The 72089-nt window shown below is 31.8% G+C and overlaps 4 protein-coding genes across 8 annotated transcripts; 2 read left to right on the plus strand and 2 right to left on the minus strand.

Annotated features, from left to right (window-relative positions):
* The first annotated feature begins 10520 nt into the window (after positions 1-10520).
* On the plus strand, positions 10521-16069 carry LOC115699384 (protein DETOXIFICATION 41). The gene is made up of 8 exons (XM_030626765.2): positions 10521-11033; positions 14002-14546; positions 14659-14745; positions 14841-14897; positions 14982-15220; positions 15376-15494; positions 15640-15726; positions 15835-16069. Exons 1-8 carry the CDS (start codon positions 10719-10721, stop codon positions 15904-15906), a joined length of 1521 nt encoding a protein of 506 aa, XP_030482625.2. The 5' UTR covers positions 10521-10718; the 3' UTR covers positions 15907-16069.
* LOC115699383 (pentatricopeptide repeat-containing protein At3g59040) lies at positions 16029-21353 on the minus strand. The gene is made up of 7 exons (XM_030626763.2): positions 21049-21353; positions 20239-20551; positions 19663-19953; positions 18870-19118; positions 18273-18397; positions 17563-17661; positions 16029-16987 (listed from the first exon to the last, which is right to left on the minus strand). The coding sequence occupies exons 1-7, from the start codon at positions 21102-21104 to the stop codon at positions 16363-16365; spliced, it is 1758 nt and encodes a 585-aa protein (XP_030482623.2). The 5' UTR covers positions 21105-21353; the 3' UTR covers positions 16029-16362.
* Positions 21354-25498: 4145 nt separating this feature from the next.
* LOC115699555 (protein NPG1) lies at positions 25499-30927 on the plus strand. 2 transcript variants are annotated; one of them, XM_030627028.2, is made up of 6 exons: positions 25499-25814; positions 26567-26797; positions 27041-27293; positions 27418-28628; positions 29095-29242; positions 30149-30927. In XM_030627028.2, the coding sequence occupies exons 2-6, from the start codon at positions 26657-26659 to the stop codon at positions 30466-30468; spliced, it is 2073 nt and encodes a 690-aa protein (XP_030482888.2). In that variant the 5' UTR covers positions 25499-25814; positions 26567-26656; the 3' UTR covers positions 30469-30927. The 2 variants fall into 2 exon arrangements, with proteins under 2 accessions (XP_030482888.2, XP_030482889.2); XM_030627029.2 differs by lacking the exon at positions 25499-25814 and adding an exon at positions 25821-26295.
* Positions 30928-31244: 317 nt separating this feature from the next.
* Positions 31245-35874, minus strand: LOC115699556 (polyamine oxidase 2). Of its 4 annotated transcripts, none has more exons than XM_061101926.1 (10): positions 35291-35874; positions 35038-35153; positions 34111-34199; positions 33904-34017; positions 33549-33640; positions 33321-33402; positions 33133-33235; positions 32348-32445; positions 31831-32260; positions 31245-31722 (listed from the first exon to the last, which is right to left on the minus strand). In XM_061101926.1, exons 1-10 carry the CDS (start codon positions 35328-35330, stop codon positions 31414-31416), a joined length of 1473 nt encoding a protein of 490 aa, XP_060957909.1. In that variant the 5' UTR covers positions 35331-35874; the 3' UTR covers positions 31245-31413. The 4 variants fall into 4 exon arrangements, with proteins under 4 accessions (XP_060957909.1, XP_030482890.2, XP_060957907.1 ...); XM_030627030.2 differs by having other exon boundaries at positions 33321-33406; positions 33553-33640; positions 35291-35805; XM_061101924.1 differs by having other exon boundaries at positions 31245-32260.
* Between the last annotated feature and the right edge of the window lie 36215 nt (positions 35875-72089).

The raw sequence follows: 72089 nt of genomic DNA on the forward strand, positions 1-72089 counted from the left end.
GAGAGTGGATGCACCGCCTAAACCCGCTGATGATGCCACTGAAAAGGACAAGAAGTCCTATGAGGATTGGGAGCATTCCAATCGTTGTTGTTTGATGCTTATGAGGTATCACATGGATGAGTCCATTCGTGATAGTATTCCTCAAACTGAAAATGCAAAAGATTTTCTTGCTGCCATTAAGGAAAAGTATAAGAAGTTCTCAAAGAATGAGAAAAATGAGTGCTTAACTTTGTTCCATCGCACTAATTACACTGATACGGGTGACATTAGAGCTCACATTGACAAGCTCATGGGTTGTTACCAAAAGCTTAAAGGCATGGGATTGGATCTTGGTGAGGATTACATGGTGTGGTTTGTAATGGAAACCATTCCTTCTCAATTTGATTCGATCAGATCAAGCTACAATGCTCAAAAGGAGCAGTGGACCATTGAGGAGATGACTGCTATTCTTGCCAAAGAAGAAGAGGACATGAAAAAGGGGAGAGCAAGAAGTATCTCCATGGTAACCAATCCAAACAATTCTCACAAGAGAAAGTTCACTCCCAACAACTCTAGTGACCAAAGGTTTCATAAGAAGAAAGCCACCAATCCTAAGGGAAATGGACAAGCTAGCTCTTCTTCAACTGGTCATAAGAATGAGTTTTTCAAAGGAAAGTGCAACTTTTGTCAATGCTTCGGGCATAAGAAAGCTGATTGCCGAAAGCTCAAAGCTCACTTAGAGAAGAAAGGTAATTGTCTTGTGATGGTTTGTTTGGAATCCAATATTATTGATGTGCCCTCAAACACTTGGTGGTTAGATACTGGTGCTACAATTCATGTTACGAATTCTTTGCAGGCAGTGACAAGTCGAAGAAGGCCGAGTAGGTTGGAGGAGTATGTGTACATGGGAGACGATACTAAAGTCAGAGTTGAATTTTTTGGGACTGTTAATCTGCAGCTGAATACTGGGCATTTTTTGGAGTTGCATGATGTTGCTTATTTACCCTCTATTAGGAGGAATTTGATCTCTGTATCTATTTTGGATAGACTAGGTTATAGTCTTCATTTTGGAACTGGAAAACTGACTTTGTATCGTGACTCTATGTTGATTGGAAATGGAACTTTGTGTGGAAACTTATATAAGCTTGATTTGCTTGATGTTGTTCCTGTTACTTCTCCCTCTTGTCCTTCTTCTTCTTCTCTTAATGATGTTGTTGGTTCTAAACGTGCAAGATCAGATTTGAAATCTTCCATGCTTTGGCACAAACGTTTAGGCCATATTTCTAGAGATAGAATGGAGAGATTGGTGAAAGATGGTGTGCTTCAGGATCTTGATTTTTCTGATTTTACTGCCTGTGTTGATTGTATAAAAGGAAAGTTGACTGCCAAGGTTAGAAAGAGTAAGTCAGACAGGTCTGCAAATGTGTTAGAGCTTATTCATACTGATATTTGTGGGCCTTTTGTTCCACCTGCTATGGGTGGATATAAATACTTTATCACCTTCATTGATGATTTTTCCCGATATGGTCATGTTGAACTCATTCGTGAAAAATCTGAATCTTTAGATGCTTTCAAGATTTTCAAGACGAATGTTGAGCTTCAAAAGGGAAAGAAGATTAAAGCTGTCAATTCGGATAGAGGTAGAGAGTATTATGGGCGTTATGATGAGACTGGAAGGAACCCCGGGCCTTTTGCCAAATACTTGCTGGAATGTGGTATTGATGCAAGATATACAATGCCAGGGACACCCCAACAAAATGGAATTGCTGAAAGAAGGAATCGCACACTTCTTGACATGGTACGTTGTATGTTGATTCATTCTAGCTTGCCAGAATTTTTATGGGGTGAGGCATTAAGGACTGCTGCTTATATCTTGAATCAAGTGCCTAGCAAGTCCGTCCCAAAGACACCATACGAATTGTGATCAGGCAAGAAACCGAGCTTGCGTCATTTTCATGTTTGGGGATGTAAAGCTGAAGTAAGGCCCTATAACCCACAATCTAAGAAGCTTGATCCGAAGACTATCAGTGGCTATTTTGTAGGCTACACTATTGGTTCGAGAGGTTCTAGATTCTATTGTCCTTCTCACACCACCAGGGTGATTGAATCAGATAGAGCTGTCTTTTTTGAAGAAGAATTTAGTTCAAGTCAAGGGTCAAGAGAAATTGTGTTCAGGGAAGAACGTATTTATGTCCCTGTACCTGTTGCTTCCGCTTCCGCTCCTACTATTGATCCCGTGATTGAACAAATTCCAATAGAAGCTCATGATGAACCTCAGAATCATATGCAAGATGAAAATCCTGATATTGAGGGTGGTGAAGTTGTATTGAGAAGATCTGAGAGAGCTCGCAAACCTGCTATTCATGATGACTACCTTGTTTATTTGCAAGAACATGATTATGTTGTGGGAGACGCTTCTGAACCAAGCATTTATCAAGAAGCCATGAGAAGTCTTCAATCTAAGTTATGGTTGAATGCAATGACAGATGAGTCAAGTTCCATGTCGCGAAACAAAGTATGGAACTTAGTTGTTCTACCGAAAGGTTGCAGACCCATTGGGTGCAAATGGGTTTACAAGATCAAATATGATTCAAGTGGACAACCAGTGAAGTATAAGGCTAGACTTGTTGCTAAAGGATATAGCCAGAGATAAGGTATTGATTACAAAGAAACATTCTCACCTGTCTCTACCAAAGATTCTTTGTGAATCATCATGGCTATGGTTGCTCATTTTGATTTGGAACTTGAACAAATGGATGTGAAAACTGCCTTTCTAAATGGAGATTTATATGAAGATATCTACATGACTCAACCTGTTGGTTTTGAGGAGCCTGGCAAGGAGCATATGGTTTGCAAGCTCAATAAGTCTATTTATGGACTTAAACAAGCATCAAGACAGTGGTATCTCAAGTTTGATGCAGTTGTCACTGCAAATGGTTTCATTGAAAACAAAGTTGATCAATGTATATATATGAAGGTCAGTGGGAGCAGCTTCATCTTCCTGGTACTGTATGTTGATGATATTTTGCTTGCTTCTAATGATAAAAATCTGTTGTCTGAGACAAAGCAATTGTTATCTGATCATTTTGATATGAAAGATCTTGGTGAGGCTTCATATGTACTTGGGATACATATCCTTCGGGATAGATCTAAAGGTATTCTTCGGTTGTCTCAAAGAACTTATATTGATCGGATTTTGAAAAGATTCAATATGCATACTTGTTCACCTGGAAAGGCACCAATAGTGAAAGGTGACAAATTCTCAAAGGGCCAATGTCCACAAAATGATAAAGAGAGAGATGAAATGAAAGTGGTTCCTTATGCGTCAGTAGTGGGTAGCCTGATGTACGCTCAAGTATGCACACGCCCTGATATTGCTTTTGTTGTTGGCGTGTTGGGTAGATACTTGAGTGATCCTGGACTTAGCCATTGGAAAGCGGCTAAGAAGGTCATGCGGTATCTTCAGGGTACCAAGGATCATATGTTGACTTATCGGCGAGCTGACACTCTTGATATAGTTGGATTTAGTGACGCCGATTATGCAGGTGGATGATAAGAAATCCACATCAGGCTACATTTTCATGATGGCTGGAGGAGTACATTTCGTGGAAAAGTGTCAAACAGACACTCACAGCATCCTCAACAATGGAGGCAGAGTATATGGCGTGTTATGAGGCTACTTGTCAGGCAATATGGCTGCGGAACTTCATTTCAGCATTGGGTATTATGGACTCTATCTCGAGGCCGCTGAAATTGTATTGTGATAATTCCGCAGCAGTAGCTTTCTCTAGAAATGTTAGAAGTACTTCTCGTTCTAAACACATTGACATTAAGTACTATTTTGTTAAAGAGAAAGTTACAGAGTCTCTTATTTCCATTGAATACACGCCCAGTACTGGCATGTTAGCAGACCCACTAACGAAAGGCTTACCCATATGTGTATTTTTAGAGCATGTTGCTCGAATGGGATTGTTAGGAGCCTAGCTTGTTGAGCTCAGTGGGAGTTTTATTATTATGTATCGGACATGCTAGTATCTTGTATGGAATGCTTATGATTTATGTTTTGAACATGCATAATGATATTGTAGTCACTTCTAGTTATTGTTGACATATGTGTGCATATATGTGTTATTCATCGAAGTGACAGGTACAAAAGGAGATGAATGCGCATAGTCTCAATTTTGTTGTACCTCATGCATGTTTGGTTTGATTGTTAATGATTGTTATTGAATTAAAATGTCTTCAAGGTCAACTCATACATAATATATGTATCCCGTCGATATGATATTATGTACGTTTTTTATTGGTTACCTTATGTGTGGTAGACAATGTTATGGTGGTTAATTATATTGTCCAAGTGGGAGAATGTTAGAATTATTTATTTGTGGAATAATATAATACCATAATCACAATCATTAACTATGTGCCCAATATTTATTCACTACCATAATGGGATGGTTAATAATTAATAAATGTATTAGAGGCACATGGGAGCACCCTAAAACTATAATTGGCTCATTAAATTATAGTCCACCATTAATTATACTCATTACCCCAATAAGCCTAATATAACCCCTTAGGATTAAGTGTTGTATATAAAAAGGGTAATATGTGTTTAGTATGAGTTAAGAGAGGGTGTGTGGTGAAAAGAAAAGGGTTTGCTCTCATAGGTTCTCTTCTACCAATTTGGTGTTTTTCACATTGAAGGTGTTGGTGTCTTAGCAACAATGGAGAATAGCAATATGGGAGGTATGTGTTTTACATTTGTGATGCTCTAAATAAAATATAAATCTTGGTTAATGATTATGAGTAATGAAGATTAGCATTTAATGTGATTTTGGTTAGCTCATAATCATGGAAAATTAACAAAGGATACAACAACAAAGGGAGATCTAATCCAAAAGGGTCACAAGACACAAAAGGATGTTTCAACTGTGGGAAGCCTAGACATTTCAAGAAAGATTGCTATTTCTGAAACAAGAACGGAAAGAACAAGTTCAATGGACAAAGAGACAACTACAACTCAGAATCATGCAAATTTGAGTGACTGTTATGAAGATGTAGAAGTTTATGTTTCTGGATCATCTTTTAAAGATGATTGGATATTATATTTTGGTTGTACCTTTCATATGACTAATAACAGGTCTATTTTGACTGATTTTAGGGACTCTACAAAAGGTAAAGTGATACTAGGAAATGACCAAAGTTGTGATATCAAGGGAGCAGGAACAGTAGCATTCAAGATGCATGATGGGGTCACTAGATCACTAACTAGGGTAAGATATGTTCTTGATTTGTCCGAAAACCTAATTTCACTAAGTGTGCTTGATGATTTGAAAATAGAAAGCAAGATCAAGGATGGACAAATGAAGATTCGCAAGGGGTCAATGACAATCATCAAAAAAATCAAGAAGGAAGGCATGTACTATCTGGTGGGAGAACCTATAGCTAGAAGTAACAACATAGTTGGACAAAACAACATATTGTAAAGTCCAGAATATGCAAAGGAAATATTATGGCACAACAGACTTAGACACATAGCAGAGAAGGGATAAAAAATTATTAGTGAGCAACAGTTACTAGGCAAAGATAGAGTAAGCAAGGTAGAATTCTATGAACACTGCATACTTAGAAAATATCACAGACTGAAATTCAAAACAGGTACACATAAATCTAAAGGTATACTAGACTATATACACTCAAACCTATGGCGTCCTAAAAAAATACCTACTCATGGAGGTAACACCTATTTTATGTCAATTATTGATGATTTTTCTAGAAAAGTATGGGTGTTTCTACTTAAGAATAAAAATGATGCTTTTCAAATATTTAAACACTAGAAAACACTTGTTGAAAACTCTTACTAACAGAAAAATTAAAACCCTAAGGGCAAATAATGGTTTGGAATTTTGCAACAATGAATTTGACGTGTTTTACAGAGAAATAGGAATGCAAAGGCACAGGACTGTTAGACTAACACCACAGCAAGAGGGTATAGTTGAAAGAATGAATCGAACCATTCTGAACAAGGCCAAGTGTATGTCAATACAATTTGGTTATCACATGGTTTTTGGGGAGAAGATGTTATGACATCTTCTTATCTTATAAATAGACATCTCTTTAGTGATATTGAATTTAAAATACCTGAGGAAAGGTGGTCTGGTAAACCACCTGACTTGTCTAATCTAAGAGTGTTTGGCTATAGTGCTTATATGCACCAGAGTATTGGCAAATTAGAACCTAAAGCCATAAAAGGAGTTTTTCTAGGGTATCATGAGGGGGTGAAAGGGTATAGAATTGGGTTAAGGGAAAAAGGTAGGTTTAAGACTATTATTAGTAGAGATGTTATATTCAAGGAAAATGAATTTCAATGTTTACTTAAAACTAATCCTACAGGCACATCAGATACTAACCTTGCAGAATAATACAGTTTGATCCTATTCTATGGAGACTAGAGGATCAAGAAGAACCTGATGTCAATCAGGTGGAACCAGCTGGAGGGGAACCCTAACCAGATTAGATTCAGGTGGAACACATAGATAATACAAGCAGGGATGGGACTCAATAAGGTTTTTCAAACTTATTTTAGAAACTACAATTATCAATAAATAGAAATCAATCATAGGTTTAATATAAATTCATACACATATTTAGAAATTTGTAAACATTTAGCAAGTAATGAAGATATGAGAAAATACAAAACAAACATATCTCAAATATTTTCTAAAGTTTTCAAGTAGGTGATATACAGTGTCCCGTTTAGGCGGGAGTCAAAGACATCATCAGTTGAATAGAGTTATCGGCTCATCTAAAATGGACACTATTTTAGCAGCATTTTATTCGATCAAAATAAGAATCTGATGTTGTTCAGTTTAGGCGAAAGTCAAAGTCATTCTTATTTTATGAGCTTTTATCAATGTTTAAATATTTGTAAACCATATTCTGAACAGTCACTATTTGGGTGGTCATTACTAAGAATATAAAATTTACAAAAAAAAAAAAAAAAAGTATTTATCTTTCGAAATTCTATAGTGTTAGATCATTTAATGGTTACATCTATTGGGGATGTATCCATTAAAAACAAATCAATCATGTAGAATCAACAATGGAGATCAAATATCTTAAAAATAAAGCTCATTATTTAAAAAAAAAATGTATTTTCATTTTAATATCTATTTTAATCTATTTATTTTAATATTTATATATTTTTTTAATTAAAACTACTAATTTACATGAACTAAATATAAATTTTAATTTAATATTTAACAAAATATAACTTAAGTAGATCTGAAAATAAAATAAAAATTTATTTTTCATCCTTGGTATTAATTTTCAATAAATATTCTAAAAATTACTTAATTTAAGTTGGTCGAAATTAATTAAAATTAATTTTCAACTCAAATCTAATTTTTAATAAATATATATAATCATAATTCAAAATTTAATGTATTTAAAAAATATATATGTATGTTTGTATGGACTTGACAAATTTTTTGGATGTGTAATATTTTTTTCAGTAAGCAATATAAAAAAAGAAATTTTTACATTAAAAATACAAAATGCTAACTTTATTACTAAAATACTACTACACGGTTACCTAAACATTTATATACTTTTGCTTTAGTTTTTTACATGTTTACCACATGCACACACAATACATGCTTTTTGACACGTCAGTGGTTGATTACATCAATCATTCTATACATCATTTTCCTCATTTTTTTTCTCTTTTTTTCCTTTTATTTTCCATTTCTTTTTAGTTTTTCTTTAAAAAATCTTAACCTCCATAGCTGAACACTTCCACCTCCACGATCCCAACTCGATTTTCCTCTTCTTTTTGTTCTTCAATTTTTTTTTCAACTCCCATTAACCGAATCCCATAATTATTTTCTCTCTTTTTATTTTTCTCTTAATCCATATATAAATATGGCTGTAACTCGTTCTTCATCAACTCCTTCCCCTGTAAAAATATATTATAATATTTAATTTTTTTTAGGAAAAAATACCTTTTTAGGTGCACATTTTAAGAAGAAAGGTGCCTATGAATTCCAATACAATCACGGACGAATTGCATTTAATGCGCCTGGGAGATTTTTTGTAGTAGCATAATTGTGGGCGCACGAGGATGCTGTTTTCTGCATCTATGAAGAATTTCCAGGCGCAAATTATGACTTTTGGAGACGCAAATATGCGCCTGCAAAACACTCATTTTTTGTAGTGCCAGCACTAATACACTAATATTTTAAATTCTATTTATAACTATGTATTGCGTCATACATGGGATTTGAATCAGGGGACAGCCATAAGATCTGTATTGATTTGAATCAGTTTGAGTGTCACGATTTGATCCAACTGGAGATCTGTAATGGCCATTTCTTCCAGCAAGATTTGCTTGCATTTTCACTGATAAATCAGTAACGGAATTGTGGTGTTCAATTCAAGTCTCGTGAGAGAGTAGAAAAGCTTGAACTTCCTCGAAGGTGAGGAAGTTGCTTCTTGAAGTTATACCAGACACGACAGCATCGAATTCAGGCCCAAGGCCATTGAGGAGTTGCAGAATTAGATCTTGTGTTGTGATAGGGGAACCAATAATCAAGCTTTGTCGACATATTCAGAGATTGAGAGGTTGCTCTTGAGAAGATGTGAGAACTAGCCTTTAAGTTGTAACAGACGAGCTTTGGTTTGACTTGAGAAGCATTTTTCAAGGGCACGCCATGCGGTAAACGAAGTGTGGAAGTGGCCACAAATGCAAGAACTGGTTTAGACATAGATGCACGAAGCCATGAAAGGAGGATCTGATCCTTCTTTTTCCACTGAGCATATTCAGGATTCGAAGCTCCTGTAACAAGATTTGTTGGGGGAACACATCGGAGAAGAGGATCTGATCCAGGTCATGTCCGATGACCGTGGGAACCACCTGAGACTTCCAAGAAAGGAAGTTGTTGCGATCATGTTTCAGAGTGAGAGATGTCGTCAACGAGTTGGAGAACGGATTCCAATTGTTGACGATTTGGTTCAGAGGGGCAGCAGGAGCAGTAGTGTGAGGATTGGAGGTGGAAGACTCCATGGACGCTAGTCAGGGGACAATGATACCATGTAGAAGATGAAGTGTTAAAGAGTAAAGAAAAAGAAAAAACAGAGAATAGTAAAAGGAGCCTTAACTCAACTAAGTAGGCCTTAGCTTTATTTATATTAATCCAGTCTCATACAAACAAGAATTAGAAGCAGAAAACAACCAACTATAACTAACACAATATAACAGACAAGTTAGTTATTTAGGTGACATCAACAAGAAGTTTGTTAACAATTGTTGATGTAAAAGTGAATGATAAACATATAAGAACTTAAAGCTTCTACTAAATCAAATCGTAAAGAAAATATATTTTTAAACTATTAGTGTAACAAAAATTAAAAAGCTTTATTCGTGTATTTACATGCTCTATTTTCAAGAAAAAACAAGAGTTAAAAATGTCGATTTTTAAATAATTTTTGTAGTGTGATTATTTTGGACAATTGATAGAAAATTAAAATATTGATTTCATTGATTTTTATATTGGAGTTCGTTTTTAGTTGAGTTTACATATTTGGTAAAACACAACTCTATTTTTTATTTTCTTTTGCAAGTTGTCTTCATTTCCACCCTCGAGAGCTTCAATCCTATATATCAATGATGATCGAGTTTGTTGTTTGTTGTTTGTGTTTACGATAATCATTCAATTGTGTAATGTGGCTACAGTTGCTATTTTGCAGATTGGAAGATTCAGATGGTTCGACAATACTATTAGTCTCAGTATTAGGTTTGGCTTTTGTTCAAATGGAGTTTTCGAGTGATGCAGTGGTAGCTTATAGAAAATGGCTTGGGTTTTATAGCAAGGTTATTAACTCGATTCTAGTTTTGGTTCAATTGTTTGGGGATTTTGGTTGAATTGTTTCTGTGTTTGCATTTGTTTCCAATTCGTGTTTCTACTAATGAAAGTTGATCTGCAGTATGTCAAGTTTCCTAATTAAATGCTTAAGGTTATTCTTGTAAAATATTTTCTAATTATTTATAATAGAAAAATTACGCTCTAAAATTTTATAAAAGCACCTTATTTTATAAATTTTATTATAGCTAAAGAATCATATATTTATTTTATATTAATTTTTCTTAATTTTTTCTTCTTATATTCTTAAAAAATATACACATAAAATATATATTTTAAATATTAAGTCAAAAAAAATTATATAAAATTTTATTAATAAAAAATAAAAATAATTATATATAACTTTTACAAAAATATGAAAAACATATTAAAATAATTATTGAATTTCATATAAAATAATGTGAAAAAAAAATCAAAAGTAATTTTTTTAAAAATATTATTAAAAAAATCTCAATAAATAAACGGCCCCCGCCCCGGTCATTGGGTTAGAAGTGGCTACTGGTCCCCTATTGGTGAGCACGTGATACAACCGTTCGGTATACACCTACTAAGACTGGTTGTTAGTTAAACCATTTTCATTCATTCAAGATGTTCCTGTGTTTACTAAAACACCAACCATATATGATTTGGTGACAAACAATGTCATATATATAATCGTACACCTATATCTATATTACGAAAAGTCATCATTAATTTATGCAACATCTAATAAAAAAAAATATAAGGAATAGAGTTGATAAATTAATTATAGTATAGTTGAGTTAATAGTGGAAATTAATCATTGAAGAAAGAAATAAGAGAGTGGTGCATAAAATTATGGGAGATGATGAGCAGCAGTACCAACCATTATTGCTGGGTCTGGAGTCACATTCGAGGATTCCAGACTTGTCATCAGTTGCTGTGGAAGAGTTTTTGGAGCAGAGGCCGGTGGCGTGTAGATGGTGGCCGCGCCTCGTGTGCTGGGAGTCAAGGCTCCTCTGGCTCCTCTCTGGGGCTTCTATCATTGTCTCTATTTTTAACTACATGCTCAGCTTTGTCACACTCATGTTTACTGGCCATTTGGGTGCATTAGAGCTTGCTGGTGCCTCCATTGCCAGTGTTGGAATTCAAGGTCTTGCTTATGGCATTATGGTAATATTACTTTCTTTTTTCTTATTAAGGGTCTTGTTACCCCATATAGGAAAAAGATTTTAAAAAATATATATATGCGTGTGTTTTATTTGGTTATTGATGTTAGTAATGTTTCGATGAGATATATTATAACGCAACATAAAATTGATCATATTAATATATTTATGTATGTTAATTTTACCTGAATATATTATTATTTAATAAAATATTTTTTATTAAATTATAATATTATTATATATATATTTAAAATTAAAACAAATTTTTAATTATGAGAGACAGTTCTACTCAATAAGATAATATTAGAGCACACCAATGTAACCGCAATAACTAAAAAAAATTCTAAAAATTAAAATCTCAAACCTTATTTTAAATATTAAAAAAAAATACATTACCTAATTAAATAAAATAAACATACACTTACTATACTTAAGATTACTTAATTAAACCTAATTAAAAAGAAAACATATAACATTATATATATAAACAAATTTTACTTATCACATCCATAAATTTAAGTGTATATTTTATAGATATAAATATAGGGCAAGACTAGTAGGACCTAGCAAAAGTTCCCTACCGGTAGGAAACTGTTTTTGACCATTGATTTTAGATCATGTGGTTATTATGATGTAAGGTATATACTCTTACGATAGGACTGCTTACATACGATTAAAACTTTATATATATTATAATAATATTTAATGATATTTATTTTTTAAAAAAATAATATTAATAATTACAAATTTTATTAATTTTTATTTTGAATTATTATTATTTTTTAAAAAAATAATATTAATAATTAAAAATTTTATTAATTTTTATTTTGAATTATTATTTATTTTTTTAAAGTTACTTTGAATTATTTTTATATTGGTATTTATTTTCAAAAAAGAATTATTTTTTCTAAACTCATTTTTTTTTTGCTTCTTATTTTTTGGCTTTTCTTAATTTACTGCTGGTTTTTTTTCATGTTTACACCTAGTCTTTTCTTTGTTTTGCCTTTAGGCTGTGCGTAGTTCTGGTGTTATTGATTGTTTTTCAGTGGTTTTTATCTTGTTATTTGGCTGCTTTTTTGAGACGCCAGTTATAAAAAAAAAATTAATTAATTTGGTTTGATATTATTTTTTCTGCCAAAATAATTGAGTTTAAAAGAAGCAAGTTAGTACGGTTCCAATTAAAGAACATCTAAAATCATTCAAGCGATCCCACATCAAAATAATTTTTGAAAATAAATATCTATATAAAAATAATTTAAATTAATTTTAGAAAATAATAATTAAAAAATTAAAATTAATAATTTTTTTTAGATGAATTAATAAATTTTTTAATTATTAATATTATTTTATTTTTTAAAATAAATATATTATTAAATATTATTATAATATGGATAAAGTTTTAATTGTATACAAGCAATCCTATAGTAAGAGTATATACCTACATCATAATAACCACAAAATCTAAAATCAACGGTTAAAAAAAAAGTTCTCTACCGGTAGGGACCTTTTGCTAGGTCCTACCATAGTATTACCCTATAAATATAATGATAAGAAAAGAAGTTCTTAGTGGTTTTTTTTTCTTTATGTAATTTTGTTTTTTTTATTAGTTTCTTACTTCACATAATATAAAAATTAAAAATACTATATTTTTATTTTATATATATATATTCGAGTTTTGATGCCCTACTTAATATAACATATTGTTATTAATTTTTAGGCTAATTAGTAATTTTTTCCCCTGAACTTTGACATATATTAAATCATGCCCTCTGAATTTTTTTGCCCGTTAGAAATTCCCCCCGAAGTATTGAGATTGTTAAATTTAAGAACTTTTATCTAATTTCATTCAATTTTACTGTTTCAGTGATTGTTTATGTACTAAACCATGCTCCCCAGACTTTGATGTCTACCAAATCATGCCCCTCAAACTTTGATATGTACTAAATCAAGCTCCTTGAACTTTCATCCATGTTAGAATTTTTTTACTAAAATTAGACAAAAGTCCTTAAATTTAACAATCTCAATAGTTCGGAGAGAATTTTTAACGGCCAAAAAAATTCAGGGGCACAATTTAGTACATGTCAAAGTTCGAGGGGGGAAAATTATTAATTAGCCTAATTTTTATTTATTTTTTACATATTGTTATTTAGTATCAAATTTAATGTTGATGTGGTGTTGGACACCATAGTGATATGATATAACAATATATGACACAAAAATAGGGACAGGTCCATCCACGAATTTTGCTCGGAAAAAAAAAAAAGGGTAAAGTAAAAGTTAAAACATAATAAGAATTAATTTACATAAAAAATATAATATAAAAGAAAAATACAAAGAATAAGAGTATAAATATAAAAATATTTACAAATTAAATTATAAATGTAAAAAATAAAAATAAAAAAACATAATTATTAAAATTTCAAGATGGGCTTAGGCCACTCCTAGTCTTATACTGGGTCCGCCATTGTACAAAACTATTAGAGAAACTTACCAAAATATTGAAATTTAGGTTAATTTTTACAAAAATACTATCACACGTAAATCTTTTCAAAAATACTGTATTTTTATAAAACACCAGTAAAACACAAAACTGAACAACTCAAAACAACAGTAGAACAACTAAAAAATACTAGTAGAATAACAGTGAAAACTTAACACAGTATACTGCAGTATGAAACTTATAAGAAAATACAGTAAAAAAGTAAAAAATACCGTCTAACAGTATTTTTGTAAAAAAATAATAAAATTACCATACCATGTAAATTTCCAAAATATTATTTATTTATTTTTATTTTTAACAAAACATTATAAAGTGCAACTAGACAGAGTATATTATAATCTTTCAAACAAAAAAAAAGACAGTATATTATTTCTCTTCTATTAAGTGATTTTAGATGCATAACTAATCCAAATTCCAACATGGAAGTAGTGTTTTATTAATTGGTAGAGTTATTTTGTTGGTTCAAACACAGTTGGGCATGGCCAGTGCAGTGCAGACTGTGTGTGGACAAGCATATGGAGCTAAGCAGTACTCAGCAATGGGGATCATATGCCAGAGAGCATTAATCTTGCATTTGGGGGCTGCGCTTCTCCTCACATTCCTGTATTGGTTCTCAGGCCCAATACTTATTGGAATGGGCCAGTCCAAGAGCATAGCCGAACAGGGCCAGGTCTTCGCACGAGGCCTTATCCCTCAAATCTATGCCTTCGCCTTAAGTTGTCCAATGCAGAGGTTCCTTCAGGCCCAGAACATCGTAAACCCACTGGCTTTTATGTCTGCTGCGGTTTTCATTCTCCACGTGGTTCTCACGTGGGTCGCGGTTTATGTCTTGAACTATGGGCTTTTGGGTGCTGCTCTTACCCTCAGCCTCTCTTGGTGGCTTCTTGCCATTGTAAATGGGCTTTACATTCTGTTCAGCCCAAGTTGTAAGGAAACTTGGACTGGATTCTCTTCCAAAGCCTTTAAGGGAATCTGGCCTTATTTCAAGTTGACTGTTTCTTCTGCTGTCATGTTATGGTAGTTAATTGTTTGTTAATATCATTTAAAGAAAAAAAACCTTTTTTTTGAGCAAAAGGATCTCTCATTTTTTTAATTGATGAGATATCCATGTTATGTTTGGTTAATGCAGCTTAGAGATATGGTACAGCCAAGGACTAGTTCTTATATCAGGACTTCTTACCAACCCAACAATCTCACTAGACTCTATTTCCATTTGGTATGTCCATTTTTAGCTATCTACACTTTTTGTTCATTTGAATGTGTAACAAGCAATGTTGCTGACAAGTTTTATTTTTCTGATAATGACTTCAGCATGAATTACTTGAACTGGGATATGCAATTTATGCTGGGCCTAAGTGCGGCTGCTAGGTCTGTGATTTTGATCATCTTTTGGTGTTAAAATATGACTTGGGTTGGGAATTAATACTGTTTTTCCTGTATTGGTAATTGCAGTGTCCGAGTCAGCAATGAATTGGGTGCAGGACATCCCAGAGTAGCAAAGTTCTCAGTATTTGTAGTGAGTGGTACAAGCATCCTTATAAGTATAGTCTTCAGTGCAATTGTGTTGACATTCAAAGTTGGATTAAGCAAGCTATTTACAACCGATTCTGAGGTTATTGAGGCAGTTTCTGAATTGACCCCATTGCTTGCCATCTCTGTTTTCTTAAATGGCATCCAACCCATACTCTCAGGTAACCTATGATAAGCTACACTCTATTGTCTCTCTCTCTCACACACACACACATACACACACATATATATATATATATATATATATTAATCAGGATTGTTTAAAGTCTTTTTGTTAACAATTTGGGATAATATATATAGCTGTTTTGAATATTAGGTGTGGCCATTGGAAGTGGATGGCAAGGTGTAGTGGCTTATGTTAACCTTACTACATACTACATTATTGGTCTCCCAATTGGGTGTGTTCTTGGATTCAAAACTAGTCTTGGAGTAGCAGTAAGTTGGAATCTCTCTCTCTCTCTCTCTCTCTCTCTCTCTCTCTCTCTCTCTCTCTCTCTCTCTCTCTCTCTCTCTCTCTCTCTCTCACTCACTCTCTCTCTCTCTCTCTCCATTTAGTAAGTTCTCTGTGTGCTTACTGCAGGGTATATGGTGGGGAATGATTATTGGAGTTCTTTTACAAACATTAACTCTAATAATTTTGACTGCAAGAACAAATTGGCATAATGAGGTAATGACAATTATCATCATTAAATATTTTATTAATAATTTACCAGAAATGCATTAAATTTGATGAAGGGTCTTTACTAAATGAGTGTTTGATGTGTTGTGTTTATAGGTTGCAAAAGCTGCTAATCGCTTAAAGGCTTCAGCAAATGAAGAAAACTCTGAATTGATTATCAGCGCATGAAAGAGTTGTCCAAACTATTTCTAGTAATTTGGCTATGTAACTCTTCGTGCTCTCTTCCTAGTTTAGTTTAGATTAAAAGACCAAACATTGGCAATTTTGCTTATAATAGAATGGAATATCTCTCCACCATTAATGAATAGTCAACTAATTTCTTTTTACCAAACTCATTTTTTTTTCACATCAGCACTGAACATACTGTTGGTTGAGTACAAATAAATCAAATTTCTAAGAAACATAAATTATATACATAATATTAATACATAAATTATGATCAGTAAATAATACAGACAATTGTAACATCATCAAAACTTTGTTTACTGTAACGATCAGAGCAAAATTGATATGCTTAAATGCCACTATGGTTCTATGGAACGGTTTCATTCCAATGTACACACTCTCAACTTATCTCAGTTGATCTGGTGTGGTGTGTGATGACTGTATCCTAACATTCACATATCAGCAGATTTTCAGCAAATGCAATGCTTCGAGGCTTTCTTGATTATCACCGATTTGCCTTTGTTCATCATAATTCTCTTCCTGAGAATTAGCATTCGATGGAGGAACAAATTCATTGTCACTAAGACCACCATCTTCATCCTCATCCTCATCGTCACTATCATCATCATCATAGCTAGTAACCCCATTAACTCTTTGTTCAATGCTTTTATGATCAACAAGTCCTACAAGTTGGTTAGCTTCAATCTGTTCGTCCTCTGTTTTTGCCAAAGACAAAAGGATGTTCTTTGCTTTTTGATCGGGAGGAAGCCCACAAGCTTCCATTTCCTTGTACCAATCGACAGCACTTCCAAAATCCCTATTTCTGCCATACGCATCCATAATTGTGGTCAATATCTTCTGATTCAATTTTACACCGTTTACCTTAAGTTCCTCGTATTTCTCCATCATTTTCTCTATATCATTTGTCCTTGCGTAACCTTTTATCAAGGTTCCATATGTGATGGCATTGGGTTTTAATCCATCTTGTTTTAGTCTGGTGAAAAACTTTTCAGCACCCTCCATATCGGAAGCATTCACATAAGCTGATAACATAGTTGTATAGGAGCAAATATCCGGAGTATACCTGCAAAAACAATTTATAGAAATGAGGGAGTTAAGAATAAGTAAAGGACAAAAAAGATCATAAGAAAACAAACAGAGAGACGTGGACATTATCTATCCTCCTTTTCCTTTTTCTCTAATTTATTTTTTCAGTAATTATTTACCGGCATGGTGGCCCCTAAGAATCGATCCCAGATTTTGTAAGAACAAACACAAACTTTACTATCCAACTAGCCATTCAAGGTTTTCACTACAATCAATTATTGGAAAATTCTTTGGTGGTGAACACCTTTCTGTATTGGCATATAGAGAAGTTATAACTCCATTTTTTTGTATGACAGTATTCATTATAGTTTTAGGACATCCGGTAAGTTTTCAAGAAATTCTAAATTATTTATTGTGTCGAAATTAGAGTCCAAACAGCATGTGCACACGCATACAAAAAAAAACAGACACACCGTGCAATAAAATGTTATGACTCTGATTTCAACACCCTACAAATTTAGAATTTCCTGAAAACTTGCAGAATGTCCTAAACAATTACAATGAACATTTGTCACATATGAAGTAATTATAATGTAGATTCTAGATTTTTACCTGTCTCTTCTCATACTCTTAAAAACAGTTCGAGCTTGCTCAACCATTCCTGATATTGAAAATGCATCCAGTAATATGTTATAAGCTTTGTGGGTCGGCCTGGTAAGAGACACAAAAGGTGTAGCGTCACCATTATGATTTGAAAGTTATAACAAGAAATTGAAATCTCAAGCTTTCGTAGTAACAAACAGAAGTAAGAAAATTGGAAGCTTGCACTTCTAAGAAATGGAGACAAGAAATCAAAACAATCAATGACCATTGGTCGGTTTTAATCGGTTTTCATTAGCAAATAGTCTCATAAAAGCAATCAATCTTGTAGGCACTTGTTATCCAAAGCAACCCCCCAACACCTCCCTTCATGGAAAAGTGATGGGGAGTAAACAAAATATATCAAAACATTAATATCTAAAATGAATATACCAATTAGACAAACAAATGCCTTTTGCTCTCTTACCTCACTGCCTTAGCAGTGATTATGTAACACTGAAGAGCAATAAAGAGAACTTGTATGTAGATGATATTCCACATAAGTTTATCACTATTTACCATTTAGAATGTAGCATGAGCCCCATGACTAAGTTGGCTTCTATTAACTTGTTAGTTTTGAATCAAATGAGTTGTAGTAAATAAATGAACCAGTTCATGTCAGAAAAGTATCTTTTGAAACACCAATGTATGTATAACCAAAACAAAACAATAGCGTTACACACCTAACACCAGCATCAAGCATCTCCTCGAACACAGCAAGTGCTTCTTCTTCTCTTCTAGCTTTACCATAAGCACTAATCAGTGAGGCATAGCTCACCACGTCAGGTTTGAGGCCAGCTCTTTGCATCTATAATTTGAATATTTTATTCATAATGTCAGAAATTTATACTGGTTTCATACAAAATAAATGAGACTGTCATCCTTTCGTACTCATGAAAATCAAATTAATGATGCTAGACTTTAAGCTATTCCAAGACTATAAAGCCGAGTAATAAAAACATAAAAGTATCATCACGTGTGGTGCCATTTATTCTATTCAATGTTGAATATTAGACAAAAAGAATCGGACTGAGCAGAAGGCAGCTCATTCGTTTTGGTAAGAACTGAAAGAAGTTTTAAACTAGACAAACAAATGAAAATACTGATTATTCAAATAGCAAAGGGAACCCCAAATAGAAAGATATTCATTTAGAATAATAGATTAATGAACCTGAAAAACTGGTCAGGCAACTATTGCTGCAAGCTAGTAGTTCGGAAAAATAAGAATTATTATTTAGCAACCTACCTTAATGCATAAACAAATAATCCTTCAACCTTACCTGATCGTATATCTTGGAAACTTCCTTGTAATTTGTTTCAAATGACATTAAACTATTGTAAGTAACTGTTGATTGCTGTACTCCTCTCTCAGCCATCACTGCAAATAATCTGCGAGCTTTTTCATAACTTCCAGCCTTCTTATACATATAAATCATCATGTGGAACATCCTCTGATCTGGCTTCAGTGGTGGATTCTTGCCGTTCAAAAGGGTCTCGAAAATTTCTTCAGCTTCATTGAACTTGCATCCCTGGAGTATCACCAGTTACAGTTATAACATTGGAAGAGAGACACTCCAAGAAAAGCATCATGGTGCAGTAAAAAATATTAGTATGGCTACAGAAACTTATTATTTAAGTCAGAACTGCAACATTCTAAGTTTGATAACTTCTATAGATTTTTCCTTATTATACTATTTGCTATAATGATGGAGCCACATAGTGATTTGGGGGCTCAAGCCCTGTCAATTGTTTTCCCTTGTAATTTTTTAATTACTTGAGAAAAAAATATTTGTGTAAAATGCAGAAAATAATAGCATATTTAATACACAGTTAGCCTCCTAAAAAAGCTCCACAATCCGTCACCGATTGGCTGTTTGAACTTTGCTTGTAAGAAAATAATATGTATAGTGCAGATTTATATAAGAAGTTCCACTGAGCTAATTGAGTTGAATTTTCAGAAAGGCACCTCATATTCTTTACAGAACCGAACTGCATAAGTTTATATCATATGTAAAAGTGATTTGGATGAAAATTAAAGCTTTAGTAGACTAACATCTAAAGTGAAAACAGTACCTCAACAAATATTTTAAGTATTATTTGATAAGTCAGAGCCGACGGTTCAGGACCTGAAGATTTCATCCTTCGAAATATTGCTTCAGCGTTATTATAGCGGCCTCCTTTACCATATGCTTCCATAAGAGCAGTGTGGGATATCACACTTGGCGGATAACCTTTCTTATTGAGCAAACTTAAAACCTTCTCAGCTCGGTTGAAATCCCCTGTCTTTCCATAAGCTGTTATAAGCATCAAGAAATCCATTTCACTAAAGTTCCACCAGCTCTGAGTCCTGAGCCATTCAAGGATCTAAAAGGCAAAAGAAATAAGCTTGTAACAACTGATAAGGGAATCCAAACACTAACAATCAATAAATTTAGGGACAAAAAGACCCATTTCACTAAGACATTATCTTTTTCTATTAAGATAATGTTCAGGAATTTCTTGAAAGTGGGTTATGTCTATAACAAAATGGTCAAGTGACTAATTATTTGCAGTATCTCTAAACAACAAGTCTTTTGATCTATAGAATTAAAATATATCCATCAGATCATATGTAACTCGAGGACCAAATAGTGCATCTGTACAACATACCTCACCAACAAGTTTCCATTTCTTCAGCTGCTTAAACCTAACCAAGGTACCTAGCACAAGATCCTTTGGTATCTCCTGGTTCTTCATTCTTTCTCTTCTAAGCACCGCAACTGCGGAACCCGTCTCTTCAATTTCATTCATCAGTCTCCTCCAGTTCTTTTGATCAATTTCATCAGCAGCATCTTTAAAAACCTCTACTTTCTTTCTTTTCCGCAAGAACTTCCTCGGCGAAAGCATTCCCATACAAACAACCTCCATCTTTCTCTGCATTTTAATGTTGGCATCTATACAATTTGTGTGTACATTCGATTTCCTGTGGTGAAGAAAACAAATAATTACAGTATCCCAAAATCATAAAGGCCAAATAAACTTGAACTAAGCTATCTTCACTGCCAAAAAAAAAATAAAAGAAACATTATCTACTACTAGAAACCATAAAACTAAACCCGAACTGCAAAATTTTAGTTCAAGATAAGATAAATGACAAAATAATGCAATTAGGTAGATAAGAAATACATGCCCCCTATAACCCAAACTACAAACCAAACATAAATTCATTCCCCTCTATGTGAACTCAAAACAAGGCATTATTCATTCATATGATTGGAGTGATTGGATGCAGAAACAGAAAAAAAAGGAACTTTCCCAGAACATCCCATTTGCAGAACTACAATTCTAAGGCCCACACTCCATGGTATCCTCAAAATGGGGAGAGAAGTAAGAATTTTGCCCAAAAAATATGTACAGTTGATTGTAGTGAAAAGGGTTTAACAAGGGTTTAACAGAAAGAAGCAGCATTAGATAACAAACCTCCAGTTATGAAGAGGGACCGAAACAAAGGGCTTCAAGAAAAGGGTTTGTGGCATTGTGGGTGTCTGTACAAAGATGGAGAGCACCAAAAGTTTTGAGGAGTGTGTATGGAGCAAACCAATTTTTTATATTTCAGGTTTGGAAGAAGAAGAAGAAGACTGAAAAAGGAAAAATCTTATCTGTTATGTGGCGGGACCCGCTCAGCCTTGAACCGGACTTGACTCGTTTGGATATTAAAACCGGTTCACTGAGATGAGATCATTACAATTACGGTGTTTAACAAAATTTACAAAGTGACCGAATAAACTGTTCAAAATAAACAGACGAAAAAAAATATAACTCAAAACATTACAATGAAAATTTAAAATGTCTAATGAATATATTGATAATTAACCCGAATTAAATAAATTTATATATTTTTTAATAAATATATATAATATATTATATAAATTATAATTAGGCTAATTAGGATTTTTGGCTCTTGAACTTTGACATGTACTAAATCATGCCCCTGAACCCTAAACTATTGAGATTGTTAGATTTAAAGACTTTTTTCCAATTTAAGTAAAAAAGTCTAACATGGAAGAAAGTCCAGAGGCCATGATTTGGTACATGTCAAAGTTCGAGAGGCATGATTTGATAGATATCAAAGTGAGGGAGCATGGTTTAGTATATAAACAATCACTAAAATAGTAAAATTGAATGAAAATAGACAAAAGTCCTTAAATCCAACAATCTCAATAGTTCAAGGAGTAAATTTAACGACCTTAAAAATTCAGGTGACAGGATTTGGTACATGTCAAAGTTCAGGGGGCAAAAATCTTAATTTGGTACATGTCAAAGTTCAGGATTTAGTCAAACTATTTTGTATTTAAAATTTGGACATTTTAGTGTTTAACTTAAAATCTAAACTTTACAGTTAATTATTTTTATTGTATTTGGATATTGAAGTTGAAGTTTAAAATTTATACCATATTATTACTTTTTTTATTATTTTATTTAATTATTTTATGTTTACTCAATTATATTTATCTTATATTAAAGTTCTTAAAATTAATTTAGACTATAATATTTTTTAGCTTGAAATATAAATAATATATTTTTGTTTTTTAAATCTAATTTTTTGAATTAGAAACTGACAATAATAATTATAAAAAAAAAAAAAGGTAAAGAACGGTTTGGACATGTTAATCCGACTAAATCGATAAAATTATTAAGCGGGTTGAACTTTTTTTTCTAATTTTTAATTGGGTGGGTTACAATTACATATTTGCAACCTAATTTTTATATTGAGTTGGTAAGAATATGCTATAACTTGACCAAATCGACCGACGTACACTCGTAATTACAATAAATCTCTTGAAATGGAAAATTTGAGATTCTATGCTTCAATGTGCACAACTCATAAAAAGAATCCCCAAATTATACCATCACAATTTTATGTTAACGTTTTCATTGTTTTCCAAATTACCATTCCATAGTTAACTTAGGGCTTAACATTTAGGTAGATTTTTTTGGCACAGGTTTTTTAGGTTTGGGTTTTGAGTTTCAGGTGTCACAAGATTAGTTATTAAACTTGTCTATTTTAGGTATGGGTTTGCCGAGTACGGGTCTGGGTTTTCTCGAGTTAAAGTGTGTCGAGTATGGATAAGTACGGGCTAAGTTTGGGATATGGGTTGGGTTGTTTGTGCTTCATTTTTTTTTTTTTGTTTTTTTTTTTTTATTTGTTGAGGGAAGACAAAAGAGGTGATTGTCCACTACTTGACGAACACGACAAAGGGAGGAGGCTGCTAGACCTAGAGCTGGATTGGTGGTGGAAGGAGGAGGAGATCACATCGAATCTGAGAGAAATAGAAGAAGAAATTTTAGAGACACTATAAAAGAATAATCATAAATAATACTAACTCATGGAGTATGTAGAATTTAACTACAAAACCACGTATTTTTTTTGTCTTATTTATATTTGGTTATAATTAATATTTTAATTTTATTTATAATACTTCATTATTGTTAACGAATTTTTATTGTAACAATTTGGTGCTTTCATTGAGAGCATTTATTTAAAATTAAAAACTCAAAACACAACTCCCCGACAAACCCAGACTTTCACATCATCGAAAATACTCAACCCGATGAATCAGTCATGAAAGAAGAGATGGTGCATCGACCAAAAAAAAAAAAGCTCCAGGGATCACAAACTCAAAATAGACCAAACCAAGAAAGGGGTCCTACTAAAAGGAACTTCCAAAGAGATGACCATGAGGAAGAAATTCCAAAGAGAAGAGATTCAGATGCATATGACCCCACGAGGTATGTCCCAATCATGGATTTAGAAAACCAAAAACTCTGATGAATACTTACAGAATCTAATAGAAGGAATGAGGAGTTAGAACGAGCAATGGATGCAGCCAGAACAACTCCAAATGATGCACCGCCAATATCTGTCCGACGACCACGAGGAAGACCCCACAGGTTGCAAACTAGAGGGGCACAAGGACCCAGTGTCGTAGAATAGGAGTCAAATAATCCCACTCATTCCCAGGAATAAGAGAAATTCTTGTTGATGAACATGGTCCACGGAATAAGGGTGCCAATACTTCGAGGCAAGCACAACCAAGGGGTCAATAGTCGTCTCATAGAAATGACGAAGATATAAATGATCAGCCACCCAATCCATCTCCTCACCATCCACGTCCACCGTGTGGACCAAGAAGGGAAGATTGGGACAGTATGTATACTTACTTGAATAAGGGGCATTTTGCTAACGTGTTTGAAAGGTGAAGGCCCGTCTGAGGAGAACCTCAGGGATCAAAAACAAATACAACCCAAAGTAGGTCAAGAAGTCGGGGGCGAACTCAATCCTCGAGATCACGTGCATGGTAAAATTTGTCGCGAGATGAGAGAACACCACACCGTGAATATCAAAACAAGCAGGAAAGTGTAAGTAACTTGCAAATTTACCAGTCAAAAAGTGTTTCCCCAAATTGATCAGTGAGTAATTATGATAATAAACAAAATTGATGTCAAAATGTATGTGATTAGCCTGATTTGCGAGATCAGTGGAATTAAGGGCGTCCTGACTTACGCAAGCAGATAAATATAAATGTATTAGATCTTAGAGAGAGATTAAATAAAAATGCTCCCCAAGCACGTGAAAAGTCCAATCAACCTGCTGATAACTCTATTCAACAAAGAGTCATTCAACTGAAGGATCAATTCAGAAAATATCAAGATGGAGAATATGAAAAGCTTCTAGGATATGATTCAAATGATGACCCAAAACATTTCCATCCTGACATATTGAATTCACAATTTTCGGGAGGATTTAAAAATCCACATGTGATACTTTATGATGGGACGATCGACTCATCATAAAAAAATTAACACTTATAATTTTCTAATGAGTATTGGTTGTGATTGACTAGCGATATTCCTTAAAATTTATTACATTTGATTATATGAGACCCAATACTTAATTAGATCAATAGCAATATTAACACGTAAAAAAATACTAAACATTATTAGTGACTTTTAGCATTTCTCCTTTCTAATTTAATAATTTTTACTACAAGTATAGCATAATTTATGATCATTGATTTTGTAATTATTATTTTATCTATATTTTTATAAATAGTGGTTGTATGATTAATCAGAGACTATAAATGCTACACGATGCTCCATATATTCCCTTTGTACATATGGTTGACCATAAGAAGTTTAAGCTTTAAACCATCATAAATTATATTTTTTTTTTTTTTGAGGGAACATCATAAATTATATTTATACTATTTTAATTATTGCAATTCACAGCTTCAAATATATTATGTTTTCATATAAATAAATAAAAGGCTTCTCCGAATTTTGACATATATAAAATCATGCTTTTTGAATTTTTTTAGCCGTTGAAAATTCCCCCTTAACTATTGAGATTGTTAAATTTAAGGATTTTCGTCTAATTTCATTTAATTTTACTGTTTCAGTGATTGTTTATGTACTAAACTATGCTCCCCAAAGTTTGATATATACCAAATCATGTCCCTCAAACTTTAATATATACTAAATCATGTATAATTTTTTTACTAAAATTAGATAAAAGTCTTTAAATTTAACAATCTTTATAGTTCAGGGGGAATTTTTAACAACCAAAAAACTTTAAAGGACATGATTTAGTACATGTCAAAATTCAAGTTAATTTCTACCATTCATATAGCATAAAGTACATTACATTATTGGCCATATTAAGAATTATATCAATCATGACAGATCATTTGGCAAAGTATCTTCATGTGAAATGCAAAGTCTTACTTTTATCATTATAGTATTACCACAAATCTTATCTACTAAACAAGTGTTTATATAAACATTTAAAGAAATTGTCAAAATTAAAAAGAATAAACATTTAAAAAATTGTACAATTTTCTAAAAGATGTCAGAAGTAATAAATATCGAAATAATATAAAAATAAAAACTCGGTTACAATACAAAGGAAGAAAATTTAACTAATTTTTTAGTTAAAAAAAGAATGAAAAATAAGGAAAAATGGGTATGGGGGAGACATTTTTGGATTGAGAATGATATGCAGATCCCATCTTTGTCTTCCAACGAGAACCCCGAAGCACCCTGGAATTCCTCAAAGGTCAAAGCTTTTCTTAGCTGATCTGCCACAGGGCTTTGCCGGTTGCCGGTCACCGGTCACATTCCTGGCGGTGGAGAGTTAATTGTTCAATTCTAAATCTTGAATCTGATTCAACAAACGCCATTGGAAGGTGAGTTTGATCAATGCAGGTAGTTATTTGGGATTGTTTGGTTGATGGGAAAAATACAGAAGAAAAAGAAAATTGAAATATGGGTTTATGATATATTCGCCTTTGGCACTGTTAATTTAATTATTGCAACTGTTTCAAAATCTCTTCTTTTGAAGGAAAAAAGATAAAAGTGAAATGACGTGAAAAAAAGCTGAATTGTTATTTCAACTTTTCTGGGTCCCACTTTAATCGTGTTGCATATTCGAAATCTGGGCACTTTTCCTTCTCTGAATTCTACATTTTCTCAGGAATCAAACAAACTACATTCATCACCACATTGTGTTTTGTTTTGCTTTAATACGTTTGGATCTAGAAATAAAAAAGAGAAAAAAAAAAAAAAAGAATCATTTTACAATTTAACATTAATGATCTAGGTAGTGGTACAACATTTGACTTATCGAAGACTTTGACGATTGAGATGGTTTTGTTGAATTCAAATGAGGTGAAAATTAAGTTACAAAAAGAAAACATGGAATTCACCATTGCATTTTCTTAATTTATTGAGTTTTTTTTTTATGCTTTTGTTGTAATCTTTGTATAAACTTCTGGAGATTTGCAATTAGTTGTCTTTTTCTTTAAAGCTGTAGCGAGATTATACAGGGCCTTATGCACATATTACACGTACATATATAATGATACAAGGTAGCATTTTTTTTTCTTCTTTTCATACAGTTGTTTATTACTGTTTCCTTTTTTCCTGTTCCATACTAAAGCTGTAGAGTTGGGAGTGTAATGATTTTGGAAGACTAGAGAAAGTGGATGGAAGTACATTTGTGAAGAAAGGTGCAAGAAGCAGGTGTTCGATGGAGGTAGACATGGATTCTCGAGAATTTTGTGCAAATGGGGTATGCATGAAAGCAACAGAAGTTGAGGTCAAGCTCGACGAAGGAAATATTCAGGAGGCAGAATGTTCATTGAGAGAAGGGTTATCACTCAATTTCGAGGTTGGGTTTTTCTTTCTCTGTGGATATGTTCTTGAAATGAACAAAAGGCAAAACTAAATGGATACTTGATGATTGTGGAACCTGACAATATAATCATCTGGATACTTCCATTGTGATGAACAGTTTTTTTTTTGTTTTGTTTTCCTTAATTTTTTTTATCTGTACAGTTCTTAGAGATAATGCTTATAAACTAAATGGTATTTATTACAATGATGTTTCATAACAGATTATGATAATGTACAGGAAGCAAGAGCTCTTCTAGGAAAGTTGGAGTACCAAAGAGGTAATGTGGAAAGTGCTCTTCGTGTGTTTGATGGGATCGATCTCCAAGCTGCTATACTGCGATTACAACCTTCTCTTGCTGAAAAACCATCATCTAAGAAGGGCCGCTCTCGTTCCGAGTCACAGCATGCAGTCTCGCAGCATGCTGCTAGTCTTGTTTTGGAAGCCATATACTTAAAAGCCAAGTCTCATCAAAAGCTTGGTAGATTGACTGGTAGGAAATTGCTTTAATTAATAAGATTATTTGGAGATCAATTGAAAATCTTAATTGCTTTTTCCTGTTTTTTCTTCTCTTTCGTGTTATATTGTTTTGGAGCTCATTGATTTATGTTTTGCAGAGGCTGCTCAAGAATGCAAGAGTGTGCTTGATGCGGTGGAAAAGATATTTCACCAAGGCATACCTGATGTAGAAGTGGATAATAAGTTGCAAGAGATAGTAAGTAACGCCGTAGAGCTCCTTCCCGAGCTTTGGAAGCAGGCTGGTTGCCTTCAAGAAGCTATTGCTGCTTATAGACGTGCCCTCCTTAGCCCCTGGAACCTTGAGAATGACTGCTGCACAAGAATTCAGAAAGCTTTTGCAGTATTTCTACTGTACAGTGGAGTAGAGGCAACTCCACCCAGTTTAGGTTTCCAGATCGATAGCTCTTATGTGCCTAAAAATAATTTGGAAGAGGCGATACTGCTTTTAATGGTTCTTGTGAAGAAATATCACCTTGGTAAGACCAAATGGGATCCATCAGTGATGGAGCACCTAACATTTGCATTATCTGTATGCAACCAATCTTCAGTTTTGGCAAATCAAGTTGAAGAGATCATGCCTGGTGTGTATCATCGTGTTGACCGTTGGAATTCTTTAGCTCTTTGTTATAGTGGAGCAGGACAAAAGAATGTTGCTTTGAATCTTTTAAGGAAGTCGCTACACAAACATGAACGACCAGATGACCTCATGGCCTTGTTATTGGCCGCCAAGATCTGCAGTGAGGATTCTCATCTCGCTGCTGAGGGAATGGGCTATGCACAGAGGGCAATCAGTATTGCACAGCAAGAGGCCGAGCACTTGAAGGGTGTCGGTCTCCACATGCTGGGTCTTTGTCTAGGGAAGCACGCTAAAGTTTGCTCTTCTGATTTTGAGAGGTCTCGAATTCAGTCTGAAGCATTGAAAACATTAGATGGAGCAATTGCTTTCGAACACAAGAGCTCGGAATTGATTTTTGACTTGGCAGTTCAGTATGCCGAACATCGTAATCTGAATGCTGCTTTGCGATATGCAAAACAATTTATTGATGAAACAGGGGGCTCTATGATAAAAGGTTGGAGATTGCTTGCTCTCATTTTATCTGCTCAACAAAGATTTTCTGAGGCTGAAGTGGTTACAGATGCTGCTTTAGATGAGACTGCAAAGTGGGATCAAGGACCGCTTCTCAGGCTTAAAGCAAAGCTAAAGATCTCGCAATCACTTCCCATGGATGCTATTGAAACTTATCGCTATCTACTTGCTTTGGTTCAAGCTCAAAGGAAGTCTTTTGGCCCTTTCAGAATTGATCCTCAGGTTGGAGTCTGAACCTTCTTTTTTTAATCCTCATTCACACTAAAATAAGTAACAAACACAATATAGTTAAAGCAGTATTCTTAGTGATGAAAGGGCTATAATATATCATGCAACATTTTAGAAGATTTTTATTTTTAATCAGACAGAGCTGAATTTTCTTCACATGTAACTAAATGGAGGATTAGTTGTTCTTTTATCCTTTTGTTTAATCATTTGTATCAATTGGTGTAATGTGTGAAGGCATTGAACTCATAAGGAATGATGATAAGCTAGCATTCGTATATTAGTAGCATAGTTTAATGAGTACTCAACTTGTTTCTTTGTATATTTTTCCTACCTCGTTTTATTCTTTTTTACATATTGTATATTTTCCAATCAACCTGTCCTCTAATATTCTTTGCTCTTCTTTTGTGTAGTGGTAGAATTTCTTGATTTATAGATTTATTTTATTCTTTTTTAATGATAGATTGACGATGATACAGTCAACGAAATTGAAGTATGGCATGGTTTAGCAAACTTATACTCTAGCCTTTCACACTGGAAGGATGCAGAGATATGTTTGGGGAAAGCCAGACAACTTAAAGAGTACACTGCAGAAACATTGCACACAGAAGGCAAGAACTCTATTTTTCTCATTTTTTTCTTCATTAAATTTCCTGAGTCATATATATATATAAAAATATATAGTGCTTTGCTCTAGTTTCCTAAGATTATGTTTGGAAAGAAGAATATGACTGTGTTGGATGGTACACTATTTTAAATGTGTTTTAGTTATGAAATTAGAGAACATATTGAGCTACCAAATAATTCACCATTTTTATAAACTTAGGATAGTTTAATTCCACCCAATCCGCCATTTTTGTGTATGATTAGTGAGATAAAAATTGTAATTTTGTTTTCATTTTTATTCCTCGTAATTTTAATGTTTGCAAATGGTTAACTCATTCTGTTTTTTTTTTCTTTTATTATTATTATTGTTTTTGAACAAATGCATTGCTTTGTTAAGTCACCCATCAATGTCATACCTTGTTTGATGGACCTGTATACATGTCACTCTCAACAAAGCTTTCCTCAATGTTAGGACAATTAGGCAGTTAGGAGTTCGTTAGAACTAACTGTTTAATTAGTTAATTGTCCTTAAGCTTAGCTGAGTTAGTTAAGCTTGTCTTGATGGTTCTGTTATTCTATTACTGATTGTATATAAGCTTGTAATTCACATTCAAGATCAGTAATGAAATACTATCTTTCAATGTCTCTTTTGTTCACCCTTTCTCTGTCTTTACTCTCTCTTTCGTTCTCTCTCTGTTTCTTGTAACTCTCTCACAATGTTCAATCAAACCACATATAATGATCTGTGTTCCCTGATATCACTCATGGCTTCTTGGAACCAATGGATTTATTACAATCATTGTGTTTGAACTCCTTGTAAAACTTAATAGAATTTCATTCATTAAAAGTTGTATGATTCAACACCAATTATTGATTAATCTGATGTGATATTTTTCTTTGTGAATGACTAGGCCTTATGTATGAAAGACGAGGACAAATTCAGGAAGCTCTTGGCACCTACTGTGGTGCTCTTCTTATTGACCCCAGTTATGTTCCTTGCCGGATCTTGATTGGTTCTCTTATGTCAAAGATGGGATCAGACGCTTTGCCTGTGGCAAGAAGCATGCTTTCAGATGCATTAAGGATAGATCCTACCAATCGAAATGCTTGGTATAACTTGGGAATGGTTCACAGAGACGATGGAAGAATTGCTGATGCTACAGACTGCTTCCAAGCAGCTGCCATGCTCGAGGAATCTGACCCCATAGAAAGCTTCAGCTCAACTTGTTGACTGGCTTTCCCTGCATATTCACGGCACAAATTTCTTTAGGATACCCCTACTTCTCTGGCCATCATATCTTTAACCTTTACAAAGTGAAGTGAGGCCTAATACTCAAGATTCCAATTGATTTTATTTTCCCTAATCACAACACAAATCATCAGAAGGCACAAACTGCTCACCATATTTTGGGAAATACAGATTACAAAACACTGGCAAAACGTAGTTTATGATGGAATACTGAAAAGAAATTAAATTATAGATTATATTATTTTTTGGGGAGGCTTTGAGAGAAAGTCATTTAAAGGGCTTATAGCAATGTACTTGTCAATTTTGCTCAGCTGTGTAAAGTTTAATTGTTATTTTTTTTCTTTTTTTTTTTATTTACTGGGCCAGTAATTTTTATGGCTTCGATTATGGTAAGGGCTGCTGAAGTTGTATTTCAATTTATTCTTCATTTATGCTTAAACAGTATACTGGATTCATTACCAATAGAATAGAAAGCAAGAAAATGATGATTAAGTCAATTTCTGGGTTAAAATTTAATTTCCACACACGGATACGACTGAATTATAAAACTTCAACTTTAAGGGACAAACATCTTCAGTCTTGCAAAAGAGTTATTTTTGCAGGACAAACCAGTCCCAAAGTTTATTTATTCAATAATTGCAACAGAAACATTTTGGAACTGTTTTTTCTTTCTTTTTTTTTTTAATCAATAATTGGTCATTAATAATACCATATAAATGTAGAAAATTAAAAATAGTAGCGTATGCAGGCACATAATATTTAATACGACTAACTAAAATACTAGTTCAAATCATTTAGTGATTGTCCAACAATAATACAGCCACACAACAAAATGCTTGGATTAAATTTCCACTAGTTCCTCAGCCAGACCAAACAAATCAACATTAATGTTGCTAAGTCCAATGTTTTAGGGGATCGGCCTAGAAGTTACAAACGGGATATCAAAAGGGGAACCGAGACTAAGCCCTCTTCACCCATGACTGGCTGGAACAAATCCAACTCCCCGTAACGCTCAAGCACACGCATCCTACATCCTTCGGCAGCCATCAAACCAGTTGAGTAGGCACCATGAACAGACCCAGGATAGTCCATACTTGTAGCTTCCCCAGCAAAGAATAGGTTATCTACTGGGACCCTTAGCCTCTCATACAGGTCATGAGCTTTGCCCACTTCATCATAGCTATAGGATCCAAGTGAATTAATGTCTGTGCCCCAATGAGAAACAAGATAGTGAATCTGCATAAATAATATAAGAACAAATAAGTTAAAAAGAACTAAAATATTCTTGTGAAAAAAACCGAAAAGAAGCCTTTCAAAGAAACTGAATAGAAGTATAATGCTTACCGGGTCAGAAGCATCAGGGAGGATCTTCTTGAGTTGTGTAAAAGCAAAATTTGCAGCTGCTTCATCAGACATTTTCTCGATGTCTTTGGCAAGCTGCCCCGCAGGCATATACACAAGGACATTATGATTAGTGGCCTTGTGGAGATTTAGAAAGTAGCTGCACCCATAAGATGTCTCTGCAACCACTCCCAAGAACTCAACATTTGGCCAGAACACCTTTTCAAAATGTAGAACTATCTTGTTCTCAATCCCCACACCAAGATCAGCAATGGCTGCTTCCTTCCAGTCTGGCAGCTTTGGTTCAAATTTTATGACATTTGCTTTCAGAACACCAAGAGGAATAGCAATCACAGCAGCATCTGCCACAAAAGTAGTCCCATTTTCTACGGTTACCTTCACTCCATTGTAACGCCTTGCTATTTTTGTTACCCTGAAGACAGGAATGGTAAATGCTGCTTAAACCAGAACACAAAGTATGAAACAAAAATGCTAACTCAATGGATCTGAAAAATTATACCTGTGGCTCAAGCGGACATCAAGACCTTTGGCAAGTGTGTTAACAACAGGAAGATAGCCTCTCACCATCAGTCCATGACCACCAGGAAGCAATTCCTCCTGTGCATATGATAAAGAACATACAAAGTTAGTGCATAAAATAAAAAAAAGCCGCTTAGTAAAAACATTGGTACATTTTGCAAAAACTTGATCCAAACTGAACATAAAAAAGAAACAAAAAAAAAAACATAGTCTAACTTCTACGCTATCAAAATTAATCTCCCACTCAAACCATTTAGTAATTTACTTTTGGTGAAAGATGTATTTGTGTTTCTTCATCTCTTTGTTGCGTAAGTATGCAACAAAAGTAACACCATATTATTAACAAGCACAGTTCACAAAATATATTTGCCAGCTCAATGTTACCACATTCTTTAGTTTAGTTTGTTTTAGAACCGAATCTTGAAAAGTATTAAGCATATTCTGCAAATTCTTCTATCTTGCAAACAGTAACAGCATGCATATTCTCTTATCTAAACTGTAGCGTTAGAATGAGCTTCAAAGTTTAAAACTATTTGTGCTAGGTTTGAGAAGTACTGAATTAACCTCAAGTTGGGCTAGTCTTAAGGTAATATCCCACCAAAACAAAGAAAACAAAAATATTGTTTTCTTTTTTTGCAGCATTTTTTTTTTACAGTTAATACAAAAGAATTGTCACAGTTACATAAAATAAAATCTCTAATCCACAATTTGCTATAAAATTAGAGATCAACCATAATTTGAATTACTAATTAATCAGAGGCTTGCCTGATCCCAAGATTTAAGTGAAATTGTATCAGCATCTGCAGCAAACCAGCCCTCCATTCTGCACAAATACCATTGAAGTACCTTATGGGCTAATCCCTCCAACCTGCATCAACAAAACAATGCTAGATTTTAAGAAATCACAAACACATTAATAAATTTCTTTGTAGCATCAATTGCAGTTTGCTCACTTTAAGTCCGGTCTCCTTTCAAACACAATTGAGAAAGCCTGTCGAATAGACAAGTCTTCGGTGATTTCTTGTCTTACTTTATCTGTCTGCATTATGTAAAAGTAACAAAATCAAAAGATGCCCACCAAGTTTCATAAACAACTCCAGAGACCAAATAATAATGTACAGTATTCCAATTATATTCCCACTAGTAACTATTCTAATGACCAAGTAGTTGAGACAGATTACATGCCTCTTTTAAAATTTCTTCAAATTCCTCACCAACTCTTGTGACCAAATCTTGTGGAACTTGATTTCCATCCATATCAAAGAGTGCATAGCTGCAAAATATGAAAACGCCTTATAAGTCGATAAATATTCAACTAAGAGTGGTTGGCAACATTACACAACAGAAAGAAACTCCAGCAGACTAGCAATGCTGGATTAGAAAAAATAATCCGAAAACATTAAAAGCTTCAGGCTAAAAAATAATTGATCTATACATTGCAAGAGCTTGTGGATATTAATATGCAGTAGAACATATAAATAAGAATAACCACTTTTTCTTCATTACAATAAAATATAACAAAACACGTGACAGTACCTCTCTAGATCATGGTCATACAACACAGAGTTATCTCCACTAGTACGGTACAGGGGTAAACCCAATCTGGATATTAGAGGTGCCAATGGGTTCTCGTTGCAAACTCCATGCAGCCTTAAATGTTAACAAGTATATAAATTAGTTACCAAACTTTTAAATGATAAAAAGTATCTTAGCATCAACAAAATTTGGGAAAGCCAAGTTTACCAAGATGCGCCTAGGTCAACAGGAAAACCAAATGAGTAATCAGTATGAACTCGACCACCAAGACGATCTCGAGACTCCAGTACCACCACCTGACCAAAAAACAAAACACATGTACTTAATAGCCTTATCTTTTTCTTCCTTTGCCTCAAACAGTTGAGAACATATCCAGTACCAACACAAACAATTTCCATAATGATACAATGGATACAGGAGGACCAGCAGCAAAAATATACATGTACATCACCTAACAGATTCACATTGTACACATGATTCACAAAGATAAAAAGCCAACTCTCTTCAAGTTCTAAGTCACATAAGTATCAAACATTACAGCAAACAATCATTTAAAAACTTCTAGTCACAACAATAAGTCCAGCATAACCATAGTTCAAAACTTTGAAGACTCTGAAAAAACAGGCCTTTAAGCCTCAGCATAACTACCAATGTTTTTTTAAAAAAATATATTATCATTTGTTTAGATGATAGCTTAGGACATTTTTCAAAATATTTAACAAACAATAACATAACAAAATTGAGATATTCCAAAATCAAGTATGAAAAAAGGATACACACTATTTCCACTAGAGATGTTACAGGCTCTATGTAGTTTCTAGTTAAAAATAATGGTTTATGTAACTTCTAATTAACAAATAGTTCAAAACTTACGCAAGAAATAAAAAAAAACACAAATATTATGACATCGACTTCGACAGATTCCGTTATAAAGCAGACCCACAATTTTGAATGTCCTATATGCGTCATATTTTAGTTGCCCATGACCAAATTTTCTATTTCATCTTTGTTTAATTCAACGCCGACGCCTCGCCTCACTTTATTAATAAATAATAAATATTGAGCATAACCAGAACAGGCAGCAGCTAAATACTAGAATATGTCGTCTGTCCCCTAATAAAATATCAAAGGTACCTGAAACGATGCATCGTGAAGAGCACGCGCCGCCGCAAGCCCACCCATTCCGGCTCCGATGACGATAACCGACGGTGACCTTGTTTTGGTTCCCCCCATATTCGAGTCGCAAAGATCTACATTAACACACTAGTATTAAAACACAATCCAAAATCGGTAGATTAAATTGGAACCCTCAAAATCAAGCCAAAAAAAACCAAATTCCATTATTACCCCCACACTGACAAAATCATTCAAAAAGAAAATATCTAACCTCTGCGTAATTGGTGATTATTCCTATTTTTCGACTCCATGGTTTATACGATTATTATTCCGATTAAAATTATAATCAGAATTAAAATTACGATTAGATAATAAGAAATCTATGGACAACTGAGGTGAATAATGGAGAATAAAGATCAAAAGACACGTTATAAAATGATTAGAATTGGGATTCAATATTATTGTCTGCCCCGATTTCCCAAACCAGCTCATACGATTCACTTTTCTTTTTCTTCTTTTCTTCTACCCAATTTTCTTTTCTCACAAAATTTACTCTTCTTCTCGTCGACTTGCACCGAATCCAGAGAGATCTATGAATGAAAATCTAGGTGAATTGTTTTGAAGGGGGGTTTTTGGGTAAAAGTTTATTTTGCAGGAAAATAAGAAAGGAAAGAAAGTTCTAGAGAGAAAGTAATAAGGGAGTTGGGTGTTGATTATGGTGACGGTGTTGTTGAGACTTGAGAGCTGTGTTTTTCTCATTAAAGCTTTGGTGTGTCCAGATTTTTGGGCTTGGATTTGGATTTATAGAGTTCTTTGCCAGCCCCAACACCCACATACCTATCCCCACGCGCCAAATATCTGCGAGTGTGAGTAATCGCTGGTCTTTTACAGAAACGTGGATTTCGGGGTAATATGTGAAATTCCTAAATTGGGGCGCAAAAGTATAAATGTGTATTTGTATTGTACGTCAAAGTAAGAGAGTTAGGTGACATGTGGTAATTAAGTAATTAGCATAGGAGTATGACACTTCTTTAACTTCTTATTTAATTCCTACAACTCTTTCTTATATGAAATCTTTTCCCCTACTTTTTTTTAAAAAAAAAAAAAACAAATATATCTTTTCCTATTCTTTTTCTTATTATTATTCTTTCTTTTTTAAAATGAAAATCGTTTCTGTTTCTAACTAATAGATTCTCATGTTAAATTTAAGAAAAATTACATCTTCAAAAAATTTACTTTGAGGTAGATTCTTTAACTTCAACAAATTATGGCAATAGTCTCTAAACTTAAGATTTTTGTAATGGAATTGATGAAGAATTCACATTAAATCTTCCATACCAATCTCAACACTCAGGATAAGAATAAAGTTATAGATTTAACAAGATAAATAAATTTTATTATTACATTGTGCACTTAACTTATGAGATACTGTAACTTAACATTAAAAAAATTACAAAACCACACTTAGTATATGTGTGGCCTGTGAAAAAAGAAGAAAGAGTGTGTTGCATGAGAGAGAAAGAGAATTGAAATTGAATTTCAATTTTATTATGTTTCACAGTTTTAGTTATAATTCAGTACCGTGTTCTCACCTATATATCACATATATATATATTAATATTTAAAAACCCTTTTTAATCCTTTAAAATAAAAAATAATATTATTTTAATTTAAAATTCAAAATAATATCATATAACAAAATTCAATTATATTTTTGTAATTTAAATACATTATCTTATAATATATTTAACTCATATAATAAAAGATAATTTTTAATTTTTAATTTGATTTATTTTATAAATAAAATAATCAAACAAAACCTAAATGAACTTTTACATTACACGTGCGGGACATGTTTTAAAACGCAAGATTAATTTTTTAATTTTGCTACAAATAATTTTTTTTGTTTATTTTACCAATAAATAATAATTGATTAATTCTTATTATTGGCTTATTTCATTAGGATTAAATAAATATTATTTTACACTAAAATAATTTTCTCTCTCTAATATTATATTTAACTAATTAGTATAATTTTATTAAATAAACTAAATAGTTAAATACTGCATGAATTATTCAATTCATAATCGATATAATTATTCAAAATAATAATTTATACAAAATTACTATTTTCTTTAAGAATTATTTATCATAGAAATTAATTATTTCTCAATTTATTCATCAAATCAAATCTTTCCCTGTATAGAGTTGATTTGGGGATCATGTACCTATATTTTGAAGTTTCAATAAACATTTATTATTATTGAACTCTTCAATAGAATAATTCAGTTTATTAATTCTATTATTACAACATTATAGATATGAAATTGTACTCTTTGACAATATAAAATTATATTATTAGAATTCTTACTTGTAGTCCATTGATATAATCAATATAAGTAGTTCACCCTTCAATTATTAGTTCATAATTAGAGTTGGTCAAATTACTATTTTATCCTTCTAATTATCTCTTAATTCCTTATGTACCATTAATTCATTGTGAACAGTTGATTTATAATTTAATTATAAATTTGGATCTAACTATTAGCACTCTCATTATTAACACTATAAGGGCTCATTTGGAACGTAGTATTAGGTCGTATTGTATTGTATTGTATTATATTGAATTGAATTATATATCATATTTTTATACAATATTATGTTAAACTTTAATTTATACTAAAACATTATATATTTAGGTGCCCATAAAAGTTAATATCACATATGGTTTTTTATAAAAATATTGCATAAAATACAATTCAATATAATACTATACAATATACAATACGACGTAATACGGCTTACCAAACGAACCCTAAGGGAATTAATATTCGATCCTTTCGGAAAATTTGGATTCCATTATTGTATGACATGTTCCCAACCACTCATGTTATTAAGCTCATAAAACAGAAGTTGTAGGAATCATCTTTTTTGAGAAACTTTAACGAGTGAATCAAAGAACTTAATAAACACAAATAGGGGTTCATGTATACTCAGGATTCAGACTGATCCACTAATGATCATTGATATGAATAACTATTTCATGGTAAATGACATGTTGATGAAAGATATTATTACATATCGATCTAGACATATATAATCAAATTATATACGATACCTTCACTACATGCCTATCCACATATGTGATCTAAATCAAAATTACACGTACTAGAGTATAGTGCATAGTAAACCATACTTGGCAATTCCATATTAAAGATTTCTTACTTTTTATTCAAAAAAAAAAATCTTATTGTAATACACTACCGACTTATTATATTCATATTATATAATTTTAATTATCTTGTACGACCTTATAAGATTATACTATCTATATGAATATTTCAGATATTTATTAATTGTACTTTTATAATTAATGCATTCATTTATCTCACAATTGTATTGCATATATTCTATTATACATTATCCATAAAATACTTGCTTTTAGGGCTTAAAAAAACTTTTAAACTAAAAATTTCTTTTAGATAACTACATTTAATATAAGACTAGTAAAAAGTTACGTGCGAGGCACGTATACTAAATTTTATGCTAGTTTTTTTCTACGTTATTAAAAAGTGATACAATTAAAAATTAAAAAAAAATATTATTAGTTATTAGGTTCAACATCATTACCCTGTGTTCATTTTTAAAGAAAAAAAAAATATTTATGAAATAATAATTTGTTGCAACGCGAGTACAAGCAAAATTCAGAAAATATAGCATTTATTAGTAGAGTATTGACAATTTCAACAGTAAATTAACTGATTGTATACTTTTTTGTCTGCTAACATTAAGCTTTTGATATTTGAGTGATGAACTCTTATTTGTCCGCTTTTCAAATTTTTCTAACACTCTCATTTTATTCTTCCAACTTTCTGTAGTTGGAGTGATGTCCTTAATTGTTATATATAGTGTAGTCATTTATTCACCTGTTTTCAAATAAAATAATAGATATACAAAATAAAATTAAATATAACTAAGCTCATATTAAAATCAATCTCACCTTTCAATATAGTAAAAGATTTTTAAATTGATTCATTCTCACTTAATAATAATTGTGACAGACCTAACGAATAATAATATTATGTTACCTAATAACAAAATAGGAATCCACCAAACAACATTATGAAAATTTATTCCAGGTATAATTATATAAATCTATTACTCATTGAAGTCTATAAGAAACTCTAAAAAGCTCACAATACGAAATTTCACATCAAAAATCTAAAAATGATCAACTATGTAGCAGGAATAATAATACAATAACTAAAATTGCCTAGTCATATACAGTCTTAAAATTTAAAAGAGTGGCATTATTCATTCAAGTTTCGACTAAGTGTTTCTGAGTTTGAGTTATAATATTGTGTCCTGTGTTTATGTCCAAATATTATGTGTCTCTGGCTAATCTAGTGAAGAAGATTGAAGTTTTGATTCTCAATAAATATAATGAATATAAGTGTATACTTTGTAGTAGGTCATTATTGTGTCATTTTTAAGTTAATGTGTCAACTTGAAAATAATTAATTTAATAAACAGAATGGAGTCAATCTAAAAATATTTTTCTACCTTAATAAGTAGAGCTATAGAAAACAAACTCAGTAACTTTTTGAGTGTTAAAAAATTGTAAATGGTTATAAATTCAGAGTAAGTAAGTTGTGTGTGGCAGCTGGTTAAAGAAGCCAAAATTGAGGTTTATGATTAGAAAGTAGAAGCACCGCTAGAACTTTCCTTTGTTTGAAGTAATAGTATAATAACTAATATTTTTTTATTACATATTAATAATTAATTCAAGATGAACTTTTCAAAGTATTTTTGAAACATCGTGGGATATATAAATGCAATACTTTTGCATCTTTAGCAATATATATATAATATATAAATAGTAGTAAATTCTTATTTAATTTTTAATTGTATCATGGCATAAAATTTAATATATAGCTTTTTACTTACCATGCATGGTCGACACCTCAATTGAATAGAGTCCTATTCAATTAGTTTCTGTTTTTCGTGTCTTGATTTCAGATTATAAGAAATTATTATTTTTCTTTGGACCTTGACCACTTAATCTATGATCGTATAGTTTTAGAATAAAATTCTTATATGATCGTAGATGTATATTTATGGTATTGTTTATTAATAATTAAGATATCAAATTAAATATTTTAAACCATGAATTTCTCATAAACCATTTTATTTTTATTAATAAATCATTTTATTTTATATTCGGTTCCCTACTCATCCTTTCAACCTCAATTATCTCTTTGTGATTTACAACCAATTTTGTCATTTTTTTCACCTACAAAATTAAATTTATTTAAAACTCCACCCCATATATATCTATTATCAAACTGTACATATATACAAAGGCTTGATTAGTTTAAAATTCAAAAAAGTTTTATGTTTCTGAAAATTTAAAAGATGAGTCCACACGAAATTTTTTGATTGGTTGGTAGTTTTAAAAAATCTGTTTGGTTTGGTTTTGTTTTTACTTTTTAATTTTTAAAATTGTATTTTCAAAATTAATAGACCATTTTATTTTTATTAATAAATCATTTTATTTTTAATATAAATAAAAAGTCAATTTCTCATAAACTAAGAATTCTGTTATATAGGCATACTTTATATAGAATATAAATAATTATATAATATTCTTCGCTTTTATTTATTTATATATATCACAATTGGTATTCTTTTTTTTTTTCCTATCTCAATGCGATTCTTTGAGTGTGTTTACTGAGAATATTTAATGCTTAATAATCTCTTCTCATTCTTTCTTAGTTTACTATGATTTTGAATTACATTTGTGTTTTTGCCACTTTTTCTGTTCATTGTGATCTTGAACCACAATGAATTATTCTAAATAATATAAATAAAATGGACGATTATTTTATATATATATATATTTTTAATTTCTAGAGTTATAGTTGTGATTATATATAGAGTTGAAATATGCTAAATATCAATTCAAATATTAATAGGATTTATTTTATTATTATTTTATTATATATAAATAATATATTATTATTTTATTAAATAAAAATAAAAAGTCACCCATAAATTTCTCATAAACCAAGAATTTTAGTTATATAGGCACACTTTATATAGAATAGATATATATATATATATATATTAGTTCACTACAAAAAATTTTACTTTTAGTTAAAATAAAATTTGTTATTAAAAGTAAAAAAATTGTAACTAAACATATGTTTAAATGACGATTAAAGTTATGTAAAAATTACAAAAATAAATAATAATTAATAAATATAGCAAATACGTATTGCATTAACTAATTTTTGTATTATATATATGCAAAGATAAAATTATTAATCCAAATAATAAAAAAAATAATTTGATTCAATTTTATCATATTTTTTAAATAACAAAATTTAATTTAAATTTAAATTTAGACATATATAAAAAAAAATATCTACCATATTTTTTTTTTAAGAAAATAACTCTTTAAAAAATTATTTTAGTTATATTTTAGGAGCGTTGTTAGGAGCTCGCTAGAGTGAAGCCTATAACCTAGTGATGAATGCTTTTATGCATTCATTTACTCTTTTTTATTCTTTTTTTAGGATGTTTTTCTTGAGTTTTTTTATTGGATTTTATGTATTTTCTCTAATTGTGTAGGTTTATGCTTGAAAGATAATTTTATGATGGGCTGAGATCTTTAAGATAATTTTTAACCATGTTTTCTTCATTTTTTCAAAGACATTGTGAAATACAAACTGATAGAGCTCTTTCTCAGATTTTCAAACATGTTAAAACATCTTATTTGGACTTTGGACATAAAAGTTATGCATATTTTACTGAACAAGGTCAAAGTAGTAAAAAAAATGACAAAAAAAGGCCTTTGGCGCCATAGCGCCAGCCAAGGAAAAAGATAAAAAAAAAAAAAAGATAATATTTGCACGTTCGCGATTTTGGGAATCTCGCTTAGCACCATAGCACTATCTCTTAGGCGCCATAGTGCCATCCGTACACGTTTTGAATTTTTATCTTTTTCAAACATCATCATTTTCATCTTTTCTCGCCTATAAAAAAGCATTATAATTTCAGCTCCAAAAACCCAAAAGATAGAGAAAAATACAACTTTATAGAGAGAAACAACCTCGAGAGATCAATGAAGCAACCTGAAGCTACATTAAAGAGTTTTCATCTATTGTTCTTCTTCTTTCTTCTTTATTTCTCAGTATTACTTAGATTATAAACAATATTTTGATATGATAAACCACACTATGTGTGGCTTTCTTAGTTGTTAGAGTTAGATGGATCTCTAATTATGACTTTGATTTTATGATTTAATGCAAAGTTTAGTTTAGTTTAATATTTTTCATGTGATTCTACCTTGTTTAATTGTTGCCATAACTATGTCCTATATATTGTTCTACCTTATATGATTATAATTGAGGCTATTATCTAGATTGTGATATATATTACTCAAGAGGGAAAATTTTAAACAGTCGGGCATCAAGTAGATAAATTTAGGTGGTGTGAGATCGAGAGATAAGCATTCATTTAGGTTATGGTCGGCTCTCCTGCTCGTGGAACTTTGGGCTTCCTTTCTTCCACGACCAGGATAACTTCTTCTTGCTCGTGATGCACTGTTCGGGCATACCTTTGTCGGGCTTTGTTTGAATCTCCAGCAATGTACGGGCCTCCAACAATGACTTGCAGATGTCCATCTACCGGTGGAGGTAGCAAATCTTGGTTGTTGTCGTTCCTCTGACCTTGGTCGGTCTTAATATACTTTTGCAGGTGTGGATTGTTTTTTCTTATTAGGAATTCAATTTTCCGCTTCAAGTTGTAACATTCATTAGTGTCGTGGTCGTAGTCTCCGTGGAACCGACAAAACTTTGTCATGTCCCTTTTATTGGTATCTTTCTTCATGGGCCCGAGCTTCTTATACGGGGCCAGCGACTGAGTTGCCATGTATACACTTTCTATATCTCTAGTCAAAAAAGTGAATGCAGTGTATTTGGCATGATTCTCCCGGGGAGCTTGTTCGAATTTGCCAGTAAACTTTCCTTTCTTCCCATTCCCTTGCTTGTGGTTGTTGCTGGAACGCTTACCACTTGAGCTTTAATTGTTTGGGTAGTGGGGAAGTTGGGCGGATGTTCCAGTGGAAGGAGCCTTTGACTTTCCAGGCTTTTGCTCACCTTTCGCTCGTTGAATAGCTTCTTCGAGCTTGATGAAGCCTTCGGCTCGGTCAAGGAAATCACTCATTGAGTCTACCGACCCGTTCTTCCTTATATCTTTCCAGAGTTCACCGAGGACTTCGATGCTCCCCAGTATTGTGGATAACTTTCCATCCTCAGTTACCCATGAAACTTTGGTCGCCTCCATCATGAATCTGCTGATGTATGACCGGAGTGGCTCGCCTGGTCGTTGCTTAACTTCAACCAAGTCTCCCAAATGCAATAGGAGTTGGCGCGAGGAGGAGAATTGCGCATGGAATTCCGAAGAGAAGGTTTTCCATGAACTAAACTTTCTAGGAGCCAACTTGAAATACCATTGCTGAGCGGCTTCCGACAGAGTGGCAGGGAAGATTCTGCAGCATACATTTCCTCGTACCCCTTGTAAATCCATTTGCATTTCGGAGTACTTGAGATGGGAAAGGGGATCCTCTCTCCCGGTGTACATCTTCCACGTAGGCATTTTAAACTTGTGGGGCAGCGGCAGGAGATCGATCTCAGGTGAGAAAGGAGTTCCGCGTGCTCAGTCCAGCTCAAGATCATTGTTTCTTTGTCCAGCCATGCTGTGAAACATATTTTTCAGTTCGTCTAGTTGAGCCTGTACGGCTGGGCTGACCTACTCGGCATTCTGGTCATTTTGAATTACATGAGCATCTTTCTAAGCGGGAATTTGAGTACGGGTTCCGGGCTGCAAGATTGTCGTAACATTCTGATCGTCTACTCCCCTCCTTCTGTTTAGATCATTCCTTAGGTCATGGGTTGTCCCCAACCTTTCGAACACAGAAGTGCCTGGCTGCCTCAACGATTGATTCGCTTGGTTGACGGGTAAAATGGCACCATTTATCTGGTTGGAACCATCAGGTATGACTTCTCCTGATGAATTACTAGACAAGGTCTGCCCGCCTACCGCTTGGCCCACGAGTGGAACTCGTGACCGGGGATTGGGCGGCTGACCATTTGCGGTCTGAGAAGCATTCATCGCTGGATCTTCGTCTGTCTCATCCAAGGGAATGACGTTCGGCGGTTGCTGACCTACAGTTTGCTAGTATCAGCACAGTAGCCTGCCGACTACGATTTTCAATCTCTGCATGGTGAGCCCTTAATGCCTCCATCTCTCTATCTCTCCATTCGGCGAACATACGCCTTTGTTCGTCGAATGCGAGATTTGCTACAGCGCGTAGTTCATCCTGATCATGATGTAGGGTATTGTTATGACCGTGCATGAGTCCGAGAGCGTCACGGAGATTTTTTAATTCAGTGGCATCTCCGATGGTCGTCTGGGCGTTGGTTCCAGGCGAAACAGTTGTGTTATGAATGCGCTGGTTGGCTGCGGAACTGTTATTCCCAGTCTCTTGCACACTAGGCGGGATTTCATCTATAGGAACTGTCACACCATTCCCTACATTCGTCGGCTGTCCATGATTAACAGCTGGTGGAACCCTTGTGTTTCCTGGGTTCTGCGATGCAGGATCCAGCGTCTGTGAATTTGCTGGATCAGTCAGGCCTCTACGAGTTTGCACCATCGTATTTGTGATTGGATGTTGAATAAAGAGCGATTTATGATCCTTCTCTCAATGAAAGCACCAAAATATTGACCTCGCTTTAGCCAACGACAACGAGTCTATTTTATAAGCGATAAGTGATCTATAGCAACAAATATATGATAAAGCAATATAAAGACACAGGAATTTTGTAGAGGTTCAGCCCCGAGCAGTTCGGTAATAGCCTAATCCTCGTTATTTGTATTGACTTAAGATCAAGGAGAAAGATTACTTTTCTTATAGCTCTTACAATAGTATCTCTGAATGTATAATTCTTAGATAATATATTTAGGGTATAGTCTTAGCTCAACTGCTTTTCGACCTCTTGCCCAGTGAATATGCATCACTATTTATAGGGCTAGTAAGCTTGGGGAGGAAGAGTTTTCCCTCTCGTTACAATGCGTATAAACAGAAAGATCGTGGGATCAATGCTGAATGCAATGATCGTGGGATTGAGGCTGAATACACTGATAGTGGGATCGTGTGTATGCCATATCTACGTAAATTGATCCCTGAGTTATAGGGATTGTACTAATGACTCACGACGTGAAAGCTGAATTCGCTAAGTGTTGGTCGCTTTGCGCGGATTGCTGAATACTTTGCTCTAGGCAGGCCAGCGAGGCATCCTGCTCGGACTATGCTTCCCGAGCAGATGTTCCAAGTGGATTCCACGTGTCACCATTCATGTGATGCCACATCAGAGTGCAAAAATTGGGATAACACATGGTGTAATGGGAGATCCAAGAACCTGTTTTTTTTAAAAATAGATCGAGTCTTTTGTACGTCGGATTGGCTGGAGAAATTTCATGTGACTAAGGCTACTCTTTTAGACTGGTGGAATTTGAACCATTGGCCGTTAATGCTTAATGCTTAGAGTGGTAGTGATAGCAGGGCCATGAAAAATAAGTGGGGCTCTCGTTTCCATTTTGAACAAGCTTGGGCTGATAACAAAGAGTTCCACAAAATAATTGAAGAAGTTTGGGGGAGTAAGGATATGAGCAGACCCTTGCATAATCTTACTCGTCTCATACAGTGTTGTGGAAAAAATCTTCACATTTGGAATGTTCAACAAAAGCAAGATCTTCATGCTAGGACTAAGGAGCTCAAAGAAAAGATCGTTTGTTAGCCAATTCGACGTGTCAAGAGGATTGGCTAACATTACAAAAGTTGATCTTAATTGTGTAGAAGAGAAAATGGAGATATATTGGAGGCAACAGAGCCATCCACTTTGGTTAAAACATGGAGATCAAAATATAAAATATTTCCATTTTAAAGCTTCCCACAAGCGGAAAAAAAAACACGATATTGGGGTTGTCTGATGATAAGCTATAGTGGCATACTAACGAGGAGGACATCTCATAAATTGCTATTCAATATTTTTGACAACTCTTTTCGAAATCCAACTGGGGGTACAATATTAAGGCCATTCTCCATAGTTGTGTTCCAAACAGAATAAGCCCTGATGAGAATAGACGACTTTTGGAACCTTTCAATATTGAAGAAGTCAAGACGACCATGTTACAAATCCACCCTTTAAAGGCCCCAGGGAAAGATGGTCTTCTGGGCCTTTTCGTCCAAAAAAATTGGGACTTGGTTGACCTCGATGTGACTGTAGCCTTCTTGGAAGTTCTCAACTTGAATGCGGACTGCAGCTTGATAAATGAGACCCTTATTTGCCTCATCCATAAGGTTCAAAAGCCTACCAAGATGTCTGAATTTTGACCTATTAGTCTCTGTACAGTAGTTTACAAAGTGGTATTGAAGTGTCTTGCCAATCGTATGAAGCAGAGTTTGAACACAGCAATTTAAGCTAACCAAAGTGCCTTTATTGGTGGTTGAATCATTCAAGACAATGTTATCTTAGGGTATGAAAGCCTCAATCGTATGAGAAAAGGGAGATTTGGTAATGGGACAAAAATGGCGTTGAAGCTTGATATGTCAAAAGCATACGATAGGGTGGAATGGGACTTCCTTAAAGCTATGATGTCTTGTTTGGGGTATGAAGATGATTGGATAACTAAGGTAATGAATTGTATCCGCTCAGTCTCTTTTTCTATTATTCTTAATGGTTCGATTAGAGGTAATTTTACTCTAGAGAGGGGGTTACGTCAAGGCGACCCTCTATCACCTTTCCTTTTTCTTTTATGTTCTAAAGGGTTGTCTTGTTTGATTCATGAGGCTGAACGGGCTGGGAGAATTCATAACTTGAGATTTGGTTTATTGGAACAAAGGTTACCCATCTCCTATTTGCGGATGGTAGTCTTGTTTTCCTTGATCCCACTAACACTTAGTACATACTCCCAAGCTCAAAGATGTGCTAACATCTTAAAGAGTAAATTATGTATAAACAACTTCACATAAATATTCCATTTAAAAAAAAAAAAATCACATAAATATTTTACAATTATTATTATTATTATTATTATTATTATTATTATTATTATTATTATTATTATTATTAGGTAGTTATATTTGTTTTGGAGTTGGGAAAATATTTTTATATTAATATATTTATTGAGTTTTAACTTCTAAATTAAAATAGGGATATTGACAGCTAAACTACCTGAATTTTAAATTTTTTAACACTTAACCACAAAAATCGATTTTTTGGGAGCAAAACTACATAAATTCCCAATATTTCGTTTTACTCTGTACCCCTCTGTCCAAAAATCACAGTTAAGTGCCACAGTGGACTGCCTACATGTACACACTTGTACACGTAGCAAATTTTTAGTGGCCCACGTAATATTAATTTTAAAAAATAATTATAAATATTTAAAAATTAAAAAATCGAAAAAAAATAATTTTAAAAATATTTTTTTTTTTTGGATATTGGCGGCTGAACCACTCGAACTTTAAATTTGTTTACACTTAACCACAAAAATTGCTCTTTTGGGACAAAACTACCTAAACTCTGTTGCTATAATTTATAAACACTACGCAAGTATACGCAATCAAGTAGTAAATCTCACACAAGTGAGGTCGATCCCACAGGAAAATTGATTAAATACCACTAAACTATACTTATAATCCTATTTGGCAAATCGAAAACAATTATGATTTAAGAAAAATAAAGTAATTCAGAAAACACAAAACACAGCTAAAGTTTAAGCAATATGAGATGATAGGGAGGAGAATCCTGTTGTTGTTTACCCAAATCGTTAATGCTTAATTACTATCCTATTCTTGAAGTGAATGACAGATTATGAAATAACCTAGTTCTTTTCAGATCTTCTAGATTCTAAATCACATGTTATCTAATTAATTCCTTAATTAAACTAACATGAAATCAGCATTAAGTAATAATCTACTCGTCACATAAGTCATGTGAATACTTTCGTTTCACATAGAACATCGATTATCCCAATTTTAACATTCTCAATTCTCACTTTTCAGATTTCGAATTGAGATCATAGAGCATGCACAAGGTGATCAATCTTAAACATGAAATTAAACACAAATTAAGATAATTTCACAAACAAGAATTGAGGAATGGTAATTAAACATTAACTAGGCAAAACATTAAACAACAATCATCATCCTCTCTAAATGGGAAATTTAGTTCAGAAACAAATCCATAACCATTCCTAAAGCAATATTCAACATAAAGAAATTAAAGAGGAATAAAGAAAAGAACTGTTGGTGGATGAATTTCGGATCGTCACTTGAATCTCTGTGCTCTTCCTGCCGCTCTCTGCTGTATTTTAGGGTTCCAGATGGCTCTCCCTGACTTCCAATCGCAGTTTTCTATTTATAACTAAAATTTAGGGTTCGATGGACGAAAATGCTCCTGGTCCGTACGGGATCTCGCCGCGGCCATATACACCCTCGCCGCGGCCAGATTGGTGTTAAAAATACACGGTTCTGTAAGGAGCTTTTGGGCGCGGCGAAACTTCCTCTCGCCGCGGCGACTGGAGCACCTTCTCGTTGTCATTTGTTTCGTGATCTAGCCGCGGCCAAGCTGTGTCTAGCCGCGGCCAGATGTGCACAATACTTCAAAAATCGTGTTTTCGTTGGCTCAGCTCGTCTTTTATTGAATTTCTGACCCCGAGATCTCTTTTATTCCAAAGAACCTGAAAACATAGAAAACAAGCGTAATTCCGTCCCAACACAGCGAAAAACGCACATAAAATAGATCCGAAACCTAGGCTAAAAATAGCCTAACAAACTCCCATTCTGTTTTAACACTTTTCCTTTTTCTTTTCTTCTTCTTCTTAATTGAAAAAACCCTAGCACCCAGTTACTTACCCCACGACCCAACCTTCTCTGACTCCCCTCTCACACACTCTCTCTCACGGTGCACAACGCCGACCTTCTTCGACCACCCCATGTCAGAAGGGCCACAGAACTAAACCCCACGACCAAAAAAATCCCAACTCCAATCTGCCCTCTTCTCTCTCTCCTTCGATCTTTCTCCGACCCCCCTCCGGCAACCACCACGAAGATAGAAAGAGAGAGAGAGAGAGAGAGAGAGAGAGAGAGAGAGAGAGAGAGAGAGAGAGAGAGAGAGAGAAGAGATGAGAAAGAGAAAGAGAGGGTTTGGGAAGGAGAAGATCGAGAGAGAGAGAGAGAGAGAGAGAGAGAGAGAGAGAGAGAGAGAGAGAGAGAGAGAGAGAGAGAGAGAGAGAGAGAGGGCAAATGGCTCTGGCGAGGGCTTCGGCTCCAGCAAGGTCTTGGGTGGTGAGACAAGAGAGAGAAAGAGAGGGCTTGGGAGGGAGGGCTGAGAGATTAGTGTTTCATAAATTTTAAGAAAGAAAGAAGAAAGAAGAAAGAAAAAGAAAAAGGAAAAAAAGTAAAAACAAATATATTTTTAAAATTATTTTCGATTTTTGTGTTTAAGTGTTAAAAAATTTAAAGTTCGGGCGGTTTAGCCGCCAGTATCCAAAAAAATATATTTTTAAAATTATTTTTTTCTGATTTTTTAATTTTTTAAATATTTATATTATTTTTTAAAATTAATATTAACTGGGCTATTAAAAATTTGCCATCCACTATGATTTTTGGACGGGTGGGTACAGAGCAAAATAGAATGCGAGTTTAGGTATTTTTGCTCTCAAAAAATTAATTTATGTGGTTAAGTGTCAAAAAATTTAAAATTCAAATAATTTAATCGTCAAAATCCTATTAAAATATAATTAGTTTGATCCTTTTATAAATGTTATACTTTATCTCTATCATGACCAGGGTTAAAGTTTAGGGTTTAACGCGTGGATGACGCATTTCTCTTGCACTAATATACACCACACATATTCAAGTTCATGTGATAACGACTATTACTACATAAACACTTTTTGTGTTCTCTCTCTTCAGAACAAAAAAAAACAGCCACTTAGTTTCAAATAGGTCTTATAAAATGTTACCACTTTAATTATAGTGTTATGTGTAGGATTTCCATCACTTGATTAATTTTCATATTTATATATACAAACCTCATCTAAATTATAGTAACTAGATTATAGCAACTAGATTTATATATATCTCTTCACAAATAACGTTAGTTTGTTCTCCAACATTGCATCCGTAAATTATCTAGAAACCTTCAAATATTAATGTTTTTTCTTTCATTCTCTTATTATAGATAAATAATTCATTTGAAGTATATTTTTTTTTTTTTTAGATAAAGTGACTTTTAATTAAAAATAATGAAATAGAACAGAAATAATTTTTATAACCATTCATTATTTGGTTGTATTTTAAAATATTAAAATATTATGGTGGCTTTTAGTTAAATAGAATATAAAGAAAATAATTTTTATTTAATTATATTTTAAAGTATTGGAATGTAATTCTAATAAAATAGTCTTTGTACTATTTTAGCAGAATGACTATTTTATTTTGAATTGGAAGGAAAAATACTATTTTAATGCAAGATACAAAAAAAATAATAATTTTTTATCAAATTTTTATATGCATTTTAAATTTTATTTTATTCAATTATTATTCATATTCTCATTCTTATTCTTATGCTTTCATACAATCACCCTCGTTCTTAGCTCTGAAAGCTATTGTTTAATAAAACTAAGAGCATCTCTAAGGATTCATCGAATTTAGTGTTACACTATTATTAAATTTAGTTTCAAAAAATATGTCCACTCTAACTACAACATCAAAAATAACCTAAAAGAAAATTTCTTATTATTATATTAATTTTTTAATAAAATAAAAGAATAATATCATATTAATTAACAAAAATCACTACAATTGTTAAATTTAGCTAATAATATATTTTCGGCGTGTTAAATTTTTTTACTTTTTTCTAAATTTTATAGGATATCTTACATAACCATAATGTACACGATCATAAAAGAAAATTGACTAAAAAAGTCTCTCGAATGTCGAAATAGGTAGGAGTATATCAATGTGTCACTTTTAAATAGGTGTATTATTTTCGATGTGTTAATTTTGTCTGAGTTTCTCAAAATTTCACAGGATGTCTTAAATAACTATAATATACACACCTATATAAAAAAAATAAATTAAAAAAGTCTGTCGGGTGCCGAAACAAATAGAAGTACATTCGTACATAACTTTTAGAAAGGCACATTGTAAAATTTCTCAAAAATAAATTCTTAATTTCATAAATACAATAATAAAAATATATATAAATATTAATAATTAAATATATATCTATTCTATATAAAGTGTGGCTATGTAACAGAATTCTTAGTTTAACGATATTTTTTGGATTTCTACGTTAAAATTAACAGAATATTGTTTATTAAATTTATAATATGCTATGTAACAGAAAATATTCTTGCTTTAACGATGCTTTTTGAATTTCTACGTTTTATTAATTTTATAATATTATTATACATAGTAAAAATTATATAGATATTTTATATAAAGAAATTTTAATTTAAATTTAAAATACTTAATGTTATAGATATTTTTAAATTTATTGGTTTAACTTTGAATTAAAATTTAAAAAAAAATGTGTAAATATTTTTATATAAAGAAATTTAAATTTTAAATATTTTTAATCATATTTTTAACTTTATTATAATTTATTTTATATTTTAAATTGAAATGGTTGTACTAATGAATTGATTGCTTTCCATTTTAGTTATAGTAAACCGATTCACACCATATTTTTTGTAAAGTTTAGGAATAAAAAATATTTATATCAAATTTACGAATCCAATCTATATATAAACACACTCAAATTTTATTATGTGAGTTTTGGTTAAGAATATAGTAAATTATAATATATGCATTATCAGATACGTTACCTAATTCAAAAAATTTTAAAAATACAAATATATAATCATATCCAAATGACACTCCAATGTAGCAATAGCTAAATTTTTTTTCTTGAAGATCAAAATCTCAAACCCCATTTAAAAATTAAAAAAATATATATTACTTAATTAAAAAAAAAAATTAAACATACATATATTGCACTTAACATCACCTAATTGAACCTAATTAAAAAAAACTAATTATGCGTGCATTGCACGTAACATCAACCTAGATATCTCTTAGAGTACGTTTCATTAAAAAAAAATATATTTTTTTATAGAAATATATATTTATATATATGTAATTCTTGGTCTAATGATGCTTTTTGGATTTTTACGCTAACTTTAACAGAATATCTTATTAACTAACAGAATATTCTTTATTAATTTTATAATATTATTATATATATTTAAAAATAATAATTATATAGATATTTTATATAAAGAAATTTTAATTTAAATTTAAAATACTTAAAATATTATAGATATTTTTAATCATATTTTTAAATTTATTGGTTTAACTTTGAATTAAAATAAAAAATTATGTAAATATTTTATATAAAGAAATTTAAATTTAAAATATTAAAAAAAATTTTAACTTTATTATTATTTATTTTATATTTTAAATTGAAATAGCTGTACTAAGAAATTGATTGCTTTCCATTTTAGTTATGGTAAACCGATTCACACCATATTTTTCGTAAAGTTTAGGAATAAAAATCCTTTATATTAAATTTACGAATCCAATCTATATATAAACACACTCAAATTTGATTATGTGAGTTTTGGTTATAGATATTTATTTATTTAAACAATTAAATAATAATTTAATTAAAGGGATTTAACTACTATAAATAGGAGTCTGATTTGAGAAATCAGAATAACTTTTTTACACTGAATTTTGAAATCTACAGAGAGAAAAAGGAAATTATTTTTTGTCTCAGTTGTTCTTACTCATGTGTGGAGAACTCAACAAGAACAAGGTTATACACTTTATCCTAATGGCTCACATTATTTCTTGTGTGTGGTGGATCGATTTGGAAGACACTGGTGTGAGTCTAAATTGTTAATTCCTCATCAACTGGATTAAGCGATACAACTTACGAGAAATTTTGAGGATAACCTGATAGGCTTCAATAGGTATACTCTAAACTTATATCTTTTTATTGTTTTGATTTAATGTACACACGTATGGAGATCTTGTGGTTATGGTACGATGATAATCATATAACACGAAACTCTTTTGATGCGTACCTGATTTAGTACCATAAAATTAACAATTTGGATTCCTTCGGGTTTGAGAGAGGCAATACGCCTTCCGCATCTAAGAAGCTAAGGTAGGGCCAAATGGACTTCCGTATACTCGTCAATCTTAACTTGTTCCTGGTTCCAGGAGGCTTCTCTAGGACATGATTGTAGCGAGGAGTTTAAATTAAGGGAATTATGAGGTTAATTGCTTTCTTTAAATGTAATGTGTCGCATGCTCAAAAATACAAATAACACTTATGTATTTAAATCCAAAAAATAAGCAAAATCAAAATTCATATCACCTGGATCTATGAAAGCCTTTGCCTCCTCTAAAACCTAAAGGTAATCATCAAATACCCACGGGCCACTTTCAAGAAAAAAAATCTTTCAGTTGGTAAGCAATTGAAAACAATACAGGAAGATGTTTCGCTCGTGGGCTTCCATCTCAAGAGTCCACTGAAGTCGCCAATAAAACTTAACCATGCCAATAACGACATCATGAGAAATCTTTTTCGTACTTATAATTCTACCCATAAGAAAATGCGCAATTTTTTCCACACGGTCCTCAAGCAATTTAGGGTCGATATCATGACAAAACTCATTCACATGATCATTCTCCACCGCGAGAGAATTGTAAAGACCCAAGAAATCATCCATGTTGAAACGAGAGAAAACATAAGAAACCAATAAAGGATGGCGACAAAAGGACCTAGAAAACCGCGAAGACTAGACTCGCGAAGAGAGAGAAAAAATTAATTAATTTTTGAGCAATGTAACATTAATCTGGCACAATTCAAAGTATAGATAAAAATTAAATGCATAATTGTGAATTAAGGGAGTATGTATTAGATATTTGCAGTCATTCGTAATTATTACACATATGATCTTAAAAAAATTTATAGTGACAAAAGTATTTTATCTTACAATTTTGTTGCAGCCGTACTCTTTCGACTAAAAAATTTGTGGTGACAAAATAAATATGCACAATGCACTGATTAAAGGCTAAAGAATTTCCTTTTTACAAAAAAAAAAAAAAAAAAAAAAAAAAGTATAGTTTAATACTTATACTAATGATATTTTTTTAAAAAAATAAATATTTGTTTAAAATGTAGTTGGTCCTATTCGGCAACAAATTTTAAGTTCAACAAAATTATGTAATCATGGATAATAAGTAATGAATTTTAATTATAAAAAAATATTGATTTTTTTTATATTTATTTAATTACTTTATTAGAATTAGGAAATGGAAAATTTTGTTAAATATGAGATAAAAAAGAAATACTTTTTTTCATTATTTTTTTTTAAGGAATACCATTAAAGATAATAATTTGTATTTATTTTTATTTTATTTCTTAATATTAAATATGCAATGATAATTTTATCTCTTAAAATATATCTTATAAAATAACTATCATATATTATAGTTTAATATAAAATACACTTTAATTAATTTAAGTATTTCGATTACGTTTCCTAATAAATTAAATAAAATAAATTATTATTATTTTATTTCCAAACAATTTTAATAAATAATATAGGAAAATTCTACAATGCACTTGCACCCCTTTAAAATGGATATATTGATGCACCCCTATCTGTTTTAGCATCCGAAATAATTTTTTAGTCAAATTTTTCCCCATGATCATGTACGTTATAGTTATTTAAGACATCCTGCAAAATTTTAAAAAATTCGAAAAAGTTTAACACGCCGAAAACTACATTCAAACAGTGTGTTGCACGCGTAACTATTTTATTTTATACGCGTGTAAAATAGACTGTTTGAACATTACTTTCTATATTGTAAATTATTCCGAATTTTTCAAAATTTTATAAGATATCTTAAATAGATATAACATGCATGAATATGAAAAAAAAATTAGACTAAAAAATTCTTCAATGGTGTATCAGTATATCACTTTTAAGGGGGTGCATAACAGAATCACCCAATAATATATTATAAATATTAATTTTAATTATTTTATATTTATTTTATTATATTTTTTTATTAATTTCTTTCACAAACAAAAAGAGAGGGAAAGGAGAGTTAATGAAAACGACAAAGCCAACTCAAAAATTTATAGGGGTCTACGCGTATAAAAGATAAAAATTTATTTAATGAGAAATTTTATTTATACCCTAAAAATTTTTAAAGACACTCTATTTTAATAATTTTTATTTTATTTAAAATTAATATCTTTAATTATACTAAATTTTTTTAACTTTTTTCTTCCAATTCATATCTATTGTGTCTATATAACCGAATTCTTGGTTTATGAGAAATTCATGAGTGACTTTTTATTTATATTAAAAATAAAATAATTTATTATTAAAAATAAAATAGCTTATGAGAAATTCATGGGTGACTTTTTATTTATATTAAAAATAAAATGATTTATTATTAAAAATAAAATAGTTTATGAGAAATTCATGGGTCAATTTTTATTTATATATAATAAAATAAATAAAATAAATCCCATTAAATCTAAAAAAATACGATTGAGTTTTTGCTGTTGTACATCTACGATTTTTCTCTTCTTCTTCTCTTCTTCTCTTCTAGAATTACCATTTTCCTATAAAAACACTCATTAAAAGAAAAAGTTATATTTTAGCACATACAATGTAATTAAGAAGCCATAAAATTTATAATTTCGTCTTCTGTTAAATAAAAATAATAACAACATAAAGCATTATTATAATTATGCTGCTTTGTACATGCTGGGACAAAAAGGACTGCCAATCTTATTAATTTCTCCATGTTCTAGCTATTAATGCAAACCAGAAAAAGAAAAACATTTACTAAAACCCACCAAAACTTATCATAATTAAACCTGAGGCATTAGATGCAAAAATAAATAAATCAGAGAGTACATTACAGCACTGTTTTTGATCACGTGCTCATAAATTAGAAGCACAATTAAATATATTAGCGAAATAGTGACTAACATCCAAATTTCAGAGTTGATGAAAAATCTGCAACTGAATGAGGTAAAGACTACTACAATATTTACTTTATAAAACTTTTGTTTCAATATCTTACTATTATTAACACCATTTTGATTTGGATGTAAAAAAATATTTTTGGATTGAGGCGGCAATAAAAATAACTGATATTGTCCAGAGTTTTTATAACATGTCATGTGACGCATGTCATAAAAAAATAGATTTATACAATTGCAATGAAAAAATTATATGTGACAAGCCATCATGCGGCCAGGAAGGATTTCCTACACCACGGTATATTACAAAAAATATATGATGTTATTGAAATTAAGTTAAAATAATAATAAAAAAAATACTAACAATCTTATTATGCATTTTACAGTGCTATAGCATATGTTGAACTTGATGACAATACAAAGAGCCTATCTGCTGTCATGTTCGCAGATATTGTGGAAAAAATATTTTCGTGTACTGCTGCCCAACTAATGAAATATACTGCAAAGGTGTAATTTTTTTAAAAAATAAAATAATTTTACATGCCTTTCATAAGTTGATTTTTTTAATTAAATAAGCTATGCACACTATGTCTAATCATTTTAAATGAAAATACATCACGGTTTGCAGGAACACTGCCGCTTTGTCGACACTACCATATTTAATTTATCAATGAAAAAATGGACAATCCAGATATATGCGGACTCGGCTAGAATGAAAAGTGCAAAATACAAAAATTACACTATTGTCTCTATCGAAACAAATGAAGATTGAAATCCACCAATTGTTAGAGATTTTATAACAATGGAAGAAAATCAAGACATTACAACACTATCGCAATATAATACAAGGATCAACAAAGAGATTAAATAAATGTTACAATACATAATATACAATATATAGATATTATATATATATGAAAAGTAGAAGAGAAGATAGATTACACAATATTATATAACACATACATATATATAATATGAAGAAGAAAAAGAAGATCACTCACTCACAACCTTGAGTGTAGATTAGTGGGGATCACCATGGCTTGAACAAGGTATTACACCTTTGTCCAAAAGCTTATTTCCCCCTATCTCTAAGCACTAAGGGAACTCTCTAGGAAATAGCTTTGGGAATTATCAAGCATTTTAGGGTTTTCTAGCAAAGTGCTTTCTTGATAGAAAACTTCATCTCCAAAATGAGCACCTTAGACCTCTTTATATAGTGTTTAGGATATCATCACCATTTGAAATTCAAACTCATAACCCCATAGATGTTATGGACTCAAATGTAACTCCTACACACACCATAACTCCTATAGCATTAAGAATTTCAAATTAAGAGGTGTAACATCTTTTTACACTCTTAATGTTGGTGATGATGGTGGAGGTTACTCATAGTAACAAGTAACTCCCAAATGTTACAAAAAGATGACAACTAATATACATTGTCATATGTTACATATTATTAGTTTATTACACATATTTAATCTATATATTATATTATTATAAATAATATAACAATCCCCCACTAGATTAAATATTATCTCTTTAGTAACAAACTTGTAACTTTTGCAACATTTATTTAATCAATCAAAAATATTATATCAAAATATAACATTCCCCCACTTTGATTGACTAAATACACACTTTTAAGAAGTCTTGCTTAGGTGCATTAGATAAAACGTCTTTCGACTTGAATTTTATTTTAGTGTAATTACCACAAAGTTTGATGAAATTTTGGTTGCCGTAGCATTGAACCATTATTCCTTTAATACAAACCGGTGATAACACACACACCCTCGCTAATGCTCACTTGAGACCGCATGTCTCGCTCTTGCACCGTTAATGGCCATGTGCAAAATTCCAATTCATGGACTCTCTAGAGAATAACTCCCAATTCTCATAAGAGGCGGCACCACCTCTAGTCCATATAGGTGGATTTTTAGTGTCTCACCACTGTTTAGACACTTCTTAAGCTTAAGTGAGTTTTCTTAAGCTTAAGCTCCATTAAAAAACCTTTCGGTTTTAACCCTCAATTTTCACCACATGTACTCATTCATAGATGAGACAATTGAGTACCATATTTACTCTATTGACTTGTTATTACCTATTGAACTTAAGACTAGATGTTTACTAGTGTTAAGATAGGTTACCATCAATGAGCAAAACACTAAGGGAGTTTAGGTCTCATCCCTCAAAAATTCATGCTTTAATCTTGTACGGAGATTAAGCAATTTGTTATAACCTCTCACTATTGATTCCATGTGAATCATGCATGCCAAAATATAGTGTTCACTTTGTGACCACTTTTCTCCTTAAGTACTTAAGCTTTGAAAATTCAATCATAAAAGATTAATTTTCACACAACTCAAATTCTCAATAATGTTGATACCAAGCATATCAAAATTAAACACTAATTTAGACACCAAATATGTCTAAATTACACTTTATTTTGAGACACCAAATATGTCTTAAACTTTTCACATTAGAGTATCACTCCCACACTTTCACATTTCACTATCAAGATAATATATCTTGATTTTAAAATATAGAAGACCACTTTATCTCTATAACTCTTTTAATTAATTTCTTTTGAAATTATTTTCACTAAACTTTATTTTAACACATGCACATAGCCAAACTTGATTTAGAATTTGAATACAAAATCAAATGAAGTAATCAATAATGTCTCATCACATTTTGATTAAGTTTATGGCTCACCCCCACATTTCTACCATTTAGTGTATATAAAATATCACTTTTGTGTATTTTTCTCTTGAAATGACTCTTTAAGGACACCTCAAAAAATACCATTTGACATTTTTGTTTTCTCAACAAAACTAAATATCAAACTCACATCACCACTTACAAAATAATGTGATTATTTTTACTAATAATTTGAAGGTTATCTCCTTATTGAGATTAGCCCAAAATTATACCAAGGTTAACAAAATTCTCATCAATTTTGTTCACCACTTTGATTATTTAAGATTCAAAATTGCTTCTCCAATTTTGTTATCGTTTCACAATTTTTTTTTTTTTTTGAATCAACATTGACTCACTTTATTTTTGAGTCTAAAATTGTTTTTCCAATTTATGACTCATTTCACAAGTTTGGATCCCCTTTTAATCTATTGTTCTTGCTAAGACAAGACAATTCTCATAAGTGTAACTCTCATAGTCCACTTTTCCTTATCTCATAATATGAGATGATTATCTCTTATAATCCAATAAAAGATGTAACTTCTCAAAATCCATCTTTTATTATCTCATAAAGTGAGATGTTCACCACCAAATTGAATAAGAATTCAAATCTATTCTTTATTCACAAAATAGATGATAATAATTTTCACATCAATAGTAATAAACACTATTATATTATTACTATCAACATTATTATCATACTATATAACTCATACATTAATATAATATGTATGTTACTAATCAACATCTTATATGTAACATACACACAATGTCAATATTAAATTCACAAATAAATATGTTACATATCTCATATACATGTAACATATATACTTTAATATATATCATATAAACATAATATATATTAATTACACAACTATATATATTACATACCTCACACATATATAACATATATACACTTTAATACATATGCATGATATATATTATATACTCATAATATATATTATATATGCATGTCTCATATAAATACATAGAAATAATTATTTCTACATATTTAATCTCACTAATATATATTATATCACATGCTCTACATATATATAATATATATTACTCATATATATACATGTTATATATTATATATCTCACATATATACATATAATGACATATAAAATTCAAATATCATATTATATATCACTATATATATTAATATGATATAAACACATGATCATGTATATGTCACATATATATAACTCATATATATCATATATATTACTATCATATAAAATAGTAAATCACATTATATACCACCATGCTCATCCATGAATAGTTTACACACAAAATCTCTTATCCTTGTATTCTCTCAATCTTGATTTATCACCTCTTCCATTGAAAAGGAATAAGCTTTTGATTGTTAGAGATTTTATAACAATAGAAGAAAATCAAGACATTACAACACTATCGCAATATAACACAAGGATCAACAAAGAGATTAAATAAATGTTACAATACATAATATACAATATATAGATATTATATATATATGAAAAGTAGAAGAGAAGATAGATTACACAATATTATATAACACATACATATATATATAATATGAAGAAGAAAAAGAAGATCACTCACTCACAACCTTGAGTGTAGATTAGTGGGGATCACCATGGCTTGAACAAGGTATTACACCTTTGTCCAAAAGCTTATTTCCCCCTATCTCTAAGCACTAAGGGAACTCTCTAGGAAATAGCTTTGGGAATTATCAAGCCTTTTAGGGTTTTCTAGCAAAGTGCTTTCTTGATAGAAAACTTCATCTCCAAAATGAGCACCTTAGACCTCTTTATATAGTGTTTAGGATATCATCACCATTTGAAATTCAAACTCATAACCCCATAGATGTTATGGACTCAAATGTAACTCCTACACACACCATAACTCCTATAGCATTAAGAATTTCAAATTAAGAGGTGTTGTTAGAGAACCTATACCAAACTGTCCAGCTGTCACTTGAAGTTGTATTCAGTTAAGTTAGTTAGTTGGTTTTCCAACTAACTTTCTGTTACATTGCTTTGCTTTGTTTGTGTATAAATACTTGGTTTTGGCATCTGTTGTAAATTGTAACAGAATTGAATAAACACTTCTTTCATTCTTTCCTCTTCTTTCTTTTCTCTCAATTCTGTTTTCTAAGTTTCTTCATGGTATCAGAGCTGAATTCTTTCAGCAATGGCGTTCGTTAATGGCCCTGGAGGTTCTTCTCAAGCTACAGCAAACACAAACTCAACAAACACACCTCTTCCAAGAACCACACCAACTGTTTTCTCTCATTCTCTCTCAGTGCGACTTGATGAGCACAACTATTTGCCATGGAAACAGCAAGTGTTTGCAGCCATTAAAGGAGCTCGACTGCAACGCTTTCTGGATCCAACTCAAGCTCCCAGGAAATTCAACACAGAAGCCGATCGCACTGCTAATCGATTGAGTCCTGAATATGAAGACTGGGATCAACAAGACAGTGTTCTTGTTTCTTGGCTTCTATCATCCATGTCCGAGAAGATTCTGACTCGAATGGTTGGTTGTGAGACGGCAGCACAAATCTGGAGCAATTTACGTGAATACTACACAGCCTTGAATCGTGCGAACATTGGCCAATACAGAACTCTGCTTCGGAATGCTAAAATGCAGGGATCTTTAGGTGATTATCTACTCAAGATCAAACAATTAGTGGATCTTCTTGCTTCAATTGGACACCAGATATCACCTGCAGAACATATAGAAGCTATATTCAATGGTTTAACCAGTGAATATAATGTTTTCATCACATCGGTCAATACCAGATCTGAAGCATATTCTGTAGCTGAAATTGAGGCTCTCTTGATGGCTCAAGAAGTTCGATTGGAAAAAGCCACTCAAGATTTGGATATCACCAAACCAGAAGCGAACTTAGCTCTTACTAAGCCCTACACTGGTGGACGTGGTACCTTTTCTTCCCCTTATTATCCTTCATCTACTCACTCTAATGTCTCACCATTGTCCAGAGGCACTCCTTTCAATTCTGGACAATATTCGATGCAACATCCACCACCAGGTTTTGCTTCTGCAACTCAAGGTCGTGGTAATCCATCTGGGCGTGGCAATCCCTCAATTTCTCGAGGTGGTCATACACATGGTCGAGGACAGTACACTGCATGGGGACAGAAAGTACAATGCCAACTTTGCCACAAGTTGGGACACACTGTCAAACAGTGTTTTTACAGGTTTGATAAATCCTTTCAAGGCCCTGAATCTTTCAATACCTTTACTGGCAGTGCTAACCTTGCAGAAGCTCAATCTCTATATGCCTATCCTGATGTTGTTGGAGACAATGCATGGTATCTCGATTCTGGAGCCACACACCACTTAACTCCTCATGCTCAGAATCTCACCAACTCCACTGATCTCAGTGGTGATCAACAAATACTCATGGGAGATGGCTCAGGTTTGCCTATCAAAACTATTGGTCATACAACCTTTCTTTCTCCCATTCATAGTCAATCCTTAGCATTACATAATCTTCTTCATGTGCCTTTAATTACAAAGAATCTAATGAGTGTTTCTAAGTTTGCTACAGATAACAATGTCTCATTTGAATTCTTTCCTCAATCTTGTTGTGTTAAGGATTTAATTACCAAGAGGATCTTGTTGGTTGGGAAGCTTGACAATGGCCTGTACAAATTCGATTCTCTTCCTATCATCAACAGTCTGCTGCATCATCTTCCAGCAGCAATTCAAGTTTTTCTCCATGTAATCCTTCATGTAATTCAGTTTCTGTACCTGTTCATAATGCTCAATTTTCTCTTTGGCACAACAGGTTAGGCCATCCAACTGCTAGAATAGTACAAAGTGCCTTACAATCTTGTAACATACCCATTAGCAATAAAACTCAATCTGGTTTTTCTGATTTGTGCTCTGCATGTTGTTTGGGAAAACACCACAAGCTTCCTTTTCCAAATTCCACAACCACTTACACTGAACCACTTCAACTGCTGCACTCTGATTTATGGGGTCCTGCCCCTATCAATTCCGCAAGTGGTTATAAGTACTATATTAGTTTTATAGATGCCTACTCTAGACATAGTTGGATCTATATGCTAAGAACTAAGTGTGAGGCTCTTCCCACCTTCACAACTTTTAAAAACCAGGTTGAACTTCAATTGGGTTACAAGATTAAAGCCATTCAAACAGATTGGGGTGGTGAATATCAAGCTTTCACCAATCTGTTGCATCAAAGTGGTATCATTCACAAAGTGTCATGCCCCCACACTCATGAACAAAATGGAGTGGCTGAGCGTAAGCATAGGCATATAGTTGAGAGTGGTCTCACTCTACTTGCCCATGCCTCTCTCCCACTCAAGTATTGGGATGAAGCATATCGAGCTGCTGTCTTTTTAATTAATCGAATGCCAACTCCCAAACTGAATTACAAGTCTCCTCTTGAAGTCTTATTTCACACTAAACCTGACTATACCACACTTAGAGTCTTTGGTTGTTTGTGCTATCCCAATCTAAGACCCTATAATCGAAATAAAATTCAGTACAGGTCTATTCCTTGTGTATTCCTCGGGTATAGTCTGTCTCATAAGGGTTATAAATGTCTTTCCAAAGATGGTCGATTGTACATCTCACGAGATGTACTATTTGATGAGAATGTTTTCCCATTTGCTTCTGCTGCTGTAGTTGCTGCACATTCTAATTCTTTCATGCATACTACTGTCAATGCTCAAATTCCTACTATCATTTCCTCTGCTGCTACTACCACACCTAATATCATCTCATCATCTGTATCAAATACTCATACTCCAACCACAGCTTCATCTTCACCAAATATTTCCTTGTCATCATCACCATCTGCCCCTACTCTTGTCCATAATAACACACTGGTAGCACTTCCTTCCAACACAACTGAGCATGAACCAACAAGAATTCAACCTGTTATTTCTAACAATGTTTCTAGTGGTGTTGTCTCCAATACAGGTACAAATTTGCATCCTATGCAAACAAGGTCAAAAAATGGCATCGCTAAACCAAAAGTGTTAATGGCCTCACTTTATCCTCTCAATGTCAAGTCTACCCTTAAAGATCCAAGATGGTTTAAAGCTATGGATGTTGAAAATAAAGCCTTGATCAGAAACAATACATGGAAAGTGGTTCCTCTTCCACCAAACAGGACCCCAATAGGATGCAAGTGGGTATATCGGGTTAAAGAAAATGCTGAAGGAGAGGTTGTTAAATTTAAGGCAAGATTAGTGGCCAAAGGTTTTCATCAACAAGCTGGTTTCGATTTTAATGAAACCTTCAGCCCTGTTGTGAAGCATGTTACTATTAGAGTTGTTCTAACTCTAGCTGTCACACAAAATTGGACAATTCGACAATTGGATGTGGATAATGCATTTCTCAATGGTGAATTGCAAGAAGAAATCTTTATGGTTCAGCCTCCTGGTTTTGAGGATCCCCAACATCCAACACATGTTTGTAAGCTTACCAAAGCTTTATATGGGCTCAAACAAGCACCTCGTGCTTGGTTTGAGAAGCTATCTGGTGCACTCACTGATCTCGGGTTCACCTCTGCTCAGTCAGATCACTCCCTATTTGTGAAATTCAACAACAACCACTGCCTATATGTTCTAGTATATGTGGACGATATCCTCATTACAGGGAGTAGCTCAAGTCAAGTTACCAATCTCATTGCTGCCTTGAGTAGCAAATTTGCTCTCAAAGACCTTGGTAATCTTGATTATTTCTTAGGCATTCAAGCACTTCCCACTGCTACAGGGCTGCTCTCACAAAAGAAATATCTTCAAGACATCCTTTGTCGTGCTCAGATGCAAGGTGTTAAAACACAAAGCTCTCCTATGAACTCGGGTCTAAGACTTTCTCAATATGGAAGTGATACTGTCACTGATCCACATCTCTACAGATCCATTGTGGGTGCACTTCAGTATGCCACCATTACTCGGCCAGATCTTGCATATAGTGTCAACAAAGTCTCACAATTCATGCATAATCCATTGCAGTGTCATTGGGTTGCTGTAAAACGAATTCTTCGCTATGTGGCAGGCACTCTTGACTTTGGTTTGCACTTACAAAAAGGTTCCACACTGGATATCACAGCATTTTGTGATGCTGACTGGGCGGCTGATCCAGATGATCGACGCTCTACGACAGGTTTCTGCATTTATCTTGGTCCCAACCTCATCACTTGGCAATCCAAGAAACAAACTACCATTTCCAGGTCTTCCTCTGAGGCTGAATTCAGGAGCTTGGCTGCAGTCGTTACAGAACTCACATGGCTTCAATCACTCATGACTGAACTCAAAGTTAAACCTCCCTCAGCTCCTACGGTTTGGTGTGACAATCTCAGTTCAGTCATGATGGCTTCTAATCCTGTGTTGCATGCCCGAACTAAGCACATAGAGATCGATCTCTATTTTGTGCGTGATAAAGTTCTCACCAAACAGATTCAGATCAACCATGTTCCCTCTGAACATCAGCTGGCAGATGGGTTCACCAAGCCTATTTCCAGTAATAGGTTCTCTCTAATTCGTGACAAACTCAGTGTTCATAGCTCTTCCTCACTGAGTTTGAAGGGGGCTGTTAGAGAACCTATACCAAACTGTCCAGCTGTCACTTGAAGTTGTATTCAGTTAAGTTAGTTAGTTGGTTTTCCAACTAACTTTCTGTTACATTGCTTTGCTTTGTTTGTGTATAAATACTTGGTTTTGGCATCTGTTGTAAATTGTAACAGAATTGAATAAACACTTCTTTCATTCTTTCCTCTTCTTTCTTTTCTCTCAATTCTGTTTTCTAAGTTTCTTCAGGTGTAACATCTTTTTACACTCTTAATGTTGGTGATGATGGTGGAGGTTACTCATAGTAACAAGTAACTCCCAAATGTTACAAAAAGATGACAACTAATATACATTGTCATATGTTACATATTATTAGTTTATTACACATATTTAATCTATATATTATATTATTATAAATAATATAACACCAATGACTATCATTAGTTTTCTTATCTACAATTTTTAGACAAATGCTATCTTCAATTATCAATAATTTAGAGATTGATTTTTAATTTTCTTTTTATCTTACACCCATTTAAGTAATGTTTCTTTAAGTATTAGAACATCAATTTTTAATTTATTTTTGGATTAACTTAAGAACATATTTAAATCATCAAGCTTTCTTAAACATTAATATATTGCATTCGGTATTCATTTTTAATTGATAACATTATAAACTATAATATTTAGATACACATAATAATAATCTCACTTAATAACTAATAATATTTTTTCTTTAATTTTTAATTGTATCACAATATTCAACTAACATAGAAAAAAACTAGCATAAAATTTAGTATACGTGCCTTGCACGTAGCTTTTTACTAGTTCTTAAAAAATATACCTATCAAACAAAATTAAATTACATTTTAAATATTATGGCAAAAAAAATAAAATAAATTTTTTTATGAAATTTTCTTAGAAAAAAATAAAAACAAAATATACATGAGTTAGAAAAAATTATGAAAATGAAATCAAAATAAGTATTGAAATTAACATAAAATAATGTGAAGAAAAAAAATTAAGAAAATATTAAGAATACTTTTTAAAAATTATTTAAGTTTATATTCTTTTTAATAATGGAGTGTATTTATAAGTTTATGGGGTGCAAATAGAATTCTTCCTATTTTTATTTTTAATTATTTTTGTACATTAATTATAAAAAATAAAAAATTTAATTTATAGGGTCACGGCACCCTTTCGGTCTCCTAACTCTGTCTTTGGTTAATGGGATAAATATAATACTGTCGGCAGATCCTACTTCTCTATACATACGAAGGGAACTGAACAATTTAACATTTTGTACCAAAAAAAAGGGGTTAAATTGTACCGTTTAGTTCTTAAAAAGGAAAAATGATAAACTAAAATATTATATAAACCTGGTCAAACTAATTATAGTAAGTAGGTGGTGTTGGATGAGTGAAATGTTTATATTATATTCTTATTCAATACACTTTTAACTTTTTGTGAAATGATAAACCGACTTACATGCACACACACAACACGTATATGTCATTATAATACATCACACGTGGAACCCCATAAATGAAGATTAACAAGATCATGAAACTTTTACAAACCAAAAGAATAATAATTAAGTTAATTAAGATTTTTATCTCTCAAATTTTTATATGTATCAAATTATATCTTTGAATTTTGAAGATCGTTAAAAATATTTCTTGAACTATCGAGATGGTTAGATTTAAGAACTTTTGTCTAATTTTAATAAAAAAAAAATCTAACATAAATAAAAGTTCAAGGGACATAATTTAATACATGTAAAAGTTCGAAAGGCATAAATTAATAGATATCAAAATCTGGAAAACATGATTTAATACATAAACAATCACTAAAATAGTAAAATTGAATATAATTAGATAAAAGTCCTTAAATTTAACAATCTTAATAGTTCAGGGGAAATTTTTAACAGTTAGAAAAGTTCAAAAAACATAATTTAGTACATGTTAAAATTTAGGAGATAAAAAACCTAATTAGTGTTCGAGATTTACTTATAGAAACACGGAGGATTACAACTTAATATACAAAAATACATATAAATATACAGAGGACTAGTAAAATAAGAATTGAGTAGGGGTGTTCATCCGATCCAATCCACACTTTTTTGATCAAACAACATCCAATCCGCACTAAGTACGGATTTCATATTTTGGATCCAATCCGATCTGCATAAGAGTTTAAATCCAATCCAATCCAATCCGCAATAGTGCGGATTGGATCGGTTATTTTTTTAATAATAAATTATTTAATATTTCATAGAAAAAAAAAATTTAAAAAGACTATTATTTCTTAATCTCCAATAATAATCTATTTCCATCTCTATTTATATACAAATTAAACCAATATACAGTAGAACCTTTATCCAAGAATACACTTGGGACTAAGTAAATTATATTCTAATTGGGAGGTTATAACTAAATAGAGTTACACTAGAAAAAAAAATTAAAAAACCAAAAAATATCAATGTAACAATAATAAAAATAAATAATCATTAATACTATATCATAATAGAAATATTTTAGAGTAAATATAATTTCATACATGTATTATAATTTAAAATAAAATTATTAATTTTACATAAATAAATTTATAAAATACATGTATATATTTTATTAAGATGTAATTATTCTTATATAGAGGTATACTTTGTTAATACGGGACTTAAAAAATGTATAACTAATTACAATGTAGATGTTATTCTTATTTATAACTGGCCCAAATCGGGACTTGATTCTTTTATAACAAATTAGAGGTTATTCTTAAATAGAGGTTCTACTGTACATATATATATATCAATATATATATATACTTATCTTTAGATTTACACTAAAATATATATGTATCTAATTATTAAAATAAATAAGCTAGTATATATATATTTAAACTTTATGCGTATGTGTCTATGTGCATAAGAATTATTTTTCTTGTGTTTTTTTATTACAAAATAAATAAAATGCACCAACTCAATATATTACAAAAAGAGATTAAGAAATTAGAAGTTTGTGTTTTTTTTAATTAATATATATTACATATTATAATTTTTTAAAAATATATATAATTAAGTGCGGATTGGATTGGATCGGTTACTTTTTGAGGTCAAACAACATCCAATCCGCACAAGTGCGGATTTTAGATTTTTCAATCCAATCCAATCCGCACAAGTGCAGATATCCGCATTTTGCGGATTGGATTGGATTGGATCGTGCGTATTGAATTAGATCGGATACTTTGTGAACACCCTTAAAATTGAGTATTTTACCCATAAATAGATATAATCATTTCTAGTCATTAATTTAATTAAATGGTTCAAATTATCTTTTAAAAACTACAACCTAGTTAATATTTTTTATTTATAATTAATTTTAAACCTTATTTATTATGTTCAAGTAACAAAAATTCTAAACTTAACTCCAAATCTAATTTTTATTTTATTTACTTATTTAGTTTTATGACTAACTAAAATTTTATTTTTCTATTTAATTTTAAATATATAAGATAATATTTTAAAAATGAAAAAGCCCCTTTTTTTTATTAAATTTCTTTTAAAAAATAATAATTTTTTTTGAGATGTTCAAAAATAATATTATATTTAAAAAATACAACATTTATTAACTTATGTTTCTCTATATAATTTTATAATAACCAATACAATCAATAAAATAATTACAGTGTAATTAGTAAGTACTCTTATCTTAATGATGAAAGTGCATGTGTTTAATCCTTGGCAATAGCATATTTTCTATTAATTTATACTGTATTTTAATTGAAAATTTTACTTTCAATAATTTTATATTAATTAATTTATTTTTCACATTTATAACCTTCAATATATATATAATTTCTAGATATAAAATTAATTATTTACTTCTATTACACTATCTATATGTATATCATATGTACTACACTAGTAAAATAGTACACATTCTTAGGGTGCGTTTGGAAAGTCACAATGTAATTGGATTTGTGTGTAATTTGAGGTAAATTACACAATTTGGCATGTTTGTCTGACCATGTAATTACACTGTAATTGTGTAATTAGAAGTAATTGAGGGGTTCCAATTACACTCTCCAATTCTCATGGCACCCCATGAGAATTGAATGTAATTACACTGTGTAATTACTAAAAACTTTCCATATTAAACATTAGCTACTAAAAAAATATTATTTTCCCACGTAATTACTAACTATTTTTCCAAACAAGATATTAGGAATTCATATGTAATTACCACCTCATATCCAAACACATCTTGAATTTTAAAATATAGTGTAATTACCACCCCTAGTAATTACACTATCTAGTAATTACACAGTTACTTCCAAACACACCTTAGTATAATTATATCTTCTTCCCACCAAATTTCTTTGGTCTACAAAATTTTTTTCCACGATCCCAGATGGACTTTGCTTCTGTTCCCCGATTGACCACACATGAATAACCTACAATGCTTCTCAATCTCTTTAACTATGCTTTGAGGAAGAATGAAAATGTTCATCCAATAATTCTCAACCCCAACAGAACAAATTGAATTAATTGCATTCTACCTGCATAGGATAAGTGTCTCATCACCCAAGTATGCAGCCTTCTTTTAATCTTGTCCAAAATGATCCCACAGTCTTCCATGCGCCATTTGGTAGGTCTCATGGGAACCCCTAAGTACTTGAGAGGAAATGTAATACCCTAAGATTAAGAAATGGATTAACAAAACCCTAACTAGTTAATTGTGTATTATTGTGGAATTATATTACTATATAATTTAATATATGAGAATTTATATGAGATATGATATGTTAAGACCCCGTTGGTGAGCCAGGGGCATTTCAATAAACATTTTTAGTTCTCCATTAGAGATATTCTTAATACATACATATCATTATTCACTTTAATTAGAATATTAACTTTTTTTTTCTATGTATACATAATTTGTAAGTTTTTTTTTACTTGTTGTGCACTGTTTAGGTGAGATTTTCTTATAGTCCTTGCTCTTTTGTATTTTCTCAAACTAAATAAGATTATCTTAATAATTTGTATTTTTTTTATCAGGTATATTTTGTTTGTTTATATCAATTATTATTTTTTTGTCATTTTTTTAAACCGCACATTTTTTTCCTTTTTCTCAAAAAAACTTACTCGATTTTCTCTTTTAAAATATTTTTATTTTAAGTCTTTTTTATATTTTTTTACCATTTTTTTCTCCTCTGTTTCTTTTTTTTTTTTTTACCATTTTAATCTTTTTTATTTTTGTGTTGTTATTATTCTTTATTTTTCATAAATTTTTGTTAATTATTATTTTATTTTATTTTTAAATTATTTTTTTTTTTTTTTGAAATAATGGAAGAAAAAAATTTATTGCACCCACCATCCACTAAACATTACACACTGCAATGCAAAGTAACAATCCAACATTTCAAAGACTACTTATAATAGTCATTATATATTTCCTTTTAAACTTTGCTTATTAATAGTGCAAATTACATGGATTTATATTTAGACATGACAACTAATAATTTTAATTTTAATAAGTAAACCTATATCATACTATGTATATAACTTACAAATAAATTTTAACAGATTATTGTGCTGTTTGGTAACACTTTTTTATCAATTTTCTGTTTATAAAATTGAAAAGTAAAAATATTTTTAAAAAACATGTTCTATAAAATTTTTTTTACTTTCAATTTTTTAATTGAAAATCAAAATTTTAAAAACAAAAAAAAAAAAAATCACTTTCAATATTTTCTTAAATAGTTTTTTTTAACCAATATTTTAGACCTTGATCACGGCTCTGGCGTTGAACCCGGCCTCTGTCTTGAACACAAATCTGACCTGGACCTAGACCCGACGTAAATAAAATCAAAAAATAAAAATAAACTTTACAGAATACACTTTTGTTTTCTGTTTTTAAAATTGAAAAACAAAAGTGGTTACAAAACGTATTTTTATTTTTCAAAAGCAAAATTTTTAAAAACAAAAAATTTACTTTTATTTTGTGATTAAAAAATTAGAAAATAAAAGTGTTACCAAACGGTGTATATATATATATACTAGTAAAAAGGTACGTGCGAGGCACGTATATTAAATTTTATGCTAGTTTTTTTCTATGTTATTTGAAAATGATACAATTAAAAATTAAAGAAAAAATATTATTAGTTATTAGGTGAGATTATTATTATGTGTATCTAAATATTATAGTTTATAATGTTGTCAATTAAAAGTGAATACTGAATGCAATATATTAGTGTTTAAGAAAGCTTGATGATTTAAATATGTTCTTAAGTTAATCCAAAAATAAATTAAAAATTGATGTTCTAATACTTAAAGAAATATTACTTTAATGGGTGTAAGATAAAAAAAAAATTAAAATCAATCTCTAAATTGTTGATAATTGAAGATAGCATTTGTCTAAAAATTGTAGATAAGAAAACTAATGATAGTCATTGGTGGATTTCAATCTTCATTTGCTTCGATAGAGACAATAGTGTAATTTTTGTATTTTGTACTTTTCATTCTAGCCGGGTCCGCATATATCGGGATTGTCTATTTTTTCGTTGATAAATTAAATATAGTAGTGTCGACAAAGTGGTGGTGTTCTGGCAAACAGTGATGTATTTTCATTTAAGATGATTAGACATGGT

Source organism: Cannabis sativa, chromosome 8 (assembly GCF_029168945.1).
Source record: "Cannabis sativa cultivar Pink pepper isolate KNU-18-1 chromosome 8, ASM2916894v1, whole genome shotgun sequence".
NCBI classification, from domain to species: domain Eukaryota; kingdom Viridiplantae; phylum Streptophyta; class Magnoliopsida; order Rosales; family Cannabaceae; genus Cannabis; species Cannabis sativa.

Excerpts from the sequence above, each read along its gene's own strand:
- LOC115699556 (XM_061101924.1), bottom strand. The coding sequence starts at position 35,330 with ATGGAGTCGAAAAATAGGAATAATCACCAATTACGCAGAG. Across the intron at positions 35,154-35,290 it reads TAATCACCAATTACGCAGAG|ATCTTTGCGACTCGAATATG; the intron begins GTTAGATATTTT and ends GTGTTAATGTAG. Across the intron at positions 34,200-35,037 it reads TTCACGATGCATCGTTTCAG|GTGGTGGTACTGGAGTCTCG; the intron begins GTACCTTTGATA and ends TTTTTTGGTCAG.
- LOC115699555 (XM_030627028.2), top strand. The coding sequence starts at position 26,657 with ATGGAGGTAGACATGGATTCTCGAGAATTTTGTGCAAATGGGGTATGC. Across the intron at positions 27,294-27,417 it reads AAAGCTTGGTAGATTGACTG|AGGCTGCTCAAGAATGCAAG; the intron begins GTAGGAAATTGC and ends TATGTTTTGCAG. Across the intron at positions 29,243-30,148 it reads AGAAACATTGCACACAGAAG|GCCTTATGTATGAAAGACGA; the intron begins GCAAGAACTCTA and ends GTGAATGACTAG.
- LOC115699384 (XM_030626765.2), top strand. The coding sequence starts at position 10,719 with ATGGGAGATGATGAGCAGCAGTACCAACCATTATTGCTGGGTCTGGAG. Across the intron at positions 11,034-14,001 it reads GTCTTGCTTATGGCATTATG|TTGGGCATGGCCAGTGCAGT; the intron begins GTAATATTACTT and ends GTTCAAACACAG. Across the intron at positions 14,898-14,981 it reads GGCCTAAGTGCGGCTGCTAG|TGTCCGAGTCAGCAATGAAT; the intron begins GTCTGTGATTTT and ends TGGTAATTGCAG.
- LOC115699383 (XM_030626763.2), bottom strand. The coding sequence starts at position 21,104 with ATGCCACAAACCCTTTTCTTGAAGCCCTTTGTTTCGGTCCCTCTTCAT. Across the intron at positions 19,954-20,238 it reads AATGGAAACTTGTTGGTGAG|ATCCTTGAATGGCTCAGGAC; the intron begins GTATGTTGTACA and ends TTTGCCTTTTAG. Across the intron at positions 16,988-17,562 it reads AAGAGTATGAGAAGAGACAG|GTATACTCCGGATATTTGCT; the intron begins GTAAAAATCTAG and ends TTGTTTTTGCAG.